Raw genomic sequence first — 71,784 nt, forward strand, 5'->3', positions numbered from 1 at the left:
GAAACTAGAAACCATAGGAAATGAGAACAGGTTTTCAAAGAGATATCTGCAACTTCATGTTTAGTACAGCATAGATATGGAAACAAATTGTTCATGAAAGAATGATAATACACACACACACACACACATATACACATAATGGAATTCTATTCAGTCATGAGAAGGAAGGACATTCTGCCATTTGAGATATGGATGAATCTTGAGGATGTTACACTAAGTGAGATTATTCAGACAGAGAAAGACAAACAGTGTATGAAAGCATTTATACATGGAATGTAAAGAAACCAGGGTCATAAAAACAGAGGGAAATGATGGCTACCAGAAGTAGGGAGGTGGAGGAATAGGAAAGTTGCCTAAACTACTTGAAACCAGTAGACAGCTAGGTCCTGGAGACCCAACACAGTACAGTGACAGAGGTTCACGCTATTCAGCGTATTATATGTATATATGATGTTTATGTTTATATGTATGCACTGTGCTCTACGCAGCCAAAGTAATTGTCCTAACGACATAAAAGAAGTGATGGTTACTTGGTCTGGCAGAAACGCTAACACTCCAATGGTGATTATATTATAATACATAAAAGCATGACATGAAATGTACAGCTTAACTTTACAGTTTCATATGCTGCAACCAGCGCAGCAGGTAGGGCTCGAAAGTGGTTGACCCACAGTTTGGTAAAAAGAAACTAGAGACAGAAATAAACTTTTAAGGATGGGACTGAGGGACTCAAGACCTCTTGGATCAAGAGCCCTGTTCCTCGGAGCCACATCATTTTTATTTAGTGTCTTGGCAACAGAAAGTATCTGTTGTGTGTTGATGAAGTCAGCCCCCTGTGTCCCTGGTCACGTCTCCCATTTTATTGATTACTTTAAATTATCTTTGTTATTTTCTTGTACAAGTGATATCACCTAGCTGGAGGTCATAAACCCACATATGCTTTGGGAAGACATCTTGGTGTGTGCACAAGCAGCGTTCTGAACTTGCACTGACCTGGCGTTCCAAGGTCAACACTATGCTTTTCCTTAGCTTAGCAGGTCATGACAACTCCAGCTAATCAACCCAATGTACTTTTATTTGGGTTATGCTGTATTACTATATTTTGCTTTTATTCTTTTCCTGTAGTGATTTTCTCATGGCTTAGCCAGAGTAACAGTCAGCTGAATATTAATCCCTGCATAGCCCCCTTTATGTTTTTGTAGCAGAAGATACGTTGATCTCGCAACTTCTTTCTTCGTTAGTTCTAGGAGGGCTTTTCACGTGCATCTGAGGACTAAACAGAAGATTATAGTGAAACACCAAACATAGCTAGTGTTCCAGCAAGACCACCTCCGATGCCTTTGATGCACTCGACAGGCCCTCTGCTGTTCCTTGAAGTGTATCTGTACCTGGTAATAGTCTAAGAGAAGCATGCTACATACCAGTGATTTTTGCTTGCAGCTTTCTAATATCTAGAGTAAGGTTGTTGGCCATTTAGCTCTGCAAGTGCCGTCTAACCTTTTCCCAGGAGTGTTCAGATTAGTTATATTCCTGGGGATTACACAGAAAGTAGTAATGTGCCAGTCACACTTTAAATATATTTGGAATTTAAGATTTTGTACTTCTTCTCCTAAGAGTAGCATTGCATTTTCTAAATCCACCAACCTGATGTTAATGTCCTCATCTATATGAACTTGGACTCCCCAAGTGGAACTGGCATTTTTATGCCACTCCTGCACAAAAATGGTGGTTTGTACAATCTGATGGAGAGCGATTCCTACCGCTGCCGTTGTGGTGATGATGGCAATAATGCCCATCATGGTGGCAATAAGGAGCCAAATAAAACATTTGGATCTTTTCAAAATAGAATTTAGTACTATGAGCATGGTATGCATATCAGGAGAGAGTTCCCAAGGCCTATTTTGAGTTAGTGGCAGCAAAACTCCTAAACGTCTACACAAAGTCACATAGGAATGGTTCGAGTTAAATAATGAAGTGTTCAAGAAGGTATGTGGTTTGCAATCCTAGCAGGTCAGATTTCTTTCTGTCTGATTAATAGTTATAGTGCCAATCATAAGCACATTTGGATCCCTAACACAAGCTTGAGTATAAAATGTTCAATTTGTTGATGTATTGAATGACAGAGTATAATTCGTGGAATGAGAATAGTTTCCATCCCAAATTTGATACTTTTTCAGGCTTATGGCCAATTTTCACATTTCCGTTTGAACCCTACCTAATTTGAACTGTGGCTGTGGCAGAGATATGCCACTGCCATGCCAGATAAGGGGATATTCTGAATGTGCAGTAATATTAGTGTGATTGTATACAGACACATGCCAACACAACTTCTTATAAGGATTTCAGGATGAGTTGTGAGAAATTAGAGACTGTGTACCCCTTAGGGGACCAGTCCCAGACAATTCCATAGGACTCATTAAGTAAGATCACCCCTTCAATCCCATGACAATTATCCCAGTATATTTGATTTTGTCGGTGAGCCCGTATGTGTCTGCTCTCACACAGGGTCTATCTGACTTGGTTAGATCAATTTGATCAGTCTCTTGATATCCAAATCTCAGTCCAGAAAGTAAATACAGCTGAGCCTTAGTGTGATTTCTGTTCGAAGAATTTACATAATGCCAAGCCTGCACTGATAGATTAAGATAGCCCTGATTAGCACCCAGACAAATGAGCCAAGTGTTAAAACCCAAAGTGCTATGGAAAGGGGTCCCCTCTTCCTTTTTATGAATGGGCAAACACTTGTCTTCTGGACCAGGGATCCAGGAGGAGTCATTAACATAAACAGGGATAGATCCTTCACCCCAATTAACAGGCCTTAGCAATGGGAAATTAGGTACTTAGGCCCAATAGATATAATTCTTTGCTTCTGCCAAAGCCAGGGGTGTACTCACTGCGATGGTTATCAGGGCAAACATAACCATGATCAGGTTGCCTGGAATCACTGATTGTTTCTACTCGGTTTTACTCTACAAGCTGGAATCCACACAGGTTCTAGACCTTCTCCTGGGGGGATACAAGCAAACCCTCTTCCCCATGTAATTAACTTCCCTGGTGACCAAGCACTTGTTAATGGATCTTGCCACCAAATCACAGGCTTAGTTGTATTTGTGGATGTAGCCTGAAAATGTCGCTCAGCTGCAGTTTCCATAGTTTGTGCCAAGATATTCAAAATATCAAAAGTAAAAAAGCTTTATTCAATATTGTTTATTGTCCTATAGCATTTTTGTTTTTGTATGATATGTATAAGTGATTGATCAGCCCTCTCCATTATAGCCTATCCTTGTGGGTTATAGGGTATGTCAGTAGAATGTTTTATAGACCAAATTTTAAGAAATTGTTGGAATGCTCTACTGGTATAAGCAGGGCTGTTATTAGTTTTTATAGTTTTTGGTAGTTTTATAACGGCAAAACAAGCATGTAAATGTCTTTGTTTTGTAGTCTCACTGGAGTGAGCAGTGGCCCATATAAATTGAGTGAAGTTGCTCAGTCATGTCTGACTCTTTGCGACTCCATGGACTGTAGACTGCGAGGCTTCTCGCCCCATGGGATTTTCCAGGCAAGACTACTGGAGGGGGTTGCTGTTTCCTTCTCCAGGGGATCTTCCCGACCCAGGGATCAAAACCGGGTATCCAGCACTGCAGGCAGACTCTACCAACTGAGCCACCAGGGGAGCCCTATATAAATTGAGAGAATGTATCAATAGTCACATGTACATAAGAGAGCTTACCAAAGGAAGATATATGAGTTACATCCATTATAGCTGTGGATTTCATATGGAACTGTATACCATCATTATATCAGTGGCTCAGTCATACATTTGATAATGTAAGGGACAACATTTCTTGAAACAGGCAATATAGAAAACAATATAGTTAGCAATAATAGTAAAATCATAAGTAAGAATTTAAGTCAAGAACTTTCATAAGGTAGAGCCCAGAGAGATCTTTAAGTCATCTGACTTAGTTTGTTAAATGACTGTAGCTTGTTAATTTCCTGGTTGCAGATCCTGGAGCATCTGATCTTTATTTAAAGACTGGTTACTGAGATAAACTTTAGAAACAAACTTAGAGTGTCCTTTTTAATGAAGCACCTTTTAAATTTAATAAATGTCCTTTTTAATTTAACTTAGTGAAGCCTGTTAGCAGTGTAACATAACCACAAGGAGCTATATTAGAAGTGAGTCATACAGCAAAACAGACACTGATGTATAGAACAGTCTTATGGACTCTGTGGGAGAGGGAGAGGGTGGGAAGATTTGGGAGAATGGCATTGAAACATGTAAAATATCATGTATGAAATGAGTTGCCAGTCCAGGTTCGATGCACGATACTGGATGCTTGGGGCTGGTGCACTGGGATGACCCAGAGGGATGGAATGGGGAGGGAGGAGGGAGGAGGGTTCAGGATGGGGAACACATGTATACCTGTGGCGGACTCATTTTGATATTTGGCAAAACTAATACAGTTATGTAAAGTTTAAAAATAAAATAAAAGTAAAAAAAAAGAAAATAAAAGGATTTAGTTGCACTGGTTAAAAAAAAAAAAAAAAAGAAGTGAGTCATAGTAAATACAGGCCTTAATTAACAAAACTAGGACTTACTATTCAGTGAAACATGTTAGATGTCATAGGCCTGACATCAGTTGTGTGGATATTTCTTTTAGAGCTCCCGAGTATACTCTGGGATTTTTGTATATGTCTGGAGACAGTCTTTTTTACCTTGATAAGGCTGTTTAGAAATCAAATGTCTCCAATTTCTGGATTGACAAGGCAGAGAGAAAAGAAAAATGTTTTCATTTTACCCACAGGTGTAAATCACTAAATTGTTTTAAACTATCAGTGACTTGAGGAGAATAACTTTTTTATATCTGAAAATAAAGATTAGAAGCCAGTAATATGTCAGACAAAAAGTCATGAAAATTTTAGTCATACATAGCAGTCTGTTCAATCTCATGTAACCAATCCCTTTGCTTTGTGTTCCTTGCCTGACGACAAAGGACGTCAGTGAAAGTGATAGTCTCTAAGAAGCTCATGAGGTTTTTGCCAGTATCCATACAACCTGCCCAGCAAAGTGGGTGCCCTGATCACTAGAGATCAAAGAAAATGATTTTAACCATTTCCCTCTTGTGATATATTAACCCTGCAGCCAGGAAAGGCTTTATGCTATTAAATAAAAGTGAGGTTTGTCAGGGAGCCGGGAGAAGCCGAACAGCTGTCTTGGGCTTCTGATAGCCCTGATGTTTGGTTAATAGCCATTATTTATCCATTTTAAATTTTCTTATGAGGGGTTAATTTTGTAGAAGCAGAATGAGCTTTGTCTATGTGTGCCATAGTCTCCACAGATCATTGTGAAATAACACTCATTTATTTTATCAAAGTAACAAGATTTTTTAAAATATAAATTTATTTATTTTAATTGGAGGTTAATTACTTTACAATATTGTATTGGTTTTGCCATACATCAACATGAGTCCACCACAGGTATACACGTGTTCCCCATCCTGAACACCCCTCTCTCCTCCCTCCCCGTACCATCCCTCTGGGTCGTCTCAGCGCACCAGCTCCAAGCATCCAGTATCATGCATCAAACCTGGCCTGGGGATTCGTTTCATATATGATATTATACATGTTTCAGTAACAAGATTTTAAAAGCAAGTATGAATCACTTAAAGACAAATTTCCATAGTCTGTTATCAAAAGCCTCAATAGTGGAAGTACCAAGTCCTAAATAAACACTGGACCACCAGGGAACTCCCGTTGGTCTTGAATTGAGTGAGTAGCACTGGCTTATCTGGCAGTTACAAGAATAGAGAATCTCCCTCTTGAACTATCTGCTCCTGGTTCTTTTATTTTTGAGGGACTTTTTAGAACCTTCTCTTTTCTATGAATGTTAGTCTGCTTCTGCTTCCTATCACTCTGTGCTTAGTTACTCAGTCATGTCCAACTCATTGCGACCTGATGGACTGTAGCCCGATGGACTGTAGGATATTTGGCTCCTCTGTCTATGGGGATTCTCCAGGCAAGAATACTGCAGTGGGTTTCCATGCCCTACTCCAAGGGATGTTCCCAACCCAGGGATCGAACCCAGGTCTCCTGCATTGCAGGAGGATTCTTTACCAGCTGAGCTACCATGGAAACCCTCCTATCACCCTAATTAGAGTCAATATCAGTAAAGTTTAGTTTCCTAACAATTCCTAATATTTATTGATATTGAGTTGTACAAATGGGTGCACTGATATCTAATGTGGATTATTGGCACCATGTCCTTCTTGTTACTTTGATCTGCTTTGAAAGCCTCAGATATTTGGACAAATTCTACTTCTTTGTTCTTAACTTAATTGATGATCCAGCTCAATATATGAAATTGGGAAAGAATTGTCCTGAGTACAGTTTTTCAGTGAGATGGAACCTCCTTTGAGATTCGTCCTTGCAACCAGCCCCTTACATGTCAGTCCTAAGTTCTTCCTGCTTGCTCCCTGAGGTGATCCTGTTTGCCTCCTGGGATCATGGAAAAGTGAGACTCGATCACAAACACTCTAATAGTCTCTTACGACATATTAGCTGGAAACTTCTTATTGCTCTTGACAGTTAGCAACTGGGATACAAGGATTTACTGTATGGTACAGGAGAAATATGCAATAACTTATAATAACTGACAATGCAAAATAATAGGAAATATATACATATATAACTAAATCACTTTGCTGTGAAACTAACACAATAAGTCACCTATACTTTAAAAATCAAATTAAATTGAAAAATAATCTCCAATGAATAAATAGTGATGATTCAGATAAAATTGTAGATCTACTTTTATTGGGCTAAATATAGGCCCGTGACAGAGGAAAGCAATTTGATTAGAAAGTAAGTCCACTATGACAATATTTGTGTAAAAATATAACCAAAATGGAATATATTAAAGAATTCATTTTTACGCCATTTCAGGTAAAATATTAGGTACAATATGAAACCACAATATAAAAAAAGAGTATGTCTAAAACTAAAGAAAATTATCACACATCAATATCAAAATGCCATCAGCTGTGGGATGATAAATGCAGATCTTACTTAATTTTATTGTCTGTATATGATTGTGTTTCCATGGGAATCAGATTTCTGTTGCTGCTGTAACAAACTGCCATGATATCAGCTGCCTAAAACAACACTCATTAATTTTCTCACAGGTCAGTAAGTCAGAAGTCAAAGTCAAAGTGTCTGCTCCCTTGGACTCTTTTTTTTCAAATTGAAATATAGTTGATTTACAATTCTGTGCTAGTTTCGGGTGTCCAGCAAAGTGAATCAGTTACATATATACATATCTCTAGGCTTTTAATGTGTACTAAAGGACTTCCTTGGTGGTCCAATGGGTAAGACTCCACCCTTCAAGTACTGAGAGTATAGCTTCAATCCCTGGTCAAAGAACTAAGATCCCAGAAGATATATTGTGGATTCGAGGGAAAAAAAGGATGCGAAATTTCTAGGTAAAAATTAACACATACTTCAGTTCAGTCACTCATTCATGTCCAACTCTTTGTGACCCCATGAACCACAGCATACCAGACCTCCTTGTCCATCACCAACTCCCAAAGTTTACCCAAACTCATGTCCATTGAGTTGGTGATGCCATCCAACCATCTCATCCTCTGTCGTCCCCTTCTCTTCCTGCCCTCAATCTTTCCCAGCATCAGGGTCTTTTCAAATGAGTCAGCTCTTCACACTGGGTGGCCAAAGTATTGGAGTTTCAGCTTCAACATCAGTCCTCCCAATGAACACCCAGGACTGATCTCCTTTAGGATGGACTGGTTGGATCTCCTTGCAGTCCAAGGGATTCTCAAGAACACCACAGTTCAAAAGCATCAATTCTTTGGCGCTCAGCTTTCTTTATAGTCCAACTCTCACATCCATACATGACTACTGGAAAAACCATAGCCTTGACTAGATGGACCTTTGTTGACAAAATCATGTCTCTGCTTTTTAATATGCTGTCTAGTTTGGTCATAACTTTCCTTCCAAGGAATAAAGTAAAGTGAGTGAAGTGAGTGAAGTGAAGTCTCTCAGTCATGTCCGACTCTTTGCGACCCCGTGGACTGTAGCCCATGCCGCTCCTCTGCCCATCCGATTCTCCAGGCAAGAATACTGGAGTGGGTTGCCATTTCCTTCTCCAGGGGATCTTCCTGACCCAGGGATCGAACCCAGGTCTCCCACATTGCAGGCAGATGCTTTAACCTCTGAGCCACCAGGAGTAAGCATCTTTTAATTTCATGGCTGCAATCACCATCTGCAGTGATTTTGGAGCCCCCCAAAATAAAGTCAGCCACTGTTTCCCCATCTATTTGCCATGAAGTGATGGGACCAGATGCCATGATCTTCATTTTCTGAATGTTGAGCTTTAAGCCAACTTTTTCACTCTTCTCTTTCACTTTCATCAGGAGGCTCTTTAGTTCGTCTTCACTCTCTGCCATAAGGGTGGTGTCATCTGCATATCTGAGGTTATTGATATTTTTCCCGGCAATCTTGATTCCAGCTTGTGCTTCTTCCAGCCCTGCGTTTCTCATGATGTACTCCGCATATAAGTTAAATAAGCCGGGTGACAATATAGAGCCTTGACATACTTTTTTTTTTCTATTTGGAACCAGTCTGTTGTTCCATGTCCAATTCTAACTGTTGCTTCCTGACCTGCATACAGGTTTCTCAAGAGGCAGGTCACACTTTAGGTGCTGTGTTTTGTACTAGATATTGTGATTTTGATTGTTGCAGGGTTGGATGGACTGGAAAGTGTAGGAAGCTCCCATTATGAGGCAGCCAGAAGTTTGCAGATAGAATTGTTTTTCTATGGAAGATCATGTCACTGAGACACACACGTGCACGGTGACTGTGTTTTTAAGAAGGAGGGGTATTCTGAGTTTGTGTATCTATGAGTATTAGTATATATGCATGGGAATTTTCATGTGTTCAGTATGTGTGCTAATGCTGTGAATGTCCATTGAGATTATATGAGGATGTGCATGTGTATATGCATAAATATGTGAATGTGTGTGACTATATGTTTGAGTATGTGAATGTCCATGTGTGTATGCTTGTATGTCTATGTAATGACTTTGTGTGTGTGTGTGTGTCTGTGTGTGTAGAATGGGTGGTCCACCATTATGGCTCTAACAACTGACTTGACAATTGGGAGTGAATGTATAGTGAAGCCGGGTCAAAGATTTGTTTGTGAGTGGGGTCCCCTAATAACTCAGTTGGTAAAGAATCTGCCTGCAATGTAGGAGACCTCGGTTTGATTCTTCAGTCAGGCAGATCCGATGGAGAAGGGTTAGACTACCCACTCCAGTATTGTTGGGCTTCCCTGGTGGCTCAGCTGGTAAAGAATCCACCTGCAATGAGGGAGACCTGGGTTCAATCCCTGGGTTGGGAAGATCTCCTGAAGAAGGGAAAGGCTACCCACTCCAATATTCTGGCCTGAGTCTCAAAGAGTAGGACACAACTGAGTGACTTTCACTTTTGGTTTTCAGGGAAAACGTAAATAATTCAACTCAATATATAAACCTTTTTTCTTGACCCATTAGAAATGTGCTTCTTAATTTGAAGACCTAGATGTCCATCAGCGGATGAATGGATAAGAAAGCTGTGGTATATATACACAATGGAGTATTCAGTTCAGTTTAGTCACTCAGTTGTGTCCAGCTCTGTAAGATTTTGGAGCCCCCAAAAATAAAGTCTGACACTGTTTCCACTGTTTCCCCATCTGTTTCCCATGAAGTAATGGAAGATGCCATGATCTTCATTTTCTGAATGTTGAGCTTTAAGCCAACTTTTTCACTCTCCTCTTTCACTTTCATCAAGAGGCTTTTTAATTCCTCTTCACTTCCTGTCATAAGGGTTTGTAGTTACATGACCCTAAAGAACAGAAAGAATGGTTAGAAGCAAATGAAGTGGAAGATATTGAAAAAAGGAGGTGGGGGGCGGTGGAGGGGTGGGGGGCGCGGTGTCAGTGTGCTAACGCTGGCTTTCCAATAGAGGGAGCCATGTAGGAGAGATAATGAAGAATTCTTGCAAAGACATGAATCGACCTGCAAGTAATTCTCCCCCAGAGGCTCCAGTTAAGAGCCCAGGTGAGCAGACTTCTTGATTCTGGCTCTGACTTGACTGAGCTATCAAAAAATGAATGAGTGTTGTTTCAGGTGCTATATTTCATGGAAGTTTGTTACAGAAACAATGGAAAGAGAATAATAAAGGAAAAATAAAATGAAGTAAAATTCTCACTTATTCTTTACAACTGATGCCATTTTGATATTCAAGTGTAACATTTTTTTGGTTTTCATCTATTCTTTTTAAAATGTGGTTTTAAAAAAGTATACCTGATATTATATCATAATTGGTGTAAAAATGCATTTTGTAATATGGTGTTTTGCTTCAGTGTTTACATAAATATTGTCAGACTGTTGTTAATTTTTCTCAAGTTGCTTACCTCAGGTTGTTTATGAAGAAGATATTTTTATGTCAGTAGAAATAGCTTTACCATGTTCCGCCAATAGCTTTACCATGTTCCGCCAAACACAACAATTTATTCAATGGAGAATATCAGTGAGTCATCTTTATCAAAACACGCCCTGTTTATACCTTTAGAGTGTTGAATCTCAGCTATCACACACTTCGTGGGATGTTAAAGTACATCACATTGAACTGTCCATTCGTGAATTTTTATTGGTAGCTGTGGCTCAGAGGTAAAGAATCCATCTGCAATGCAAGACACACATGAAATACGGGTTTGATCTGTGCTTTGGGAAGATCCCCTGGGGGAGGAAATGGCAACCCACTCCAGTATTCTTGCTGGGAAAAATCCCATGGACAGAGGAGCCTGGCAGGCTATAGTCATGGGGTCGCAAGGAGTTGCACACAACTGAAGTGACTTACCATGCATGCACACAAAATCCCTCTGCCTTTTCTCTCTCTGCCCTCTCTATAACCCCAGGCCCCCAGGTTCACTCCACCACCATCTTATCCTTATGGCTCCTTTTCTCTGTGGCCTATTCCTACTCCACTCTATCACACCTGCATACTGTCACTTGCCAAAACACTCCAAGTTCCAGAGTGTATATTAACACCAGGTAGCAATATTCACCACACATTTTAGGTGCTGTGCATTATGGTAAATATTGTCTTTGTGACTGTCGCAGGGTTGGAAGGACTGGAAAGTGTAGGAAGGCTCCTATTTGGAGGCATCCAGAAGTTTGGAGATACAGCTATTCTACTCTGTATGATCATGTCTTTGATGTACATGCATAGTGACTGTACTTTCATGAAACAGTGTAATTGTGAGTTTGTGTGTGTGTTTATATTAATGAGTATTTGTATATTCAAGAGGGAATTTTCATGTGTTCAGTGTGTGCATTCATGGTTGTGAGTGTGCAGTTGAAATTGTATGAGGACATGAGTGATTGTGTATGTGTACAAGTACGTGAATGTGTGCAAGTATATATTTGAGTGTGAATGTCCCTGCATGTGTGTGTAAATGAGCTTGGGTGTTTGTGTGTGTACAATGGGTTGTGGCTCTAACAACAGACTTGAAAACTAGGAGTGAATGTAGAATGAACCTGAATTAAAGAGTTAATTTGTAAGGGAAACCTGTAAAATTAAATTCACTTCATAATATATAAGTATATTTCTTGACCCATTGAAAATGTTTCTTAATTAAAAATGCAATCATAGTTCCTTAATGAAAAATTTCCACAAAACTGTGTACTCTGTTGACCTCACCGTGGTCTTGAATTAATCAGTAGCACTGGCTTATCTGACTGTTACAGGAATAGTAGAGTCTCCCTCCTAAGCCGTCTGATCCTGGTTCTTTTATTTGCATGGGTCTCTTTTAGAGCCTTCTCTCTTTCTTCTATGGATAGCATATACTTCTGCTTCTAAAACTACAGAAGGTCCATATCAGTAAAGTTTGTTTTCCTAACAATTTACATATTCATTATATTGAGTTGTGTATATGAGTACCACAATGTCTAATGTAGATTGTTGAAATCATGTCCTTCTTGTTACTTGTATCTGTTTTGAAAACCTCAGATGTTTGGAGAAATTCCATTTCTTTTATTGATGGTCCAGCTCAGTGTATGGAATTAGGACAGACGTTTCCTGGGTAGCATTTCTCAGTGAGGCAGACCCTCCATTGAGATATATACGTGCAGCCAGTCCCTTACATGTCAATCCTAATTTCTTCCTGCTCCCTGCATGTGAGCCCTGTCTGCCTCCAGGGATCATGAAAAAGTAAGCATCTGTCACAAACACTCTAATAGTCTCTTAAGACATATTAACTGGAAACTTATAATTATCTTTGGCAATTAGGAACTTGCAAAATATTTTCAAAAACAATCCAAGCTCCCAAGTCTGTTCCTGCCCATGCTGCTACAGGTGACATGAAAATTGCATTTCTGAGGGGAGGTGAGGTCACAGGTTCACAAATTCATATCTCAGGGTCCAGCTACTCCTCCTGCACACTTCCTGATTGCTTTGACCTTCACACTGAACCCACCATTCAGGTAGCAGGAAAAAGTCAATGGTTTTCTCTGTATTCACATGGGAAGTAGAATCTGCAAGGGATAGATTTATATCAGCAATCCGGTAAGTGAACATATTGGACAAAGGGATTCTCCCTTGTGTGAACCTGGTCCAGCACCAAAGCCCTGCAGGAGGGTGGGATAAATCCTGAGTCTGAACTAAGATAGAAAAGGGAGATGGGGTCCTAGACCTTTCACCAATCCCTGATGCCCATAATGTGAGATTGCTGTGATTTAATGCCAGTGTGATATTTTATGTACTTAAGGACTGTATTTCCCAAGTTAATATGATGTTCAGTCTACTTTCCAGGAATTACAGACATAAATTTCAGGGTTCAGAGGTGAGCACATGAAAGTCCAATCTGTAACAAAGAGTGTGATGAGTCTGGAGGAATCATCTGACCCAGTGCTGTAACAGTGTGTCTGGCAGCCACTGCTGGAAGAGAAATGTTTCCTCTAACTGTGGGTGTGTGAAGTGCTGAGAAGATTGAATTATTGTGACTCTATTGATTATGGAGAGAGTCTTCCCACTTAATGTTAGGGAAGCAGCATTTAAGAAAAATAGAACTTTATACATTTCAGATACTGTTTTTAGACTCCAGTTTATCTTCTATTATTTCTGCCACTTTCAGATATTTTAATACTGATCCAACAGAGTCTGTGCTTTGTACAGTATACAAGTTACTCACCTTAACATTCCATTTACATGTGCCTTATATTTTCATATCTTTTGCAAATCTTGCTTTACTGGTAATACTTATATTTGACTCAGGTATTAAAAAATAGGTAGATAACGTGAAATTAGTACTAATTTTGTTTCTACAATGTACTATTAATCAGGCAGCAGTGTTTCCTGTCCCATACATCCTGAGACCTGGCCATTGCACTTTTGTCCTGGAATGAGAGTAAATGAGTCTTTCTGTTTCCATCCTAATATTGAGCTGTTCTTGTTTATATTCAATCCACCATGTCATGGTACAGGTGCCTGCAGTTTTATATTGCAGGCAGTAAAAAAATTTTTTTTGGCTGCTCCTAGTGGCATGTGGGATCTTAGTTCCCTAACCAGGGATCAACCTCATCCTGTGCCAAGAAAGCAGGAGTCCTAACCACTGGATCGCCTGGGAAGTCCTAAGGGCATCTACATATAATTAAGATCTCTAAAGCTTTATTCAAATTTTGTAATTGTGTAAGTGGAAATTTGTGTAAATGGAAATTTGTTAGTACCTAAATTTTGAAATAAAATACAGGCCACCTAAATTGAAATGACAAGGTGCAAAACCAAACTAAATTTCAGTTCAGTTCAGTCGCTCAGTCATGTCCGACTCTTTGCGACCCCATGAATCACAGCACGCCAGGCCTCCCTGTCCATCACCAACTCCCGGAGTTCACTCAGACTCACGTCCATCGAGTCAGTGATGCCATCCAGCCATCTCACCCTCTGTCGTCCCCTTCTCCTCCTGCCCCCAATCCCTCCCAGCATCAGAGTCTTTTCCAATGAGTCAACTCTTCGCATGAGGTGGCCAAAGTACTGGGGTTTCAGCTTTAGCATCAGTCCCTCCAAAGAAATCCCAGGGCTGATCTCCTTCAGAATGGACTGGTTGGATCTCCTTGCAGTCCAAGGGACTCTCAAGAGTCTTCTCCAACACCACAGTTCAAAAGCATCAATTCTTCGGCGCTCAGCCTTCTTCACAGTCCAACTCTCACATCCATACATGACCACAGGAAAAACCATAGCCTCGACTAGATGAACATTTGTTGGCAAAGTAATGTCTCTGCTTTTGAATATGCTGTCTAGGTTGGTCATAACTTTCCTTCCAAGGAGTAAGCGTCTTTTAATTTCATGGCTGCAGTCACCATCTGCAGTGATTTTGGAGCCCCCAAAAATAAAGTCTGACACTGTTTCCACTGTTTCCCCATCTATTTCCCATGAAGTAATGGGACCGGATGCCATGATCTTCGTTTTCTGAATGTTGAGCTTTAAGCCAACTTTTTCACTCTCCACTTTCACTTTCATCAAGAGGCTTTTGAGTTCCTCTTCACTTTCTGCCATATGGGTGGTGTCATCTGCATATCTGAGGTTACTGATATTTCTCCCGGCAATCTTGATTCCAGCTTGTGCTTCTTCCAGCCCAGTGTTTCTCATGATGCACTGGGCATATAGGTTAAATAAGCAGGATGACAGTATACAGCCTTGACGTCCTCCTTTTCCTATTTGGAACCAGGACACAGGTAACTGGTATTTGAGTATGTTCTGGATTAAATGCACCATTGTTGTTATTAGCTGAGTCAGGGTCCAATCCCCACTAGCCATCTGCCCCCAGACAGTGAGTGAATTTAAACCAAATACTTCATTTCTCTGTGTGGACATTTGCCTCATTTTTATAAGGAAGATAATAGTGTCTGACACATGAATTTGTGAGGGAAAAGACATTAACACACATGTGTCTTTCATCGCAGTGATTCATACATTTCAAGTGTTTTTTAATGATTACACATTCAACCCTTGGAAGCCTTGACCTGACAGGAAAATTTTAAGTAACTATTTCTCAGTAGAAATATTTGTAGGGTCTTCCCTCGCAGCTCAGTCAGTAAAGAATCTGCCTGCAATGCAGGAGACCCGGGTTCAATTCCTGGGTCGGGAAGATCCCCTGGAGAAGGAAATGGCAACCCACTCCAGTATCCTTGCCAGGAGAATCCCATGGACTGAAAAGCCTGGGGGGCTATAGTCCATGGGGTCGCAAGAGTCAGACATGACTTAGCTACGAAACCACAGGAAGTATTTGTAAGTACAGAATGTTGCCTTTCAGTTTACATGGTACCTGTGTTCCACATCTCATGTTCCCATTCAGGACCCTCTAGCTCAGAAGACACCCGTCAGTCACTGAGACCTGACAGCTTGGCTGCTGGTGATTTGGCAATAAAAATGGTCTTCTTATCACAGACTCTGTTTGGAGTCCTGGGGAATGTCTCTCTTCTTTACCATTATCTCTTCCTTTATTGCACTGGGTGTAGGCTGAGGACCATAGATTTGATTGTCAAGAATCTGACTGTCGCCAACATTTTGGTTCTGTTCTCTAATGGATACCACAGTACAATGACAAATTATGGGTGGTACCACATGGACAGTGACTTACATGCAGATTTTCCCCATATGTTCGTGGAGTGAGCAGAGGTGTGTCCATTGGCACCACTGTCCTCTTGAGTGTCTTCCAGGCCATCACCATCTGTCCCCAGACCTCCGGGTGGGCAGAGCTTAAAGAGAAAGCTCTGCAATTGGTTTTCCCTTCAATTATCCTGTGCTGGATCGTGAACATGCTGGTAAATGTTGTTTATCCTATGTATGTGACTGGAAATTTGAGCAACAAAAACTTCACAAACAGAAAACGTTTTGGACACTGTTCTTCTGTTCATCATGACCAAATCAGAGACTCCTTATATGCAGCGTTGATATCATTCTCTGATGTCTTATGTTTTGTGGTCACAATCTTGGCCAGTGGCTCCACGGGTTTTATCCTGTACAGGCACAAGCAGAGGGTCAAAAACTTTCACAGGATCAAAGTCTCCTCCATATCCTCTCCTGAGTCCAGAGCCACCAAAACTGTCCTTCTTGTGGTGAGCACCTTTGTCTGTTTTAACATCCTTTCCTCCATCTGTTATATTGTTTTGAGTGTTTTGAAAGATCCTGATTTGTTCATTATGAACATCTGTGCCATAATCACCGCATGTTTTCCAACTATCAGCCCCTTTCTGCTCATGAGTCGTGACTCCAGAATATCCAGGCTCTGCTTTGCTGGGAAAAGGAATACAAACTCCCCTACCCTTATGGTATATATTTGCACTGTGGGTCCAAAACAGTCGTAGGATCAATGTCTCCTCCATATCCTCCCTTGAGTCCAGAGCCACCAAAACCATCCTCCTGGTGAGCACCTTTATCTATTTCAACACCTTTTCCTTCATCAGTAATATTACCTTGGCTTTAAAAAAAAAACAAAACAGCATTGATTTTTTTTTGTTTGTTTGTGAAAACGTCTGCAATAATCATTGCATATTTTGAAACTCTCAGCTCTGCTCATAAGATGTGTCTCCAGAATATCCAGGATCTTTTTTGCTAGGATAAGTAATAAAACACCCTGTAATCCTGTGAGAAAAATGTAAAATGGATGTATTTGGACTATGTTCATTTCATAGTCACTTCCCCCAAAGTCTTAACTAAGATTATGAGTGGTTGAGCAGAAATAGTAGGTCAGCAAGACACGGTGAGCATCTTCTCCAAGTAAACGCAGTTATAATGGTAACTGTAATTGAAGATACATAAGTACTTATGTAATGGAAGTTTCACTAGTGCTTGCATTGGAGGAGTTCAGAATTTATGCACTAATAAACAACAGTTCCTAAACAATCTGGATACTATGGAGAATTGTATGAGTGTATAAGAATTTAAATGTGTCACAGTATATTTCTGAAAAATGAAGTTGACCTGGAATATGAAGAAAAGGTCCATGGAAGTGGAAGAGAATGCAGCAGGCCATGACTGAAACTGAAGATAATAGTGCTGGAGGAGAAATTCAGTGCTTGAGTAGAGCTTTTCGAACCATTCATGAGGTTTGTCCACTGTGTCCCTAAAGAGATGCCAGTTATGTACTTGAAATATGATGCTACATAGGGAGATGTGCATGTTTAAACATTTTCAGTTAGAAATGTCCAAATTGAACTGGAGTTGGGCAAATGAGTGCATAAAATGACATTTTACCATAGTTTGAAACAATATCTGGTGATGTGAAAATTGAAAAAGATGTGAACTGCATGAAATTGGGGTTTGCAGAGGCACATTTCTGTCTTTTGTGACGATGACTTGGGCAAGTTGTCAAGAAAGACATTTGGAGGAATTGCTCATGTCCCTAAAGTGGTGAAGTTTATTTCTACTGTTGTTGCTCAGTCAGTAAGTCGTCTCTGACTCCTTATGACCCTGTGGACTGCAGCATGCCAGGCTTCCCTATCCTTCCCTATCTCCTGGAATTTGTTCAAACTCATATCCATTGAATCAATGAGGCCATCCAACCATTTCATTTTATGTCATCCCCTTATCCTCCTGCCCACAATCTTTCCCAGCATCAGGGTCTTTTCCAATGAATTGGCTCTTTGCATCAGGTGGCCAAAGTATTGGAGCTTCAGCTTCAGCATCAGTCCTTCCACTGAATATTCAGGGTTGATTTCCTTTAGGATTGACTGGTTTGATTTTTGCTCTCCAAGGGACTCTCAAGCGTCTTCTCCAGCATTACAATTTGAAAGTATAAATTCTTCTATGTTCAGCCTTCTTTATGACCCAGCTCTCACATTGTACATGACAATGTGAGTTACGGGACAAACCGTAACTTTGACTATATGGACCTTTTTTGGCAAAGTGATGTCTCTGCTTTAGAATATGCTATCTGGGTTGGTCATAACTTTTCTTCCAAGGAGCAAGCATTTTTTAATTTCATGGCTGCAGTCACTGTCTGCAGTGATTTTGGAGCCCAAGAAAATAAAAATCTGTCACTGTTTTCATTGTTTTCCCATCTATTTGCCATGAAGTGATGGGGCCGGATGCCATGATCTTCATTTTTTGAATCTGAGTTTTAAGCCAGCTTTTTCACTCTTCTCTTTCATCCTCATCAAGAGGCTCTTTAGCTCCTCTTCACTTTCTGCCATTAGAGTGGTGTCATCTGTATATCTGAGGTTGTTGATATTTCTCCTGGCAATCTTGATTCCAACTTGTGAGTCATTCAGCCCAGCATTTCATATGATGTACTCTGCATATAAGTTAAATAAGCAGGGTGATAATACACAGCTTTGACATACTCCCTTCCCAATTTTGAACCAGTTCATGTCTGCTTCTAACTGTTGCTTCTTGACCTGCATACAGATTTCTTAGGAGACAGGTAAGGTTGTCTGGTATTCCCATCTCTTTAAGAATTTTCCACAGGTTGTTATAATTCACCAAGTCAAGGACTTTAGCATAGTCATTCAGAGCATCACATGAAGATCCATTTGAAAGGAAAATACATGAAAGATACAAAAAGATCCATTTTGTGTATACAGAGTTTGGAATTTGGGGTTCCTTGATTTTTTTTTTTCCTCGTCAAGCTGCTCAGTTTCTGGGATCTTAGTTCCCTGACCAGGGTGGAACCTGGGCCTCCTTCAGCGGATGCTCGGAGTCCTAATCACAAGACTGCCAAGGAATTCCCTGGAGCTCCCAGATTTTCAGTGAGCACTGTGGATATTGCCTCAAATTTAGGAGAGATTTTTATGTGGGTTTCTCTGTATTGATGTTCTGAAACCAGTGAAAGTATTGACAATTCAACAGTTTGAAAAACAAAAAAGTTATTTTCAACCGATTGATATATATATCATATATATTGATATATATATATATATTCAACCAATTGATATCTATATCTATCTATCTATCTATCTATATATATATATATTTCCTTGTATCCCAAATAGAAACCACTATTTCTTTCTCACATGAGACACTTAAATATTTACCAGAAACTGGATTACAATGGACGAAGAAAAACAAGAAAGAAAAACCTACATATGTGTATATATGTCTGTGTGTGATCCGTGTGTATATATGCATAAAGTCTGTCATGTTTGTTATCCATCAGTCAGTACATTGGAAAGTTGTACAGTAAGAAAAATTGAAAATACCACTAATTACAATAACAAAAGTCAAAGTGTATGTTAGCTAAGGAGTACGTTGCCATGTTAGCTGCTTCTTAAAACTCCATGAAATGTTGTTTTCATTTTCCTACTTTAATTCTATTATGTGGCCATATCTCCTGTAAACCCATTCATGAATAAGGTAAAAAATTTTCAATTAAGAAATTAGTCTATATAAATTTAATGTAATAATTGATACATTTGCTGTTAGAGTATTTTCTTATTTTATCTATGTTAGTTTCTTTTCTATTAATTTCTAACTATAATTCTATAGTATAATTTATATATTTTCTTTGAAAAGTTGTATACTATGTATTTATTAGCTTTTACCCAGAAATTACAGCATATTTTCCAAAGGTAATCACAGTGTCATTGTATCTAATACTGTTAAACATCACCTTTATAATATGAGGACGTCACAACAGTGATCTGTTTTCTGTATCCCATCTTTTTTTTTTCCAGAATGCTCCAAAGAAATTTTATTTATTTACTAGCTTATTTAATCATTTTTCTTTGTTTCCACTTTTTATTTTTAACAATTTAATTTTTGAAGATTGAGGTATATTTTGTTTACAATATTATGTAAGTTTCAGATCTACAGTAGTGATTCACAATATTTAAAGTTTATACTCCACTTACTATAAAAGATTAGCTGTATATCCTGTGCTGTACAATATTTCCCTGTACTTTATTTATTTCATACATAGTCATTTGCAGCTCTTAGCCCCCTACCCTCTGCCTCCCTTTGGTAGCCTCTAGTTTGTTTTCTATATCATCAAGTCTGTTCTTTTTGTTATATTCAGTAGTTTGTTCAATACTTTAGATTCCACAAATAAATGTATCATATAGTGTTTGTCTTTCTCTGACATATTTACTAAAGCATGCTGCTAAGTCGCTTCAGTCGTGTCCGACTCTGTGCGACCCCGTGGACTGTAGCCCACCAGGCTCCCCCGTCTCTGGGATTCTCCAGGCAAGAACACTGGAGTGGGTTGCCATTTCCTTCTCCATTACTAAAGCATAATACCCTCTAAATACATCTGTGTTGTTGCAAGTGGCAGAATTTCATAATTTTTTTATTGCTAACTAGTATTTCATTTTGTTTGGTATAGATATATTCCATCTATATGTATCACATATTCTTTATCCATTCATCTGTTGGTAACACAATTTGCTTTCATATCTTGGTTATTGTAAATAATGCTGCTATGAACATTGAGGTGCACATATCGTTTTGGATTAGTGTTTTCATTTTCTTCAGATATGTACCCAGGAGTGGTCTTTGATGATGGTCATTCTCACAGCATATCCCAACTTTTTGATTGGTGATATGTATTTTAAAATATTAAAGATAAATACAGTTTATACAGTCAGAGCTCAACAGAAATTCACAGAATGAACACATTTCTGTAGTCTGTACCTAGATCAGTAAATGGAATATTGCCAGGCCCCCAGATTCCCCGAACTGTTCCTTCTCATTCATTGCTCCTCAGGGTAACCACTGCCTTGACATCCAGCAACATAAGTCACTTTAGTCAGTTTGAATTTTATATATAAAGTAAGTAAACTATTCTTGTATTTGGCTTTTGTCATTTCTCATGTTGTTTGTGAGTTTATTGCTGGGTGTTGTCTTTGATCATTCGTTTGCATTGCTGTGTAGGGTTCTATCACGTGAATAGAAAACAATTACTTTAATCATTCCACTGTTAGTTGGCATAAGGATTGTTTTCAGTTTGGGACTATTAGGAGTAGTGCTTTTGGTATGTAAATTGAGAACCTGTTTTGATGAGGCACATACTAGTTTCTGTCAGCTGTATATTTAATAACAGAGTTGTTCGGTGACAGATTGACATTTTTATCATTTTTAAAGGTTGTTTTTGATGTGGACAATTTTTAAAGTCTTTACTGAATTCATTATAATATCGCTCCTGTTTTATGTTTTGGTTTTTTGGCTGTGAGGCATGTGGGATCTTAGCTCCCTGACCAGGGACCGAACATGTACTCCCTGCATTGTAAGGCTAAGTCCTAACCACCGGACCACCAGGGAAACCCCTGCATCTTTACCTTTTAACCACCGGACCACAAGGGTAACCCCTACATCTTTACCTTTTAGGGGCAGTGCCAAAGAGGTCTGGAAAATGTTTGGACCAATTTCCACAGTCACAGCAGTGTAGGAGATACTCTTGGCTTACCAACATCCTTGTCAACACTTTCTGTTTATTTATTTATTTTTTCATTTTGGACTTCTAATTGGTGTATGATGGTTTCAAGTAGTGATTTTATTTTATTATGAAAGTGAAGCATGTTTTCACATATTTATCTTTATTGGGAAACCTCTTTCTGAAGTATGTATTAATTTATTTTATCCATTTTTTCTATTGTATTGCTTTTTTCTTATTGATTTATAGTAGTTCCATATACCTACTGGACACGATGTCATTCTTGGTTTCCTTTATCTCATGCTCTCTGTCTCTGTCTTCCTCTGTGTGTGTGTGTGTGTGTGTCAATGAGGAGGAAGTGTTAATTTTAATGTAAAAGTATTTACTTCTCAATAACATTTATTAGTCTGCTTAATAAAATTTCCCCATTCTAAGACTAGAAATGTTTGCCTTTATTTTTAAATTTGTATTTAGCTTTAATATTTAGATTAGCAATCCACCAGAATTGACTTGTTGCATGTGTGGATACTGAATTACATATTTTTCTGATAAGTTAAAAAATTTCAATTAAGATATGTGACATTAGTCTTTCTTTTCATCTGTTCTCACCTCTCACTGCTCATCCAGGTTAACACCACCTCACCCATGAAGTCTCCTGTTAAATCTGTCTCTTTCTGCCTCCTCTAGCTTTTTAATAGTCACACAGCATCACACAGGCGGTGCTAGTGGTAAAGAATCCACCTGCTAATGCGGGAGACAAAGAGATACAGGTTTGATCCCCTGGAGGAGGGAATCACAACCCACTCCAGTATTCTTGCCTGGAGAATCCCATGGACAGAGGAGCCTGATGGGCTAAGTCCATGGGGTCAGAGAGTCAGACATGACTGAAGCAACTTAGCGCAGCAGCACCACACAACCAAGGTCAGTTTTGGTATTAGAAATCTTCAGTGAATGTTTTTGCTCTGCTGCTGCTAAGTTGCTTCAGTCGTGTCCGACTCTGTGCGACCCCATAGATGGCAGCCCACCAGGCTGCCCCGTCCCTGGGATTCTCCAGGCAAGAACACCGGAGTGGGTTGCCATTTCCTTCTCCAGTGCATGAAAGTGAAAAGTGAAAGGGAAGTCACTCAGTTGTGTCTGACTCTTCGCGACCCCATGGACTGCAGCCCACCAGGCCCTCCATCCATGGGATTTCCAGGCAAGAGTACTGGAGTGGGGTGCCATTGCCTTCTCCATGTTTTTGCTCAGTTACTCCAAAAAGTTGAAAGGAAAGGTGTACCTTACTGGAAGACAGTTCTCCATGACCCTCTCATTTTATTTTTCATGTCTTATATCAGCTTCTGTTCTGGACTACTTTGAAAGGATTTTTATATAACCTCCTTGAAATATGGCAGTAGTCTCTGTCTTGGGGACAAGGGCAGATTCATTATCTAACTAATATAATAAGTAAAATGTCTTCCTCAGAAGCAAAGGTTGATAGATGTACTTACAATCCACACTGGAATATTAGGATTTCTTGAGCATAATGTTCTCCATCTGTGACACAGACCCCGCTGTGGGTGTGGCATCCCCCTGGACTTCTTTGCACAACCCCTCTGGGGCTTGTGGGAACAAAAGGAACCAGGTGTGAACTTGAAGCTCTTGCTGCCTGTTGTGCCACACATAATAATGGCTTCTGTCTCAGTCCTAGGCATCTCACGTCTTATGCCAGCATCCATGAAACTGGCAAGGTAACTTGCTTTGCAAATGGGGTAAAATCTTACACCCTTTACCTTTCTTGACAATCTTGGAAATGAGGATGGGGTAGTGACTGAACCAACATAACAAGCAGCCTTCATGTGTTATCACAAAAGCAGAGGGAAGCTAAATAGATGAGGTAGTTGGGGGCCTATCTCAGTCTGTTTGGGTTGCTGTAATGAAATTCCAGACAGCAGGTGGTTCATAAACATCAATTTATTTCTCTCAGTTCACAAGGCTGAAAGTCTGAGATCTGGGTGGCAGCATGGTCAGGTGAGGGCCCTCTTCTGGGTTGCAGACTTCTGGTTGTATCTTTACAAGACAGAAGAAGGCAAGAGAGCTCTTTCAGGCCTCTTTTGAAAGGTCATTATAATCCCATTCATGACGTAATCTCTTTCCAAAGCTCCATCTCTTAATACGATAACCTTGGGAGTTGAGTTTCAATATATGAATTTTGAGTGCACACAAACAGACCATAGCAGGATCCTTTGGAAAAATTCAGCATCCTGCATCAGAACATATCAGAAATTGTTGTGTGATATGCTTGTGTTTCCACATCCCACAGAGGTGACTGTTCCAGTAAGGGGAGATGCAGGTAGACAAGTGTTAGTGAGACATATTACCTTTTTACTTGCCTCCGGCAAGTGGTAAGGATTTTGGTCATGCGCCACTAATGTCTGATGTACAAAGTTTTCATTATATAAATTATATTCTCTTTGTTCGCAAGTTAGTGGCCCCAGCCTCCATAGCCTTGTCTAACTTGTCATCACATCTCTGCCAGTTGGGGTAGCTGATATAACCTGACCAAATTCAAGTCCTATTTTCCAGTGAAAGTTTAATGGGTCTTTGGGCAGATTACCATGCTCAATCTTTCCATCAGTGAAAGAAAAACTATTGTCTCTTGGACTCCCCATTAGCCAAAGGAGGCCCAACACTCACGACACTTCTGGGGCATGGGAGACAATGTCCTAATGATTTTGTCAGTTAATACCTCTGGCAAAGGGATGCAGCCTCCATTTAAAAGTCCCCACTGCTTTATGAACTCAGGGCCACTCTGGCACTACCAACAGGTGCACTGCTTATGAACAGCAGTAATTAGCTTGCCAATAAATGCACCTCAGGTGGGCTGCCATCTATGGGGTCGGATACGACTGAAGTGACTTAGCAGCAGCAGCAAATGGACCTCAAAACTGAAGCCTGATCCGTAGAAGCCTTGCAATTCTCTGGCTTGATGTTCCAAATTTGGGGATGAATCAACTTGGACTCCACTGCCACCAAGGTACGAAGGGCCCCCAAAGTCCTACATCTTACGGGAATCACTTATTCGAGAATGAACCCAGACTGGCTCCAGCAGCATCCTGGCTTTATAGGAATAAGTGGTATCTATCCCTTTGGGGAAATTTTCAGCTCTACACTATAGCCAAAGCCACTGGCACTACCAACTCTCAGTCCTCTGAGAGCTCCCTAAACGCACGGTCTGACCTACACGCGAGGTTTAGGCAAGCTGAAACCTAATGTTGTTCCCTGGGCCTCTGTGGCTGTGCAGTCTTAATGCCAGCTGTGCAGGAATAGAAAACAGATGTGGTCAGACACCTGGACGATTGCCAGCGTGTCCAAGTGGCGCATAAGCCTTTAGTGTGCTTTGGACATCCCTCTTTTATGATGTGAACTGTGGAAACAAACTGTTGTGCTGAGAGAACTGTTTGGGTCACTGACTTAAATACTCTTGGTCAGGGTCTTTTCTGTTTAGAGTCTGACCAAAATCAAGCTGCTGACTGCATCTATGAGCTGCAGAGGCTGTCTCTGCATGGCACACTTGGGACTCTTTGGTGGGGGGGAGCTTTGTTGAGGTGTAACTGACAAAATTATAAGATATTTAGAGCGCATCCTTAGCTAAGGAGATTTATAGCCTCCGTGAGTTGGCAAAGGTGGGGTTGCAGGAAGATCCTGGGAATAAGGAGGAAAAGACTGAAATATGCAACGTCTCCTCCGCTCAACCCCTGCTCCCTTTTATAAGGAGCAGTTTCCTAACAGGAGTGGGTCTTTAGCACAGACTCAGCTAAGGGACACTTATTTTGAGAGAGAGAGGGAGGGAGAGAGAGAGATTGAGATTGACTGATTACGTGGCTCTGGGAGCTTGGCCAGGACTGAAGCGAGGAAGGGAAGAGGAGATACGTAAGAGATCTGACGATTTAATAGGAACTGCTTTCCAAACAGAACGTATAGTTTGGGCAAAGGCTTGTTGGCATGAAAAAGCATGATGTGCTCAAGCAGTTAATTTTCCAGAACTGCTGAAGAGTATAAAGGGGAGGTGGGAGACAGCGTTCAGGAATCAGATCCACGCAGGAGGAGCGTTGGGTTTTACCCAGAGTAAGGCAAGTCGCCACCTTTCTCGGGGCCTCAGCAAAATAAGGCATAAATCAAAGACACACTCTCTCCTCCTCTCGCACAAAGGTTCAGAAGTCCGCTTGCCAGCAAAAGGAACCACTGCCTCCCAAACCAAAACCTGCAGATAGTTCTCGTTGCCCAGCCAATGACGTCATGGATTCCTAGCGACGCAGGCGCAGAAGAACTCGGAGGCGAGCTGGCTTAGCCACCTCCCAATCTTGCTCCTCATTGGCTAGAAGCAACTAGGCCGATGTTAGCGGCGACGTAGGCGGGCCCAATCTTGGTCGCTAAGATACCACGTACTTCCGTTTCCTCCTCCCCCTCTCCTAGGCTCCGGCAAGCATAATCTCGTCCCTTCGGCCAATGGCAAATGGGCGGTAGGCGGGACCTTATTTGTTCGGACCAAAGAAACGCAGGCTCAGCTCGGAGTATCGCAGCCAATGAATGTGGGGTAGCCCCTGTAAAGTGACTCGGGCGTCCCCACGCCTTTCTTTCCTCCTCCCAGCCCAACCCCTCCCCATCCCGGTTTTAGCACGGCGCTGGCCGCAGTCTTGACGGGAACGGGACGGGCCCAAGATGGCGGCGGCCGATGGCGACGACTCGCTCTACCCCATCGCGGTGCTCATAGACGAGCTCCGCAACGAGGATGTTCAGGTCCGGAAGCAACGGGGACTTGAGGAAGAAGGGAAAGGGGACCTGGGGGCACGGGCGTCCCTCGCGGACAAGGTTCAGTGTTCGCTGGGAGTGGCGGAAGGGGCGGCGGCCAATCAGCATTCCGTTTTCATTTGTTAGGGTCTCCGGACTCGATGAGAGGGCGCCCGGGATTGGGTGTCGGTACAGCGGAGGGCGGGAGCGAAGGCGAGCTTGGAGGGTCCTGGGCCTGCCAAGTGCGCGCGGGGCCCCGGGCCTACGAGGCCGCGGCTCTGGAGAGAGTCGACCGATTGGGTGGGGGAGAGGCGAAGGAACGGCTCGGTGATTGGCGGCAGCAGCCCTTGAATGGCGCCTCGGGGATGCGGTGGGCGCGTGACTTGCTCCGAGTGGGGGAGGGGCCGCCTGATTGGTGGGGGTCCGGGTAGTTTTCACCCTTCACGGTTTCAGCGGCTAAGGCTCAGCGCTGTGGGGTAAACTTTCCAAATGGAGACTGAGAGGTGAAGACTGACTATACAATTCCTGCCCTCCCACTCTCCAGTTTTGGTGTAGACCCCCGAAGGGGAGAGGGGCGAAAAGCTCACTCCCAAAGCGGGAACTGGCCAAATTCAGGTACGAATTACGAGGTGGAAACTCGTCCCCCTTCCAGGATCCTCCCGTTGAGTGGAGGGTGGGCAGTGTACTAAACGGACTAACATTTTTAATGTGTGGGAGCGGGAGGTTCAGATATCTGAGCCCAGCAGGCGAAGTATTGAGAAGAGGTAGGGTTCTAGGGTTTGCCTATCCCAGCCCTGCCTCTCACCCGAGTGACCTTGGGCCAATTACTTCACCTTTGTTTTCCATAAACTGTGGTCTAATAATAGTCCTGGTCTCAATGGGAGTTTGTAAAGGGGCTGAACGAGTTAATAATACGAGTCATATAGAACGGCGCCCGGTCTGTTGTAAGAGCCCAATAAATGTTAGCTGTAATTGTGGGGAGTGGTGATTGAAGAGTTTCGATCCTCCCTTTGGGCCTCAGTTTCCCCATTTATAAAATTGTGCGGGTTACACTGGCCCAGCCTCTGTGGCTTGGGCTCTTATGACCGTAGTTCGGGAGTCAGAACAGCAAGGCCAGCATGGTGGCTGCACAGTGAATGTCGAAGTGGTGGCAGATGAGGATTAATCCAGAGCTAGATCAAGTGAGGCCTGTGGACCAGCAAGGCAAAGACTGGTGAGGTGGAGGAGCCAGTGCCAGGCTTTGCATAGAGGAATGACATGCTCTGAGTTTTTGCTGTCGAATAGGGGCCAGGCAGGAGCAGAGAGACCTTTCTGGATGCCACTGCAGAGCAGCACCAGCATTGGCAGGATTGGGGGTATCTTGAAAAGGAGAGCTGTTGGGGTTGCTGGTGGTTTGGATGCAGTGTGGTGAGTGATGGAGGAGTCAAGATGACTGAGGTTTGAATGCCAGCACTACCGGTGCGCTCCCTGTGTGCCCTGGACCAGTCAGTGCCTTGCGTGTTCTGGGTCCAGATTCCTCATCTGTAAGGAATAATGATGAGTGAAGAAGCAGCATCTGCCTGGTTGGGAGGTTGCAGTGGAATTGGCCCCTTAAGAAGGCATTCAGTGATGACCTCATTCAGTTGTCATAGCAGTTTATGGTTTTATATTTGGAAAGTGAGGTTCAAAGAAATTGCTTCCTTAGCCAGTAAGAAGCAATGACTGGGTTGCATTGTCTCAGGTTGTTTGGGGCACCACAGTTCTTAAAATGTGGTCCACTGGTGGAGAGACCAGGTTTCTGTGTTACTTATACTGTCTGCTTCAGTTTTCTCATCTATGAAGTGGGAATAGGGAATTCCCTAGCGGTCCAGTGTCTGGAACTCGGCACTTTCACTGTATTGGGCTCAGAGTTCAGTCTGTGGTTGGGGAACTAGGGTCCTGCAAACTGTGCAATGGAGCCCCCCCCTCCGCCCCAAAAGTAATACTTAGCATTTCATAGGGATGTTTCAAGGATTAAATAGGTTAGTACAAGGAAAATGCTTAGAACAGTGTGTGACATGTTTTAAGTTTTCATTAAATTTAGTCTGCCGCTTGTGGTAAGATGAGGGCTTCATCTCTCAAAAGTGAGATGCTTCAGGAATTTAAAAACTATTCTCTTAATGGTTACTATAGAGCAGTGGGTCTTAACAGGTTGTCACGACTGGTGGGGAGAGTGCCGCAAGCAGTAGCTAGGTATGCTACTCAACATCCTGCACTGCCCAGGCCCTCCCTTCACAAGGGATGGTCCAGCCCCAGAGGTCAGTGGTGCCAAGGCTAAGAAAGAAACCCTGCTGTATGCTAGCCTGCTAAGTGCTTTGTGTGTGTTTGTTGAGTCCTCACAAAAGAAATCTGAGATAGGTGCTGGGTTTTTTTCCAGTAAATGATTTTTGATTGTCAAATCTCAAGCCACAGAGAAAATAGTACCAAATCCAGATTCAGCAGTTTTTTAAAAAAAATTTTATCATATTTTTTCACCTGTTTCTTATCCTCTCCCACACACACTTTTTTTTTTTTTTTGCTGAAGTATTTTAAAAATAAATCCCATGCCCCAGATACTGTCTCCTACATACTTCATTATGCACCTCTAAAACCATGGACTTTTTAAATTTGGCTGTGTGGCACAGCATGTGAGATCTTTGTTCCCCAACAAGGGATCAGACTAGTGCCCCCTGCATTGGAAGCATGGAGTCTTAACCCCTGGACCATCAGGGAAGTCCTAAAACAATGGGCATTTTAATAACCACAATGACATTATCATAAATCAGTTCAGTTCAGTCACTCAGTTGTGTCCGACTCTCTGCGACCCCATGGATTGCAGCATGCCAGGCCTCCCTGTCCATCACCAACTCCTGGAGTTTAGTCAAACTCATGTCCATTGAATCAGTGATGACATTCAACCATCTCATCTTCTGTCATCCCCTTCTGCCTTCAGTCTTCCCCAGCATCAGGGTCTTTTCAAATGAGTCAGTTCTTCACATCAGGTGGCCAAAGTATTGGAGTTTCAGCTTCAGCATCAGTCCTTCCAATGAATACTCAGGATTGATCTCCTTTAGGATTGACTGGTTTGATCTCCTTGCAGTCCAAAGGACTCTCAAGAGTCTTCTTCCAAGACCACAGTTCAAAAGCATCATACATGACAAAGTTTTTACAGTGACCTTTGATGTCATCTAACAATCAATTCATACACATAAATCAGATTTTCCTGCTTGTTCCAGAAGTGTCCTTTTACAGTTGGCTCCTTTAAATCAGATTCTGAATCTTCATTCTGAATGTTTGGTCATTGTCACAAAACCCAATAAATACTGAAATAGGACTTTGCCAACAGCATTGGGTTTCAGGGCAGCACTTTTCACCACCAAGCTGGGCCCTGTGGAGACAGAGTAGGCCCGGAGGTGACACAGAGGTGGCAGTGCCATGGGTGGAGGCAGACCAGGGTTTCAAGTCCTGGTCTGGCAACTTTATGAGTTACTCAACCCTTCTGGGCCTTGATTTTCTTGTTAAGTGAGAAAAAGGGTGGGAGACACACCCGGCAGGGTGTGCTGTGAGGATTAAATGAGATAAACTGTGTAAAGACAGCAGGTTCTTGCATGGTCTAAGACATTTTGGGTGCCTACACCTTAGAAATATGACGTCCCAGACTCCAGTTTCTTTTCTGGAGCACATAGAGTACATGGGGGTTTGAAGCAGAACTCAGGAATCAGGTTGCTCTGAGAGTTTAGTTGGTGTAGGGTGGTGGTGAAGGATGTGGGTTCAAAATCCAGGTTCTGCTGTGCCGTCTCTGGATAACCTGCATTTTTAAAGACTTGAAAAATATTTATGCTTGCTGTTTTTGACCCAGCCCTGTTCTCGGTTCAGGATTCACCAGCTGGTAACAGTCATGCCCCTTCCTCATCCCAGAGACAAGTCACCTTCCAAATGGGGGAGCAGGCACCTCCATAATTATAAGGCCAGGTAAACTGCTAGGGAAGGACTCGTTTGTGCTGCGGTTTCCAAGGAGGTGGGGAGATTACTTTTTTCCTTTCTATTTCAGGTGAACTATGTGTTCCCTGCTCAAGAAATAAAAATACATGAGAAATAATGATAAGAATAATGGTTAACACTTGCATGTGTGCTTCATGCCAGGCTCTGTGTCTTCTTTATTTGATTATCCCAGCAGTCCTGTGAGACAGGCATTGTTGTGATAGCCATCTTACAGCGAGGAAACTGAAGCTCCGAGGCAGCTGGGTTTACCTAGGGACCTTAGCTAATTGGTGAAGCCAGAGTGCATACTTGTTCATTCTTAAAAAAAAAAAATCAGATGCTCCAGAAATAGAGACTGTGGTCCTCATTTCACTCTGGTGATGCAGAGCTTTTCACACCCATCTGCCTGCACACACCCACACACATTATGTTCATTTAAAAACAGGATTCTTCATGGAATGAGGTGGAAGGATGTTAGGATTTTATAGAAGGTGAAGAGGCACTTGTGTTACTCACTGGGCGTTTCCAGGGCTGAGGCTTGTTAAAGCAGCCACCTTGCAGCGCCTGCCGCCCCGCTCATTGCCAGCCACCGGCTCTACCAAACTGTAACAGTTTGGAGCACATTCCCCCAGGTTCTTTCCTTCTCTGCCTGTAGAAATAGATGTGTAGCCTAGATTTAAAAAAATTAATCCAGCATTTATTGGACTCTTCTTGTTTGCCAGGCCGTGCCCTGGGATTTGGAGGCACAGAGTGCAGAAGACAGAATCCCTGCCCTTGTGAAGCCCACATTCTGGTGGGGAAGGAGAAACAGTGAACAGAGAAGTACAGCTGACCCTTGAACAGCACAGGTTTGAACTGTGCAGGTCCACTTACGTGCAGATTATTTCAGTAGTGAATACCGTGGTACTACGTGGTCTGCTCTTGGTTGAACCCACAGATGTGAAACTGAGATACAGAGGGCCCACTGTAAGTTATACTCAGGTTTTCAAGTGAGCTGATTGCGGGCGCCCCAACCCCGTGTTGCTCAAGGATCCGCTGCCTGTGTTGGAAATGATGAGATTTAAGATGTGTAGAGTGATGGGGCCGTGCTGGTGTACCCGGGGCAGGCATTGGTGAGGACTGAGCGGAGGCCTGAATGCAGTGAGGGGAGCCCTGGTGTGTCTTGTGGGAAGCTGAGGAAACAGCATGTCAGCAAGTAAGAAGATCTGACCGTAATGTTTGTGTTTTAGTAGCTGTTGAGGGAGCTACTGTGACAGGAACCCAGGGAGCAAAGAGAGGGAATGGGAAGTGAGGATGAACCTGTACACAGGAGCCAGTCGTGTTGGGCCTTGTAGTCCACAGGAGAGCCTTCGGGTGTCACTCAGCGTGAAGCGAAGACATTCTACATGTGGGACCGTACTCCATGTGGTCATATCGGGGAAGCTCTGTGGATTGAATGTGATGTGGATTTTAAAAAGTGGTAGCGTTTCTGTGTGGATGTAGTGGTGAGAAGGGAGTTTTTATTTATTACGTCTCGTGTAGTAGGCTGAGGGCTGCTGGGGACACAAGCAGCCCTGGCTCACGGTGATACGTGTGGTCGTGGAACCATGGGTGTGAGCAGAGAGGTTCTGCTCATCCTCCTACCACTCATCAAAGAGGAAAATCTTTCCTGGACGTTCCTTGCCCGGCTTGTCCTTGTGTCTTTCTGTCCAAAAAGAACTCAGTCATTGACTGGGGTAGTTAGGATTAAGGTTGGCTGTAGTAGCGTCACTCAGTCGTGTCTGACTCTTTGCGACCCCATGGACCGTAGCCCACCAGGCTCCTCTGTCCATAGGATTCTCCAGGCAAGCATAGTGGAGTGGGTAGCCATTCCCTTCTCTAGGGAATCTTCCTGACCCAGGGATTGAACCTGGGTCTCCCACATCGTAGGCAGATTCTTTACCATTTGAGCCACTAGGGAGGCCAAGGTTGGCTGTAAATAATAGGAAGACTCTGAATAAATGGTACTTAAATGACTCACATCAGTAAGTCTGGCGGTAGTCCAAGCTGGTGTGACACTGTAGGCGTTGGAGTCCCAGGCTCTTACACATTGTTCTGTTGTCTTCCATCCCGCCCTCCCCAGTTCCAGGTACCTCAAGACCCCAAGATGGTTGCTGAAGCCCCAGCTATCATAGGCCCATTCCAGACAGGGAAGGAAGGATGAAGAATGTGACCCCTATCTCCCCATAAGAGCACTTCTAGAAGTCACACACACCGTTCCCACTTGGATTTCACTGGCCAGACATTAGTCTCATGGTCACATCCAAATGCAAAAGTGATTTAAAAATATCTTTGCAGGGACTCACATGCACAGATGGAAACCAGAGGTCCTAGGCATCAGTATAGCCCAGTGCAGGAGCTCTTAACCTGGGGTCCATCTGGCATTCAGGGCATGTCCATGACTTTGGGTGAGGAAGATAGCATCAGGGAGTGCCTGTGTGCTTCCCTCTCAGATTTCACTGGCAGTTCACGTTCACCGTATTTAGTTGTTTATATGTTTCTGTAGGTCTGTCTCTCTATACATTTAATCTTCAGCTAAAAAGAAGATGCAGGGCTTGTGATGTTTAATCTGGAGACCCTCTTCCTGCCAGGCCGGTGAGCAGACCACTTCAAGCCCAGGTGGTCCAAAGACCCAGTGACACTGTATGAAAAGTGGGGTGTTTTTCTGAGGAGAGGCCACCATGGCATTTCTTCAGGCTGTCACCATTGTGGTTGCCAGAGAGAGTCTTAGCGCCTTCAACCGGAGGGGGTGCAGGGTCCCAGGCACGTTCCGCCCTCTTCAGAGCTGCACGGCCCGGGGAAGAGCAGGCCGAGGAAGCCCTTGCTGCTCCCCCTTCGCCATACTCCCTTCTTTCCGCTCCTCCTCTGGGGAGGAGTCCGGCTTGTGCTTGGGCTGGCGAGGTTGATGGGCCTACCCACCACCGGGGTGTCGTCTTGCCCTCTCCGCACAGGAGCTCACGGCTGCAGCCTCGCTGTCAGGCTGAAGACGCAGAAGGGAGATTCCCAGGTGGCCAGGCCACCCGAGCAGCTGGGGTTGGGTCCTGGCCCACTCAGAGCTCATTCAGGCAGCTGTCTGCGCCCCCAAGCCTGCCCCTACGCTGGTGGAAAGGTGGCATTGGTCGTGTTCCCTGGGATGAGGGCATCAGATGAGGTCCTGACACTAACATTCTGAGCCTGAGGCCTGCCTTGTGTTAGCAGAGGGTGCGATTTCAGGGGTGGCCACGACAAAGTGCCGCAACTTAGGTGGCTGCAAACAACAGAAAGGGTTCTCTCTCAGTGCTCTGGAGGCCAGAGGTCCGAGGTCAGGTGTTAGCTGCATTGGTTCTTTCGGGAGGTTCAAGTCTGAGATCACGGTGTTAGCTGCATTGATTCTTTCGGGAGGTTCAAGAAGTCCGAGATCATGGTGTTAGCTGTGTTGGTTCTTTCAGGAAGTTCAAGTCTGAGATCACGGTGTTAGCTGTATTAGTTCTTTCGGGAGGTTCAAGAAGTCTGAGATCATGGTGTTAACTGTATTGGTTCTTTCAGGAGGCTCCGCGCCTCTCCCCAGCTTCAAGGGGCTGCCAGCCATTCTTGACAAATTCCTTGGCTTGTGGACACAGCCCCAACTCCTTCTGTTGTCTTCACACGGCCTTCCCCTCTGTGTCTCTTCGTCTTCTCTCCTGTCTCTTGTAAGTCACTGCCGTTGGATTTCGGGCTCGTATCTTTCCTTTCCTCTCACACCCCTCCCACACTTAGCACTTCTGACACCAGATGGCTTTCCCCCTTCCTGATCAAGCAGTTCTTGGCAACACCTGCTGGATGTCCTACAATTGGCATTAAAGCAGGCCCCCTCCATGGATTTGATTATTTGCTTCAACAGCTCACAGAACGTGAGGAAACACTTGCATTTACCAGTTTGTTATATAATAAAGGATGCAATAAAGAGTCTAGATGAACAGCCATGTGAAGAGATGCAGAGGGCGAGGTCAAGGCAACTTTTGTCCCCTGAAGTTGGGGTGCATCACCCTCATGGTATGTAGGGGTGCACCCCAAGCCCCATACTCTGAGGTTTCTTACAGAGGCTTCATCACATGGACGTGGCTGATCATCCGGTCAGTGCCCCTCTTGGGGGATTGGGGCTTGGGGCTGGAAGTTCCCAGCTTCTGAGCATGGCTTGCTCTGTGTGGTGACCAGCCCCATCCAGGAGCCCAGCCAGAGTCACCTCATTAGAACAAGAGACATTCCCATCATCCAGGAAATTCCAAGGAATTTGGGGGCTCAGTATCAGGAACCAGAATTGAAAATCAAACATCAGAACAAGAGATGCTCCTTGTGTTCCTGTCTCTTAGAAAGCTGCAGGGGTTTAGGAGCCAGGAACTAGGGGTAGACACACACTTTTCTAATGTTTCACAGCACCACCGCCACCCCCCGCCCCAAATTCAGGACGATCTCGAGGTGCTTACTTGGTTACATTTGCGTATTTCACTTTTACCATTACTGAGGGTTAGGACTGGGACGTATCTTTTTGCAATCACTGTTCAACCCACCGTACTAGTGGAATTACTACTGCTAATGCTAGTCTTGTTTTTACTGCAGTGTTATTATAATATTGTTTGTTCTGTTATCACCACTGTTAACCACCATCTACCATCTAACCCATCACTGGGTTACAGTCCCTGCTCCATGCCACAGAGCTCTGTGACCCTTAGAAGGGACTTTCACTCCCTGAGCCTGTTGTCCTGGGGTAGGGCCTGTAACCCTCTGCCCTCAGCTTGTCGTGAGAGCTAAATGAGACATGCAAGTGAGTACTCTGCCTGGGACTGGGCCCAGCACAGTAAGCTGGGAAAGTAGCTGCTGCTGTTAAGAGCACAAGGTGGAGTGTGTTAGTGGTGTGAGCCAAAGAGTGGGCACGAGTAGGAGGGTGGGGGACTTGAGCATGAAGGCAGTGTCAGACAGAGCGATCCTGGAAGGTGCTGAAGGGGGTGGTGGCTCAGTGAGACCCATCGGGTACTGTTGCTGAGGCTGCGGCTGTAATTTAACAGCTCAAGGATACACAGTCACTTGGTAGGCTTGCGTTACTCAGCACCCCACACATGCTTAGCAAGGCTTCCAGCGGCCGACTGGGTCCAAAACTATCACCTTAAGTGTGGGCTTGCTAACGTTCTCCCTTCCTTTTCTTCTTCCCCTCATTAGCTTCGCCTCAACAGCATCAAGAAGCTGTCCACCATCGCCTTGGCCCTCGGGGTCGAAAGGACCCGCAGTGAGCTTCTGCCCTTCCTTACAGGTACAGTGGAGTCCTGGGGCCCACGTGGGGAGTGGGGAGTGGAGTGGGGGCTTCTGGGGGTGGTTCCTGCCAGATAGGAGAGAAACCTCTCCGTGAGTTGATTGTTCGTAAGTGCGGTGTGCTGGGTGCTGGGGGCTGGTGCAGGGACTAATGGAAGGGGGTCTGAAGGCAGATGGAGGCTGGTTTGAATTACAGCTCCAGTTAGAAGCTGATGACTTAAGGCAAATTACTTAACTTCTCTGTTCCATAGAGTTTTTGTGTATGAAACAGGCATGGTCATCATGCGCTATAGCGTTGATGTGAACATTAAACAATAATAATAGTAATAATAGCTAATACTTACTATAAACTGACGATATGCCAGATAGTGTTCTAAACCCTTTCTTGTGAGAATTAAGTTTGTTCACATAGAGCTTGTGCTCTATGCCACCATCGTTGTCAAGATTATCTCACAGTAGGTAAGACTACCGCCCTCATTTTATAGATGAGGAAACTGAAGTATGGAGAGATGAAGTGACTTAATTGGTCGTGTAGTTAGGAAGTGACTCAGGATATCTATCAAGTCACGCTGGCTCTGGACTTGACAGTATTGGTGGTCTCTCTTCCCTAGCATCGCACACCTAATCACTCATTCCTGCACCCCGCCACCTCTGCCCGCCCAGGTAGGGGGTGGCTGCCAGGTTGAGGAAGCAGACTGGAGCACGCTTGTTCCCCAGGGTGAGTCAGCTGTGGGGCGGGACTGTAACCCAGTCTGTCTTGTCCCGCAGATACCATCTACGATGAGGACGAGGTCCTTTTGGCCCTGGCGGAGCAGCTGGGCACCTTCACCACTCTGGTCGGAGGCCCCGAGTACGTGCACTGCCTGCTGGTGAGTCTGGAAGCCGGGGAGGGCCCCTGCCCGCCCCTGGGGCGTCAGAGCCAGGATCCTCGCAGGGAGGGGAGAGTGCAGGCCAGGCGAGGGTCGTCTTCTCTGACCTTGATCAGTCACTTTAACCCAGCAGGTCAGCAGGCTTTTACTATATTTGAACGAAAACGCACCCGTCTTCCTCACTGTTGACTGGGCACGTCTGAGCAGCACCAGGCCTCACCTGGCCCTCTGCATGTGAGGTTTTCAGTTGGGAGTCAGGCTCCACTTACTTGCTGGGTGATGTATAAGTCACCTGACTTCTCTTTCAGCGCTGTCCTTTCCTCATCTATAGAAAGGGAGTCCTTAGAACTTACGTTGAGGACCACCTCAAGAAGCCTTAGTGCAGTACTTGGCATATAGTAAGCACTCAGCTCCGTTGTCATGCTGTCCATGCTTTGGGGTAGAGACAGTCACACCGTCTATGGCCGTACCACCCTGGACACACCCAATCTCATCTGATCTTGGAAGCTAAGCAGGGGTTGGTCCTAGTTAGTACTTGGATGGGAAGAGAGTCACACTGCTAGTGAGTGGTAGAGCTGGGATTCCAGGCTTGTCCTTGTGACTTTTCCTGAGTTCCTGTCCATGTGACCCTGTGTTGGATGATGGCGGAGGTCAGAGATGGTCAGATACGAGAGTAACTGCTGTTTGGGAGAAGGGAAGGGAGGAGGCGCTCCAGTCCTGTGGCCTGGGTTGAAAGAACCTTGGAGGCTGCTTAGTTTTCATGGTTCCTCAGAACCGCCATTTCCCCCTGTGATTCTGTCTTTCATGATCCCTAAAGATAACGTCTCCATATTTTGGCATCTGCACTTGCTGGTGTTTTGTGGTTAGTCTGCAGGCTTTCTTTTAGTGGCATATGAATCATTGCCACATTTTTAATGAGATTGTAAAAAATTTGTTCTTGATTTTTTTATTTTTTATCACGGTGAGTTAGTAATAATTAGTTACCATTATTAATAGTGCCTTTATTAGTAATAATGGTGATAAATAGTTACCATTATTAAGAAGTAGTTACCGTTTTCACCACTCTTTTTCCATGACATTAAGTACATGCACACTGTGGTGCAGCCATCGCTACTGTTCATCTCCAGAACTTTCTCATCTTCCCCAAAGAAACTGCTCATCAAGCAGTAACTCCCCAAGCTCCTCACCCCAGCCCCCAGCAACCACCACACCACTTTCTGTCTCTGAGTCTGCCTGCAGACATACCTCAGAAATTGTGGGTTTAGTTCCAAACTACCATAATAATAAAATGAGTCACATGAATTTTTTTGTTCCCTAGTACATATAAAAGTTATGATTACACTTTAATGTTGTTTATTAAATGTGCAGTAACATTCTGTCAGAAAAAAAGATACATATCTTAGTTAAAAAATACTTTCTCACCAAAAAACACTAACCATCATCTAAGCCTTCCCCAAGTTGTAGTCTTTTTGTAGTAGTAACATCAAAGGTCACTGATCGCAGATCATCATAATAAATACATTAATAATGAAAATGTTTGAAATATTTTGAGAATTATTGAAATGTGACACAGACTCAAAGTGAGCAAATGCTATTGGAAAAGTTGATGTTGATAGACTTGGTGGATGCAAGGTTGCCACACACCTTCAGTTTGTAAAACGCGGCACCTCACGTAAGGAAGCATACATTATGCAGTCTTTTGTGAAAGGCTTATTGCATTTAGTATAACGTCTTCAAGGAGTTCATCCACATTAAAGCTTGAGTCAAATGAGATTTCTTTTTCACATGTAAGGGCCTGGCCCTTTTGGCTGCTTTTGGAAACCCCGAGATTTGCTTTCCCCGGCTGTGTCCCCCCATGACAGTTGGTGGAGCTGGAAGCTGGAAGCAGCTCTGCTCCCTGGACTGGACACTCTCCAGCCAGTCTCTGCCCCTGCTGTCCCCACCTGTCACCTTTGCCCATTGCTGTAGTCAGTCACCTGCCTGGGTCCTGGAAACATCTCCATTTATGATTTTTCTGCTTTCTGTCCCTGTCAGGCCAGGTTGGACTTCAGACCACAAGCCTCCACCCACATGTTTATTTGAACAGATTAGGATAAAAATTGAGTCTCCCTTCTTTAAGTCAGTAATTCCTGCATTCCTGCTCTGTGCTAGGAGGTCTGCTGGGCTCCAGGTGACCCCATGGTCAGCCAGTCACACGTCCCTAAAGGAACACGATCACTCCAGGCCTCGCAGTAACAAGAGTCTCGAGCCCCAGGTTCCCCAGTATCGTGAGATCCTGGGGTGGTTGTCTGTCAGAAACCACAGCTCTGCCTTTCAGCCCTCTGGAGGTTCTGGAGCCAGCTGGCCTGGTTTAGATCCTGGCTTGTCACTGTTCCATCTAAGGCTGTGCCTCAGTTTCCTGTTAGTTTAGAATGGAGACAGTAACAGGACGTGCTTCATGGGACTCGTGAGTTAGAACCAGCACCGCTGGAGCTGTGGCCCTGCTAAGAACATGCAGTAAATAGACCCTGCTGTCAACATCAGTGATTATTACTGCACTTGGAGATGCCAGGGACAGCTGTGGCCGTTCAGAAGGTGACATGTACAGCTTGGGGGTTTGTACACCCCACTGAAGCGCCTTCAAGGATCTGTGCGTGAGGTTCTCTGTTGTGGTTCTTCAGGGAGGAGACACTGGGTGCGCGTGGGCCTCTGGTGATCAGGGAAAGCCTGTCGGAGGAGCTGAGTCCCTGAAGGGGTGCAGCTGGGAGCTTGGGGGGGCTGGGGAGGAGCTGTGCACTGATTCGTTCTGCCCCACAGCCGCCCCTGGAGTCGCTGGCCACGGTGGAGGAGACGGTGGTGCGGGATAAGGCAGTGGAGTCCCTGCGGGCCATCTCGCACGAGCACTCCCCCTCCGACCTCGAGGCCCACTTTGTACCCCTGGTGAAGCGGCTGGCGGGCGGCGACTGGTTCACCTCCCGCACCTCAGCCTGCGGCCTCTTCTCTGTCTGCTACCCCCGCGTGTCCAGTGCCGTCAAGGCGGAGCTTCGACAGTGAGTCCCCCGGCCTCTGGGCCCTGGCGAGACCCTGCCTCCCGCTTCTGCTTGGTCCCCTTCTCTCAAGCCTCAGGCTCTGTTAGGCCCATCCAGCACCCAGAAGCTCCTGAGCTCTGCCAGCCCTCAGAGAGCTGGTGTCTGGACACGGCCGGGTGTCAGTCCAGGCACTGCCTCCTGCTCGTTTAGGAAATGAAGACGATGATGGTTCTTCCTCCTGTTGGTTATTTAAAAGAATTAACTGTGTATAAAACGCTTAGGACAGACTCTGGTACATGGCAGGCACCCAGCCAGTGACGTGTGGTGCAGTCGTAGGCCTGTCTCGGTGTGGCAGATGGGAGGCCGCCACCTCCACCACCTCCCTCCCTCTTGGCTGAACCCCAGGAAGTTGCTTGCACTTGAGATTTGGCCTGTGGAAGAACCAGTATTTTTAATTGGATTAAAATCTCCCATTAATGTGTGTTTCCTCTCTTCCCTCTGGACTCCTGTCCTTCCACCATTGTCCTGAACCGCCGGCAGCACGCCCAGCCCCTGAGCCCCAGCCCCTGAGCCATCACTCCGGCCAGGACAGCGGCATGCAGCTGCTCGCAGACGCTTGAAGGGCTGTTCTAGGCCCCTTGTGTCTCTTTAACTGGAAGCAGTTGGTGCTGGAAAGGAAACGCTCTGAGCAGCTTCAGTGCAGCCTCTTAGCTGAGCAGAGGCTTATTTATGTGGTCACAATAATAGATAGAATCAGCAGCTGTGGCTTGCTGTAGACCTGCATGCAGAGAGACGGCTGGGTGTGTCACACACGGTGTCTTGTTTAAACCTCAGTGGCCCAGTGGGGTGGGTTCTGTTATCAGTTCCTTCGTGTAGGGCTAGGGAGACTCAGAGGCTGTCACTTGGGTCAGGATTACTTGGGCAAAGCCAGGAGCTGCAGGGCTGCCTGGGATTTCAGGGTTTCCTTCTCCTGAGCCCCCTCTACCCGCCCAGGTACTTCCGGAACCTGTGCTCAGATGACACCCCCATGGTGCGGCGGGCCGCAGCCTCCAAGCTGGGGGAGTTCGCCAAGGTGCTGGAGCTGGACAACGTCAAGAGCGAGATCATCCCCATGTTCTCCAACCTGGCCTCTGACGAGCAGGTGGGGCCGCCTGCCCACCCCTCTGCTGCTTCTCCCTGCGGTGGACCCCGAGTCTGGGGAGGAGGCCCAGGGCTGATGGGGCTTCTGCTCCCCCTCATTGTTCCCATCCTCTCCCCAGGACTCGGTGCGGCTGCTAGCGGTGGAGGCATGCGTGAACATTGCCCAGCTCCTGCCCCAGGAGGACCTGGAGGCCCTGGTGATGCCCACCCTGCGCCAGGCTGCTGAGGACAAGTCCTGGCGCGTCCGTTACATGGTGGCTGACAAGTTCACGGAGGTATGTGCAGGGGCTGTAGATAGCGTCTCACGGACGGGGAGATGGAGGCCTCAGGAAGGAGTGGGGCCACATGGAGCTGGGGTTTAGTGAAGCCCAGTGGGTCATCCGGGCGTCGAAGCAGGAAGCTCTCTTGTCATTTGATTAGCTCACCTGTCAACCCTGGTTGGTTGATAGTGGCAGCTTGAAGTGCTTCCTTGAGGTTTCTGAGGCCAACTTAAGGTTCTGTGGGGGAGAACCACAGGAGCAGAGAAGGGTAGCATGTGTGTGTTCCCGACCTACGAACCTCATCTCCTTTGATGGAGACGTCTCTCCTTGGCTGTAGGCGGCCTCCTCCCTGTATGTTACCTGTGGGTTGTGTTCTCATCTCCTCTTCTTATAAGCGCTTTAGATGTTTTGGCTTAGAGCTCACCTTAATGACCTTATTTTACCCTGTTACCTCTTTAAAGACCCTGTGGCCAAGTATAGTCACATTCTGAGGTACTGGGGTGGGGAGTTATGGCATCAGTGTATGAATTTCAGGGGATACAGTCGAGTCCCAAAACACGGCTCAAATGTTTGAATGGTCAGAGTGATGCTGTCAAGCAGGCAGAACAGATGCCATGTCTCTGAGGACAGTTCTCTTTCCATGGAGTCTCAGTGACTCATCGCACAGACATGTTTGTCAGGCTCCAGCTCGTGGCTGGGTGTTGGGGATCCAGTGAATTCAGCACGTTCCTGGCCTTCAAGGAACAGGCAGCCTGAAGGGGGAAGGTCAGCTGAGACAGATGGAATGCAGTGAGACAGCATGACAGGTGCAGGGCCGGCTGGTGGCCGTGGAAGCGCTGAGACGAGGGGGTGCTGCAGCAGGTTCTGGAGGACGAGAGAGAGAGAGCCGGGGCAGGAGCTGTGTCCCATGTGTGCAGAGGGCCTGGGCGGTGAGAAGAGGACAGGCAAGAACGTTGGGCATGGCTCTCGGGGGAGAGGAAGCTGGAGAAGCGGGCAGCAGGCCCCTCTCCTTGCAGTCAGGAACCACCCTGCGCCCCCAGGCCCTCACGAAGCAGCTTCACAGCAGAACCTGTGCATTTTTCCTTGCCTGGTTTCCTGAGGGGTGGGAGGGACCCTAACCTGTATTGTTTTATTTTAATTGCAAAAGTAATATCGGTTCTGGTAAATAGTCTTAACACGGAAATAATACAAATGAGAAAGTGACAGTGATCATACATCATTAGTCTTTTGGGATCAGGGACAGAAAACCCAACCCGAGTAACCTGAACAGTAAGGCAGTCTGCTGTTACTTTTAATGCAGACAGCAGTACTCTGCAGTAGGTACCCTTGGGGTTTGAGGAAGCAGAGGCTCTGAGAGGTGCAGGCACTCATCCAAGGTCACACAGATGATAAGCAAGAGGAAGAACTTGAGCCAGGCAGTTGGACTCCAGGGCCACACTCATGACCACTGCCCTGCCCAGCTCCTCGGCACCATACACAGTTCATCACTGCACAACAGGGAAACTGAGGCTCAGAGAGGCTCTGAGACCTGGCTGAGGTCGCCCCTACGGCAACCGCGTTACATCTCAGTGGTGACACAGGGCTGCTTTTGCCTCAGTCCTGGTGCCTGTAACTTTGATTTTGTTCTCATTCATTGAAGGTGCCCAGCAAGCCCTCTCACCTCTCCCGCCCTTCCTTCCCTTCCTGCAGCTCCAGAAAGCGGTGGGGCCTGAGATCACCAAGACGGACCTGGTCCCTGCTTTCCAAAACCTGATGAAAGACTGTGAGGCCGAGGTGAGGGCCGCCGCCTCCCACAAGGTCAAAGGTTGGTGCTGGTGACCAGAACACAGCAAGCGGGCGTGTGGGTGGTGGGCTGGGTGTCCAAGGGGCTGCAGGCAGAACGGGCACCTCGGGTCTCACCTCCTGTCACCTCCCTCTCGCTGTCCACAGAATTCTGTGAAAATCTCTCTGCTGACTGTCGGGAGAATGTGATCATGACCCAGATCTTGCCCTGCATCAAGGTAACAGGGAGTTTGGTGGGAGGAGTAGAGCATGCCTGAAACCTTCTGGAAGGAAGGTGGAGATAGGGCGTGAGGGGCAGCCTGGTGCAGACTGAGTTCCCAGCCTCCTCTGACCAGGCGGTGTTGGGTTTAGAGCAGTCAGGAAGCCTGAGGGCAGGTGGAATCTGAGGCTCGGGGCTGAGCATGATCAGGGGGTGCTTCCTCCTCAGAGCTCACGGCATCTCCTCATCCACAGAGCTTCGAGCTTGGGGCAGAGGCCCCTGGTGGGGGCAGGGGTTGTTGAACTCCAGGCACGCCAAAGGTGTAAGGAAGACACTGCAGTTCCCCTCGTGCACTCAGGCTGGATCGAGAGGACAAAAGCAGGCAGTGTCTTGGTGTTCGTAGGACTTGAGTCTCTGCAGCCACTGACCCCATGGCTCCCGTCCTCCTTCTCCCTCCCAGGAGCTGGTGTCTGATGCCAACCAGCATGTCAAGTCGGCGCTGGCCTCCGTCATCATGGGCCTCTCCCCGATCCTGGGCAAAGACAGCACCATCGAGCACCTCCTGCCCCTCTTCCTGGCCCAGCTGAAGGACGAGGTGTGGGCTCCGTGGGGCTCTGCATGCTGGCCATGGTGGGCGGGGTGGCTGCTCCCTAGGGTCGCCGGCACCTGTGGCAAATGCCTGGGTCGCCAGGGAGTTGAGTGTCTTTGGGCCGGGGGCGCTGCACGGTAGCTCATTCGCTTATTTGGTGTTTGTTTCACGTGTCTTTATTCTGTACTAGTCTTTTTCCTGGGCATTAGGGATACTGAGAAAAAAAAGGAACAAGACCCTTTTGATCCTCCAGGACCTTCAGAGACTGGCAGTGGAGAGGGACAGATGGGCGGTCCCTTGACTCCCTGATCATACAGGCACTGTGACAGGTTCACATCTATCCAAATTCAGGCTAAGGTGCCTACTAGAGACCTCAAAGTGCCATGGATTAAATAAGGTGGAGAATGGTTTCTCTTACAGGAATCCAGGGGCGGGGGGACTCACACTGAGGGCATTGTCCCTGCTGACCCCAGCGCCCTGTGGGTCTGAGGTGGCTGCCCTGATTTGTTCCATCTCAGCCAGCATGAAGGGAGAGGGCACCGACCAGCAGCAGGCCAGTCCTCTCAGACCCCAGAGAGGGTGCCCATCCTTTCTGCTGACGGCTGACCTTAGGTTACAGGTCTCCAGCCTGTGTGGAGGTCAAGTTGATGCCACATGGCCCAAGGGCCTCACCATAAGTCACATTGTTAGCATGATCTTTTTGACATGGCCCAGGGCCCTTTTTTATTTCAGATACTGAGAGATCATCTCCCAGAAGCTGGCGGGGGGCCAGTCCTCTGTTTGGAATGTGCCAAGTTTGAACAGCCTAGCCCTGTCCAGTTAATAACCCTTTACTGCACACTTGATTATTTGGTTCACTGATTGATTTCAGCCCATGCCTCTTCACCCCACAGCTCCCAGAGGGAGATGCAGGAAAAACTGACTGTGGTGTCTGCCCTCCAGGAATATAGGATGTTGGACAAGGAATTAAGTATATTTGTGTTCCTTTTCTTAGAAGTTGCTTCAGAGATTTTTGGAAGCAGATGGGAATATAGGTTCCCCCTCTGTGCTAAGATAGAGCATTCCTATAAGCCTGTCATAGATTGAAATGGTGTAGAGTGAAGCAGCTGTTGTTTTCTTTGGTAAAAGCACAAATCCTCTTTGGGTTTCTTTTAGTGAAAGCAGGAACCCATGTAAGTCTCTCATAGTGGTGTGAAGTTAACTTTGGATAAATGGGGACTACCTGTGTACATGTGCATGTGTGTTTGTGTGTATGTTAGTCACCCAGTCATGTTCGACTTTGCAACCCCATGGGTAGCCCACCAGTCTCCTTTGTCCATGGAATTCTCCAGGCAGGAATACCGGAGTGGGTACCATTCCCTTCTCCAGGGGATCTTCCCGACCCAGGGATCAAACCTGGGTCTCCTGCATTGCAGGCAGATTCTTTATCGTTGGAGCCACCAAGGAAGCCCATACATGCGTGTAGTGTAAGTCAGAGCCTTGCCCTGGGCTCTGTGTGCGGTGCACCTTCTCAGAACGCTCCTGTCCTCTCCTCAGTGCCCGGAGGTGCGGCTGAACATCATCTCCAACCTGGACTGCGTGAACGAGGTGATCGGCATCCGGCAACTGTCGCAGTCCCTGCTCCCTGCCATCGTGGAGCTGGCGGAGGATGCCAAGTGGCGTGTGCGGCTGGCCATCATCGAGTATATGCCTCTGCTGGCGGGACAGCTGGTGAGAGCACAGGCGTGGGCCAGGCCCTCTGCCTGGGGAGGTGGGTGGTGCAGTCAGGCCTGGGGGCCATGCCGGGGCCTGGGGCCCGTGAGGGCCCAGTGGAAGGTGTGAGGGCTGTCGTGGGAGTCAAGGGGAGGGAAGGGAAGAGAGCCCCTCAGGTGAAGTGGAACAGTGCCTGGCTCTTTGCGGGGGTGGGGAGTGGTTTCCCTGGGCTTTGCCCAGATCTGCGCAGTCTCAACCCTGATTTGTTATCTCGTTTCCTGCAGGGGGTGGAGTTCTTTGATGAGAAACTCAACTCCTTGTGCATGGCCTGGCTTGTGGATCATGGTGAGCACCTCCCCAGGATCTCTGGGAGGAGACTGGGGCTCCAGAAGGGTGCAGGGGTGGATTGGGGCAGGTGGGGGGTGGGCGTCACCCCACTGCTGCCAGGTACATGGACCAGCTCCCTTGCTTTCTGGATTCCCACAGGAGGTCAGGGTGGGAGGTGGATGTATCAGGTCACCTGGGGCTGCCAGGTCCAGTGGAGAGTCTGAGGGCCACCTGGCAGACAGCCCGAGTTTGAATCCTACTTCCTGGCTGTCGAACTTTAAACACGTCTTCCCAGTCTTTGAAGGCCATTGTGAGAATTGCTTATTGTTTTCACTAGGAGTGGCAAAAATAAAAGTTAGCATTTGTCTGTAACAGGCTCCATTCCACGTACTAAGTCATTCACTTGGGCAAATTCAGAGCCTCAGTCTGCCCGTCCGTGCCTTGGAGCTGTTGAGAACGTGCTACGTGAAAACAAAACCCTACCTCTAGCGCACAGCCCTCTCTTTCTCTGCGAGTTTACGGGTTCTCATGTGGCCTGGCACCTGGGGCTGCTCTGCAGGTGGGAGCGAGTGTGACTATGAGTCCCCACCTGCGTCAGTCCCTCACCTCCTGAGTCTCCCTCCCTCCTCTTCGTCTCACAGTCTATGCCATCCGCGAGGCGGCCACCAGCAACCTGAAGAAGCTGGTGGAGAAGTTCGGGAAGGAGTGGGCCCACGCGACTATCATCCCCAAGGTCTTGGCCATGTCTGGGGACCCCAACTACCTGCACCGCATGACCACACTCTTCTGTATCAATGTGAGCGCCCACCGGCCCCCACCTCTCCCTGGGGGAGGGGAAGTAGACGGGAGAGGAGAAATGGAGAAGGTCCTCGGGGGAAAGCTGGCTTGGGAGTAGGGACGTGATGGGATCTGGGGCTGTAGGGGTGAGTCCTTGGGGAACTGCAGACCGGAGCTTGGGCTCCCTGGTCAGAGTCACAGGGCCTTTGCAGGAGGGGACCTGCATGGGGGAGACAGGAAATTTGGCCGACAGAACAGTGATTGCCAGGTCTGTCTGAGCACCCCCTCCTTCCCCACAAAATGTATGATATTTATGATAGAATGGTTAAAGCACAGTTTTCTAGAATCAGACCTACTGTTTAATTCTAGCTCTGCCATATATTGACTGTGCACCTTGAGAAAATTACCTTAGTGCTTAGCGCCTCAGTTTTCTCACCTGCAAAGGGTTCATACCAACAATCACAGCCCCAGAGTCCTGAGGCTGTGAGATTGATCTGGTTATACAGCTTAGAACAGTGGTTCATATGTAATGTATGGTGTATATGTAATATGTATATGTATAGTGTGTATGTAATATGTAATGTATGGTGTGTGTGATACATAATGTATGGTGTGTGTGTGATACGTAATGTATGGTGTGTGTGTGATATGTATGCTGTGTGTGTGATGTATGCTGTGTGTGTGATATGTAAATGTGTGATAGATACAGTAGAAAGTGCTTGTATGTAGTCACTTAAATAAACCACTTAAATAAGCTTAAATAAAACCACTTAAATAAACCACATAACTACATATTAAAGAATGAGATTTAAAAGTTAGCATAAAATTGTTCCGGTAATCCCTTCCTGTGCATCACTCTGGAGATCACGGCACTAAGGAAGGGATCCCAGTGTCAGGGATCCAGTCCCATCCCCAGAGGATGAGGGAGACTCTGAGAAGGGGAGCTGGGATGGGACAGTGTGGGCTGGGGGTTTTCAGGGCAGGGAGACGGTGGAGTTAGGAGGGTGTTAGGGGACCTGAGAACTTGCGGAGAATCAAGGCCCTCAGGCTGGGCGAGTCTGAGTTCAGAGTCCCCCTGATGCTCAGCTAGCTTCACCCCCAAGCCTAACAGCCACTAAGTGTCCCGGTCAGAGGGAGCGAGGACTCTGGGGAGTCACCCTCTGCTGCTCCCTGGCCTGCAGGTGCTGTCCGAGGTCTGCGGGCAGGACATCACCACCAAGCACATGCTGCCCACCGTGCTGCGCATGGCCGGGGACCCTGTCGCCAATGTCCGCTTCAACGTGGCCAAGTCCCTGCAGAAGATCGGGCCCATCCTGGACAACAGGTGAGGCCTGCCCCTCCTCCACACACGATTGCATTTGTATCAACTTCAAAAATGGATCAAGGGGGACGCAGGCGATGGAAGTGAGAATGGTGGTTATTTTGGGGGAAGGGCCTTGTGACGCCTGCACCTCTGTCTGTCCAGGACACAGCTTCACCCCTTAGTTTCTCTCTGAAGGCTACCTTTGTCCCCCAAACAGCTGACTGCTGCTGCAGAAGCATTTCCCTTGGCCCTTACCTCCCTGGGACACTGTAGGGCTGAGTCCCTCCCTCAGGTGCTCGCCTCTCCTCTTACTTGTCGGCAGTTTGATCTGCCTTCTCCCAGTCTGGGCTCTGTGTGGGTGAGAATCAGGAGGGTTGGGTTTTCTGCTGTGTCCACACCTGATGGGCAGTAGGCCTCAGTAGATAATGTTACACAAATCCAAGGCGTCATGTGGCCGAGGCTCAGAGGCTTGAGGTTCTAGGTTTTCTGCCCCACCTTTCCACACAACCTCACCTGCCTGTACCTATTCTGGGCCCCCAAGGCCTCTGTCCTGGTTTGTGAGACTTCCAGCCTTCCAAGTACTGGTTGCTCTGGCCCCTGAGAGCTTTCATGTACCCGTGTGTCTGCGTCTGTGCAGACACCCAGCAGCCCCGCCCAGCTGACCTCTCGCCTTCCCCCCTCTCCCCAGCACGCTGCAGAGTGAGGTCAAGCCCGTCCTCGAGAAGCTGACCCAGGACCAGGACGTGGACGTCAAGTACTTCGCCCAGGAGGCTCTGACTGGTGAGGCGTCAGGAATCTGAGACACCGGCGGGAGGGGGTGGGGGTCTGCGAGGGCAACGCTTGGCCTGGGAGCAGCCGTGGGCAGCGGGTTGGCTGCCTTCTGACTCCTGCCTCTTCCTGTTCCCCCAGTTCTGTCTCTCGCCTGATGCTGGAAGAAGAGCCACCGCCAGCCTCCGGTGTCCGCCCTCCCCCGCCAGGCTCCTCCCTGGGGGGGACAGTGGGGGGCCTTTGGCTGTCACTCCCTGTGCATGGTCTGACCCCAGGTCCCTCCCCCCGGCACGGTTCCTCCCTCAGCCCGGGACTCTGACTCCTCATGTCCACTCCCCACGGGGCTGGGGGCGCACAAGGTGGGACAGAGCAGAGACCCTGGGAGGAAGGGGCCACTCCCGCCCTCTGGGGGACAGACGCGAGCATCCCAGGTCGCCGGCTCCTGCTGCTGTATGGGGACCCCTCCCCCATCTCCTCCACCTCCCTCCCTTCCTCTTGGTGGTTTTTTTGTGTCAATTGTGCCGTTTTTATTTTATTCCCTTTCCCCCCTTTTCACAGAGAAATAAAGGTCTAGAAATAGCTGGTCCTCTGGTCTTAGTCACTAGATGGAGAAGGGGGCCCAGCCTTGCGCTTCTTTCTGGTGAGGACTGACTGGACTTGCCACACCCCTGTCCTGTGAGTGAGGAGGATTCCCTGGGAAGCCGATGGGCTGATGGGCGTGCTCCTGGCCCCAGGGGCCAGCGGAGTCCTGAGGTGCACTTAGGTTTCACAGAGGCTGGCTGAGTGTGTGGTGGTTAGAGCAGGTGCCTTGGCGCCAGACTGCCTGCGTCCAGATCCTTGTCCTTCCGTTAATAGCTGTGTGGCCTTGAGTAGGTGCCCAGTCTCAGATTGCAAGACTGTAAAATGGGGGTAACAGAATCTAGATTGAGCGGGACAGGAATGAAGACTGAATGAGGTAATACACACAGAGTGGGCAGTGATGTTTGACGCATGAGAGGAGTGGACCAGGAGCTCTCAGGATCATCAGGGCTGCGACAGAGCAGGCTGGGGACTGTGGCTAGACAGAACCACTTGTTCTCTCTCAACGTCTGTTCTTCTGTTTCTTTAGTACTGATTAGACACCTGTATTTAGTTGGGCACATGGCTGCCTGGATTCAAGGCATTTTCCCAGGGTCTCTTGAAATTCGGTGTGGCATTGCAGCTAAATTCAGGCCAGTAGTATGTGAACAAAAATGGCACGGGCAGCTTCTAGAAGGCATTCCTAAGTGGGGAAATAATGCTTCCGCCTCCCTGCTGAGCCCTGGATGTGGACCAGATGGCAGGAGTGGGTGCAGCCATCCCAGGCCAGGACGTGAGCCCAGAAGTGCAGGCCCAGCGAGGCAGCAGCGCAAGACAGGCGGGGCCCAGGGTTCCTGATGCTGTCGAGGCCCACACGGGTTACCTGTCACCTGGCGGAATTAAACGTATAAGTGACTTTGGGGTTTCATCACTTGGCAAGTCATCCAGATCCTAACTGATGCAGGGGCCAAAGAGCCCTGCAGAGAGGAGCAACAGATGATGCAGATGGTGTGTGTAAAGTTTCACAGAGCACATGACACCCGAGAGAAATCTGGCCTTGCAGGGTGGCAGGGACCTTGGTGTTTGGTGGCAGGTTGCTTTCACCAGCCAGCTCTCGTGTTACTGAGTCCCTGCTCTTTGTTAGAGCAGATCAGACTCTGGGGGATGAGGGTGAGGGAGACCCTCTTCCTCATCGTGCTAGCTGACATTCATTTCCTAAGGACAGGGCCTGTGGTTTAAACTCAGCCCATTGCTCTCTGCACCCCCCTGCCTCACACACACATACACGTGCCTTCCTAAATATAAATACTTGAAGGACTGAGTGAAGAGTTTGTGGGGTGGGGACGAGGGTAGTGTAATCACTTGCAGCATGATGTTGAATGTTCTGGCTTAGCCAGCAGCCTACCAATAATGAATAGGTGTCCCGCTTATATTTTCCTGCCTTTCAACCCATCCCCCAAAACTTAGTGACTTAAAACAGTGAAACGTATCATACCTCGTCATTCTGCAGTCTGGGCTTGGCTCGTTGGGAAGGTTCTGCTCCATGTGGTGTCTGCTGGGGCTGCAGCCTTCAAGGTGACTTCTTCACTCCCGTGTCTGGCCCTCAGCCAAGGCCTGCTGTATCTTCTCCCAGCATTTGGCCGCTCCAGGGTGGCTGGATGTCTTTATCTGATGGCTGATGGCTCCAGAGCAGTTTCCAAGAGAACAAGTCCCAGTTTCCAAGTGCCTTTTAAGCCTCTGCTAGCATCACAGGCCAAGTCAAGTCACGTGGCCAAGCCCGAGTCAGTGTGGGAGGGGCCGTGGAAGATGTGAGCACTGAGTGTGGTCCATTGCAGACTGCGGATGTAACGGTCCTCACATGTGTGGTCCAGATAGTTGAGCTCCACTGCTGGTGAGTGGAGGCATCGAGAGCGTAAGGAGATGAGGCTGACTCTGACTCCAGGGCATGTATTTTGGAGAGAGCTGAAGATGGAAGCTTTACCCTGAAAGGCAGAAGAAACGGCAGGGTGTTTTGGCAAAGTAGTGACAGCATCTGAATTGCAGGGCAGGTTGAGGCTAAGAAACCTGAGAGAATTCTGGTCTAGGTGAGCTGGAGCAGGTGGAGTGAGGGAGGTGGCAGGTAATGAGGGTGACAAGGAAGATTCCCAAGGAGGCAGATTGGGACTTGGTGACGCCTGGATTAGGGGAGTAAAGGGAAGGATGCAGTCACCTTGGCACCCAGAATTCAGATCTTCCCAGTCTCAGCACCCACTACTCCCTGGGCAACGTTCTTGGTTCCTGCAAACCCACACATGCTTCAGCATCTCAGCCTGTAATGTGAACCTCTACCTGGAAAGCCTTCTTTCCTCCTCACTTGTCAGGGGAACAAGTAATTTGGTGTGCAGAGTGGGAAAGTGAGACCGAGTGGCACAGCGAGCATGGAGGAGCAAGTATGTAGGGGTCAGATCCTGAGGAGCCTCTTAAGTAGCAGGGTGGGGGGAACTTGGCCTTGAACTTGGCCCCGAGGGACGAGGTCCAGTAAGACTTGGGGAGATCTTTCCAGGGTCAACAAAGCCCGGAGCCAGGGAAGAGGCTGGGATGATGGTCCTGGAAGATGAAGACCTCAGCTGGGCAGTGGTCAAGGGCAGAGGGCAGAGGGATCGAGGAAGTGGACTTGATGCCACTTCCCCTTCCAAACCACAAGAAATTACACAAAGAGCAGCCGGAAGGAAGGCCCGTCTCTCCCGTCCTTGGTTCTCATCCGAATATCCAGTCTCAGCACACGCCTGTCTTCAGTCCGCCCCTGCCCAGCTGTGTCTTCCAGATGGGAGAACAGCCCCAGAGAGTGTGGGGTGTGTGATGTGGGCTCTTACAGAGCGACCACACCAGAACTCCACAAACCTCCCAGAGGAAAGAAAATGCCTCAATTTCCTCTGATAATTTAAGATCCTCTTCAGCCCAGCCAAAGACGGAAGCTGGCCCTACAAGTTAGATGAGGCTGAGCGGGCTGTGGCTGGCTTAGCACTGCGGGAGCTGTGATGCACATTGTAGAAATTCTTTTAGATGAATCACTGGGGGCAGAACCTGATCTGACCTGCACTACTCTATTGACAAAAGCTGACTTGGACTGCTGTGTAGAGTATTATCCCTTTTCTTGTGGAATAGAAAGTACAGCAGAAATGTCCTTGTGTTTGGAATACATGGAATATACTGAATCAACAATAAAAAGCATCCACAAAGAGAAGCACAGGCCCCAGTGGCTTCACTGAGTTCTACCAAAACATTTGCAAAATTAATAACCAGTTCTCAAACTCTTCCAAAAGCAGAAGGGGAAGAAGCACTTCCCAGCTTACTTTGAGGCCGGTATTGCCCTGATACCTAAAGCCAGACCAAAACACCAAAATGAAATCTACAGAGTATTTATCTCTTAGAAACAGATATAAAAATGCTGACAGCCTGAATTCAGCAGCATATAAAAAGAATTGTATACCATGACCAAATTAATTTATCTCAAACATTAAAGGTTAGTTTAATGTCAAGAAAGTCAATGTAATATACCATATCAGTAGAATAAAATGCAGAGAGAACCACATGATCATCTTAACTGATGCAGAAAAAGCATTTGGCAAAATCTAACCACTTTAGGGAACCTCCTTTAACTGATAAAAGGCATCTCCAAAACCCTACAGTTAACAATACTTAGACATGAAAGACATGAGTGTTTTCCACATAAGATCAGGAATAAAACATTCTTGCCACTTCTGCATACCATACTGGAAGTTCTAGCCAGAATATTTACTCAAGGAAAAGCAAAGGTTTGCAGATTGGAAAGGAAGAAGTAAAACTTTGCAGGTGACATGATCTTATATATAAGAAATCCTAACAAATCCACTAAAAAAAAAACCACCACTGTTTGGGCTTCCCAGGTGGTGCTAGTGGTAAAGAATCCCCCTACCAATGCAGAAGATTTAAGAGGTGCAGGTTTGACCTGGGTCAGCCAGATCCTCTGGAGAAGGAAATGGCAACCCACTCCAGTATTCTTGCCTGGAAAATTCCACAGGCAGAGGAGCCTGGCAGGCTACAGTCCATGGGACCACAGAGAGTCAGACACAACTCAACAGAGCACAGCACAGCGGCAAACATGTTTAGCAAGATGGCAGGATATAGGATCAACATGAAAATCACTTGCATTATTGCAGATGATAACAGGTGTTTGGTGAGGATGTGGAGGTACTGGAATCCTCATACTGCTGATGAGGATGTAAAATGCTGTACCCCACTTGGAAAACATTACCAAGCCAATTCCACTGCAAGGCATATTCCTGAGGGAACTGTAAACGTGGCCACACAAGAGCTCACACACAAATGTTGGTAAGGTTGTTCACAAGTCAAAATGTGGAACCCATTCGAATGTTTATCAACTGATGAATGGGTAAGTGTATCCATATAATGGATATTTCTTAGCTATAAAAATAAGGACTGACGTGCTACAACATGTTGGAACCTGAAAACAACAACAACAACAACAACAACAACATTGTGCTGAGCGAAAGGAGCCAGACACAAAAGGCTGTATGTGGTGTGCTTTCATTTACAGGACATGTCCAGATAGGTAAATCTGTACAGACAAAGTAGCTGAGGTCAGCGGGTAGGGGGTGGGCAATGGAAAGTGACCCCTTAGTGGGTATCAGGTTTCTTCTGGAGGTGATGAAACGTCCTGGAGTTAGTGGAGATGGTTCCCCCCCTTGATAAATATACTAACACCTATGCAGTTGTGCCCTATAAAAGGATGAGTTTTATGGTATATGAATTATGTCTCTATGAAAAGCAGTCACCACCAAGCCCTATCTGGCTACCCTGGTTTAGGTAAGTGGATTTGTAAGAATAAAATAGAATTGTTTTCTCCCCTCTCCACAAAGCTATTTATACTCCAGTTGTCCCTCCATACCCTTGGGTCAAAAATATTTGGAAAAACATTCCAGAAAGTTTCAAACATCAGAACTTGTACTTGCTGCATTTGTTGTTCAGTCGCTCAGCTGTGTCCAACTCTCTGCAACCCCATGGACTGCAGCACGCCAGGCTTCCCCTGTACTTCACTGTCTCCAAGGGTTTGCTCAAACTCATGTCCACTGAGTCATTTACATCGCAGTAGGTATTATAAGTAATCTAGAGATGGTTTAAAGTATACACGAGGATGTGTGTAGCTTGTGTGCATTGTTAAACGTAAGGGGCTTGAGCATATGTGGATTTTGGCATTCATGGGGGATTCTGGGGTTAACCCACGTATACTGAGGGATGACTGTTTCACGTGCTGTTTTCAAGAAGACTTTCTAACACATTTGCTATCAATTTCTATCTTCATTGCACTAGAATTAGAGCATATGTTTGGTATTTTAAAAAATCCTTTGATTACAGCCAAGACTTGCTTTGGGCCCAATATGTGGTCGAGTTTTGTAAATCCTTTTGTGTCTTTAAGAGATGTAGTCAGCAATGGAAGCAACATTCTGCAAAGTCCAAAAGGCCAGGCTTATTGTTTGTGGTAGGCAGACCTGCTATTCATCTCTCAATTAATTCAGCTTTTAACAAATCAATACTAAGGAAATTGCTTAACTCCCACTTTTAATTATAGAATTGCCTGCTCTTCCTGTTTTATTTTTGCTTTATATATTTTGAAGCCATGTTTATAGAGGCATAAAATGAAGACTTTTTGTATTTTTGGTGAATTCAGTCTTTTATCATTATGAAACTGCTTCTTTATACCGAACAAGACCTTTTCATGTCAAGTCTTGTTTCTCTGGAATTAATATAGATGCATCAGCTTCTTTTGATTAGTACTTTCATTCCATGCTTTTCCCATCCTTTTACTTTAAAACTTTCTGCATCCTTAGGTTTTATATATAGCAATTATAAATGGCATATTTTTGGAAAATCTAGTTTGACCATCTTTGTTAACTGATACTTAATTACAGTTATACTTAATATACTTAACGAATATATTTGCACCTAAATCTACTCCCTCCCTTTATGCTTTCTATTGCTTCTATTCTTCTATGTTTCTTTTTCTAATTACCTCTTTGCTGATTGACTTAGGATTTATTTTACCAATTCATTTCTCCCCTCTTCTGGTTTGGAATCCACTGACTCTGCTTGCTTTTAGAGGTTCCCCTAGGGCAGTGGCCACAGGACTGGAAAAGGTCAGTTTTCATTCCAATCCCAAAGAAAGGCAATGCCAAAGAATGCTCAAACTACCGCACGATTGCACTCATCTCACATGCTAGTAAAGTAATGCTCAAAATTCTCCAAGCCAGGCTTCAGCAATATGTGAACCATGAACTTCCTGATGTTCAAGCTGGTTTTAGAAAAGGCAGAGGAACCAGAGATCAAATTGCCAACATCCGCTGGATCATGGAAAAAGCAAGAGAGTTCCAGAAAAAGATCTATTTCTGCTTTATTGACTATGCCAAAGCCTTTGACTGTGTAGATCACAATAAACTGTGGAAAATTCTGAAAGAGATGGGAATACCAGACCACCTGATCTGCCTCTTGCGAAATTTGTATGCAGGTCAGGAAGCAACAGTTAGAACTGGACATGGAACAACAGACTGGTTCCAAGTAGGAAAAGGAGTACGTCAAGGCTGTTGTATATTGTCACCCTGTTTATTTAACTTATATGCAGAGTACATCATGAGAAACGCTGGACTGGAAGAAACACAAGCTGGAATCAAGATTGCCGGGAGAAATACCAATAACCTCAGATATGCAGATGACACCACCCTTATGGCAGGAAGTGAAGAGGAACTAAAAAGCCTCTTGATGAAAGTGAAAGTGGAGAGTGAAAAAGTTGGCTTAAAGCTCAACATTCAGAAAACAAAGATCATGGCATCTGGTCCCATCACTTCATTGGAAATAGAAGGGGAAACAGTGTCAGACTTTATTTTTCTGGGCTCCAAAATCACTGCAGATGGTGACTGCAGCCATGAAATTAAAAGACGCTTATTCCTTGGAAGGAACGTTATGACCAACCTAGATAGCATATTCAAAAGCAGAGACATTACTTTGCCAACAAAGATTCATCTAGTCAAGGCTATGGTTTTTCCTGTGGTCATGTATGGATGTGAGAGTTGGACTGTGAAGAAGGCTGAGCGCAGAAGAATTGATGCTTTTGAACTGTGGTGTTGGAGAAGACTCTTGAGAGTCCCTTGGACTGCAAGGAGATCCAACCAGTCCATTCTGAAGGAGATCAGCCCTGGGATTTCTTTGGAGGGACTGATGCTAAAGCTGAAACTCCAGTACTTTGGGCACCTCATGCGAAGAGTTGACTCATTGGAAAAGACTCTGATGCTGGGAGGGATTGGGGGCAGGAGGAGAAGGGGACGACAGAGGATGAGATGGCTGGATGGCATCACTGACTCAATGGACGTGAGTCTGAGTGAACTCCGGGAGTCGGTGATGGACAGGGAGGCCTGGCGTGCTGCGATTCATGGGGTCGCAAAGAGTCGGACATGACTGAGTGACTGATCTGATCTGATCTAGGGCAGTATTTCCCCACCTAAGTACTCACGGAGGTTTTCAGCTGGATAGTTTCTTGTGGAGGCTGTGCTTTAGGACGTTTGTCATCGTCCCTACCGTCCACTCACTAGTCAGCAGTCACAGCACCACCCCTCCTTCGTGAACAGAAGTGTCTCCAGCATGGCATACACAGTAGAAGGCAAAATCCCTCCTGGCTGAGAACCTCTGCCCTAGAAATTACCATACGCATAGCCAACACATTAAAGGCTAACATCAAGACCTTCATCCTCATGGTTAATTTGAGAACCTTAGAATCTTGATACTCAGAATCCAGAATGGACCACCAGCCTCAGCTGCCCCCAGAAGCTTGTTAGAAGTGCAGAATGTCTGACCACAACCCAGACCTGTTTGATTTTATATTTAGAATACTTCTTTTGTCTTGTATGCTGGAAATCTTAATTTTTAATGAAATATATAAGATATAAAAGTATCACAAGTAGATTATATGTTAGTTATACATTCCGTATATCAGGAAGGCATATACAACACCTATAATAATTCCAGGATGACTAACAAATTTACAGATAGTCTACTGAATATAGCTCAACATTTTCTTTATGGCTCATTTTTTGGAAGAAATTTCCCACTTAATGTGACCTGAGGTTGGTCACATGGCCCTTCTCATTCACCCACTCACACTTGAGAAGTGCTTCAGCCATGGGGTGTGTGGAAAAGGTCACTGGCTGTGGGGGCCCATCCTCCCAGTTCTCCAGTCCTATCTTCACCTGGAGGGTGACTTGGCTTCTGTGAGCTTCACATTGGGAGAATAAAATGATGAATGCGTGGTGATGAATGTATTGCTATGAGCAGCACCCCAGCCCACAGGCTCTGCTTGCTGTGCAAGCCTGAGCATTTCTTTAAAAGCTGCAGTTTGCCGCTCCAGGTACTTGATCCCGTCAGAGTGAAGAGACCAAGGTGGAGCTGGGATGAGCTGCGTGGCCCTAATTCCTCGTCCCCTGCAGGCCCAAACCAGCAATGGTGCGTCACTCATCTCTCCCATGACGCTGTTCATGAGAACCGCCACACTAATGCTGTCTTCCTATTTATGACTCCACTTTGGCTGGAATTTTTTTTTTTTAAACCACCAGCTTCTCCATTCAGCCCTCCAACTGCTTCAACCTAGATGACCTGAAAGTGGATGAGTTTGGGGAGCCATTTGGTACCTTTGGCTGCTTTAACTTAAATGGTCAGGGTAGAGGTTCTAGCAGAGCCCCAGAATCACTGTGCTCTCAGAAGGTCTGCCTGTGGTGCATAAGATGTGGGTGTCTTGGGTGGCTCAGATCCCCTGAAGAAGGGCATGGCAAGCCACTCCAGTATTCTTGCCTGGAGAACCCCATGGACAGAGGAGCCTGACGGGCTACAGTCCATGGTATCTCAGTCGGACATGACTGAAGCGACTGAGCCCACCGGCGCTGGAGAATTACCATGGCTGCCCAAGCAGATAAGGGCCACATGAGGGCACTTTGTTCCTGATGTGCAAACTGTCCAGGTGAAGGACAAGATCTTGCATACTATCATCAAGTATGGATGGAAGGCACCAGGTTCATCTTCCCAAATGAGTGGTGACAGGCCTGAAGACATCTCTCACATCTTTGTGCTCAAAGACAAGTTCCACACACACTTTGGCAGGGATGCATCAGTGTGGTCTGGAGTTTATCACGGAGCCACAAGGACAGGGCACCTGGATCCTTTAGTGTGTGTGAGTAGATGGTGAAGATGAAGATGACAGGGATGTTTTTATTCATTACCACCAGGCTGGCTGTTCTTTGCCCCCCTTTATTCATTTCCTAGGCATTCTACCTCAGCCTCTTTCTCACTGTCTGCCTCATTTCCCCCTAAGGCAACATGTGCTTCCCTCGTGAACACTCCCACCACTCCTGGAGGATTTCTTTACCCCACAATGAAATCATCATGACAGGCATGTAGTCTGCATAGGGAGGGTCTCCTCTTTCCCATGGTGCCACCAAGGGGGAGATGTCAGGGTCAAGTTCATATTGTTTCCAGATGGGGTAACATCAGAGGACAGATCCTGACATATATTTAGGCTTTACTTGCTCTTCCTGGGATCCACATTAAATATATATATATATATATATACATACACACACACACATGTGTATCTCCGGATCATACCTCCATCTAGTACCCTTCCAGAATTACTTCTCCTTGACACTGATGACATTTTCTAAACTGCAGCAACAACAGTGCCTCTGATTCTGGGAAAACATCCCTGAATCTGAACCTCTTTGGAGTTGCGCTGCCTTGTAGAGAGAGGGCATGGGGAGAACTTGCCCATGTCAGGGTTCAACTTCGATGTCCCTAGCTTGGAAGCCACTTCTATCCAGTGGCTGGAGAGAGACCTGGATGCTGCTCAGACATAGGAAAAGATTTCTTGTCCAAGCCTGCAAATAGCACGTCTTCTTTCCCCTCCAGTTTTTAAAGGCCTGCCCTGTGCTCCTTCTGGCCGGAGTCCAGCAGTCAAATAGCTGGGGCTACTATAGACTTGTTCATGCATTATTACCCTTCTCACAGAATTGTTTGCCCAGACTCTAGGTTGAGACAGGAAGGAAGGGCAGTAACCTCTCAACACTTCATCTGGGACAAGGAGCTGAACAAGGCCCACGGTGGGGTTCTTAATAGCTCTCCTGCTTCCCCACACTTGGAGCTGGAAGGTCTATTTTCCCTAATACTCTAGGTTATATGCACACAGGGTAAGGGAACAGCAGAATGGGAACTGTTCTTCATTTCCATTAAGGCTAAGCTCTAGGGTGGGGAGCAGATTCCAGTCTTCAGCCTCCACTGGGGCAGGGGGCAGCTACTTGCCGTGAAGAATATTAGGGCCACAGGTTTCCTTCCACCCTTCTGAAGTCATAGTCTAGGCAACTCAAACTTCTAGTTCTAATTTTGCAACACATGGAGCTACTTTTCTTTTACTCTTCTGGAGGCTGGGATGGTGTGGGGGGGAACCCAGCTCTACAAAGCCTGTAACCCCACTCACCCACAAATATGTAATGTTTAAAATCTTGAGGGAGAAGAGGGAAGGGCTTCTGGAGCCAGGTCCTGGGGTGGGTCTTTACTGTTGTTCAGTTTCTCAGTCGTTCTTTTTGCGACCCCATGGACTTCAGCACGCCAGGCTTCCCTATCCTTCACTATCTCCCGGAGTTTGCTCAAATTCATGTCTTTACTAGATTTTTTTTTTTTTTTGGACAAGACCCTGTATATTTTTTTTTGAGATTTGAAAAATCATAGTAAAAATACTCATAAAATTTACCATCTTAACCATTTAAAATTGTACAGATCAGTGGTATTAAATATATCCAGAATGTTATGCAAACATCACCATATCCAGCTCCATAATTCATCTTGTAAAACTGAAACTCTATGCCCATTAAACAACAATTCATTAGCTTCTCATTTTCCCCTTCCCCCAGTCCCCGGAAACTACTACTCTACTTTCTGTCTCATGATTTTGACTATGGTTAAGTATATCACATCCGTGGAATCATACAGTATTTGTCCTTTTGTGACTGGTCTGTTTCTCCTGGCATAATGCCCTGGTTAACCGAAAACAACAAAACAGCATTTTACCAGACAAGTGGGTTTATGCAGGAGCAACAGAGAATTGCAATATGGGACAAGCAAACTCGAGCGAAACATACAGAAGTCCAGTAAAGCAAGTAAGCGGAAACTTTTATAGAAGAGAAGAGGCAGTTGGGAGGGGCTGTTATAAACAAAAAGTCCATTGGAGGAAACTGGGAGTTGAAAGTGCAGTGGCTTTTCGTTGAGTTGTGACCGTCTCTCATTGGTTGAGTTGTCTGGCTTCCTGTTGCTAGTCGTGGTAGTAAAGTAGTGTCACTTCCTGCCAGAAATGCAAGGTAACATCTCTTCTTGCTGGGATCTGTATTGCGATCCAGAGGTACATGTGTGAGTGCTCCCCCTGCTGGTCACCCGACAACATTTTAGTGAGATTTTCCTTTATTGTTCGTTCACATTTCTCAAGTTTCATTTTTGTTGCATTATATTGCAGAATTTCCTTTCTTTTACATTTTATGTCTATACTGTCTTTTACTTATCTGTTCATCTATTGATGAACTGTTGGGTTGTTTCCATGTTTTAGCTGTCAAACATTTATTTGGGGCCCTGCTTCTGATTCTTTTGTATAGATACCCAGAAGTAGAATTGCTCGATCATATAGTAATTCTATGTTTAATTTTCTGAGGAGCTGCCATCCTGTTTTCCAGTGGCTGTGCCATCTTACATTTCTGCCCAACAGTACATAGAATTCCTTCCAATTTCTCCACATTCTTGTCCTCACTTGTTGTTTTCTATTGTTTTGATAGGAGCTATCTTAATGGCTGCAAGATGGCATTTCATTGTAGTTTTGATCTGCATTCCCTGATGGATAGTGATGTTGATCATCTTTTCATGTGCTTATTTGTCATTTATGTATATCTTCTATGGAGAAACATCCTTTCCCAAGTTCTGAATTGGGTTATTTCTGGGTTGGTTTTTTTTGTTTTTTGTTTAAGAGTTTTCTCCATATTTTGGATATTAATGTCTTATCAGGTATATGATTTGCAAATATTTTCTCTTATTCAGTGAATTCTCTTTTTACTCTGATGATTCTGTCTTTGATACACAAAAGCTTCTTAAATTTCAGGTTCAGTTTGTGTTACCTATACTTTTAGTGTCAAATCCAAAGAAATTATTGCCAAGTCTAATGTTGCAAACTTTTGCCCTGTATTTTCTCCTAAGAATTTTATTGTTTTAGGTCTTTGATCCATTTTGAGTTAATTTTTATATGTAGTGTTAAGTAAGGGTCCAACTTCCTTCTTTTGCATGTGGATATCCAATTTTCCCAGCCTCATTTGTTGAAAGAACTGTCATTTTCCCACATTGCCCAGAACTTGGGTAAGAAGATTTCCACTTGTTCCAAGAAGCATTCTCATATCCCCTAACCAGGATTGTGTAAGATCTTTGTAATTTTCTCTTTGAGAAAGTCATGTCTCTCTCAGCATTACATCCTTATCATCATGACTATTAAAGAATGTGAAGAAATGTCTTAGATTTTACCCCACATGCAAGATAACAAATTATCCTGTCAACTTCATGGATGCTGTCAGAAGGCATGAGACTCCTGGGTCTGAGAAGAAGGATTTTATTATTCATGACACAAGGACAGCAAGAGCTTTGTGTTTTCATTTGTTCTTGTCTGTATCAGGCTTCCCAGAGGTGATAAAAAGAGGCCCAAAAAACACATAATAGGTTTACATCACAAGTGAAGATGTGAAGAAGAAATCCAAATATTTTAATGTTGGTCACGAACAAACCTGCCCAAATTTTGCCTCAGAGGAAAGCATTGTTTTTATTATGCTGATCAAGTAATTAACCTGTCCTTTTCCCTGGGGAATATACTGTAGACATTATCTGAAGCTGGTTGTTATATGAAAAGTTCTTGAAAAGATAATTTAGGACAGAAGCTGACACAAGCTGTGAAGAAATTTAGAGCAAAACTTGTCTCTCAGCATGGTGCAACTTTCCCTTTAAAACATGAGCCTAATCAACCTTCTAAACAAAAAGGCCCACTGAAGCTTTCTGGTCCCAAGACTAAACTTGACTGTGTGCACACTGGGGTTGTAAATATTGGAAGAGACAAGAAGAGATGGGATCACCAGGAAATCTGACAGAAAACCAGCTCCAAGGGTGAGGTGATGTCAAACTGGATGAGGCAATGATAGATGACAGCAAATAAAAAGCAAGGCAAGCACAACATTTTCAGAAGAAGTGGAAATGTGTTATCTTGAAATGTAAAGAGACAAGTTGCTACTGACATATATAACAAATTATTCTGAATAGATTGCTGATGTAAATTTTAAAGATATAAAATGATGTTTTTAGAAGAAAACAGAGAACATTTCTGAGCTCTAATAGGAAAAGACTGTTTTTAAACAGAGCAAAAATATCAACTATAAAGGAGGACATGACAAATGAGCTTGTATTGAAGTTAAGTGCTTCTACTCATCAAAAGAGAAGATAGAAAACAAGATGGAGAATTCGTTTCATCTTGCAAAACTGAAACAGTAACTCCCCATCTCTTCTTCCTCAGTACCCTAACAACTGCCTTCCTGCTTTTATTGCTGTGATTTTTACTACAATAAATATCTCATAGAAGTGGAATCATACAGTGTTTGTCTTTTTGTGACTGGTTTATTTCACTTTATATAGTATCCTCAAAGTTTATCCATTTTGTGGTATATATCATTATTTCCTCCTTTTAAGCCTAAATAATATTCCATTGTATGTATATACCAGTTTATTTTTGTATATGATATAAGAAACTATTCCAGTTTGATTGTTTTGCATGTAGCTGTTCAGTTTCCCAACACCATCTGTTGAAGAGGTTGTCTTTGCCATACTGTATCTGCTTGCCTCCTGTGTCATAGAGAAATTGACCATTAAGTGTAGATTCATTTCTGTTCTATTTATTCTGTTCCATTGATCTATGTGTCCATTGATATTGTGTCAGTACCACACTGTTTTGATGCCTGTAGTTTTATAGTGTAGTTTGAAATTGGGAGCAAGATAGCTCCAGCTTTGTTTTTCCTTCTCAAGATTGTTTTGGCTATTCAGGGTCTACTGTGTTCCCATACAGACTTTATGTCTTCATTCCAGGCTTTCTCCACCATGGTTTTATTTGGGTATGAATACATACCCATTCACTGTTACACCCTGAAACATGCTATCTTTCTTACCTCCTGACCCATGAGGAGGTAATGCTCACATGGACTATAGAGTCCATGGAATTCTCCAGGCCAGAATACTGGAGTGGGTAGCCGTTCCCTTCTCCAGGGGATCTTCCCAACCCAGGGATCGAACCCAGGTCTCCCACATTGCAGGCAGATTCTTTACCAGCTGAGCCACCAGGGAAGCTCAATTTTAAGGCAGCTTATAGCAAATATTGTCTGTGGATTGTTGCAGGGTGAAAGGATTACAAGCAGAAGAAAGGATGTTTTTTTCCTGCATCCAGAAGTCTGGAGATATACCTGTTCTTCTGTATATGAAATCATCATCCAGAGATACACAGGGACCATGTAAGTTGATTTTATGAAGGTGAACGTGACAATGTGAGTTCATATGAATGTGTGTCATGTGTTTAGGAATATGATGTGAGTTTGGGTGTGGTAAGCATGTGCACAAATGTTTGTGAGTTTTAAACTATAATTGTGCAAGTACTATATACATAAGTATGTGAGTATTAATGCACATGGGTGTTTGCATCTGCCTGTAAGTGTTCAAATGAGTTTGTGTGCAGACTTAGTTGACCACCAAGTATGGCTCCAAATCCCTAACTTGAAAATTGGCAATGATTGCATCATGACGCTGCATCAAATGTAGATGTATTTATATGAAAAAAACAGATTTCTTGCAAGTCCTAATTTATATTTCTTAATTATCAGAGTACCAAGTGCTCATTCTTGAAAAATAGCACAATTAATTAATGAATGTAGAGCACTGTGGTAACTATTTTATCTCTTTGAATGAAGTAATTGTGCATTGGTTCATCTGATATTTACAAGAATGGTAGAATCTGTCTGTTGAGCTGTCAGAACTAAGTGCTCATTTGTGACAGACTCATTTTGAACCTTCTCATTTTTTCCATGTATATTGTTCTGTTGTGTGTCAGTTGCTCAGTCATGTCTGACTCTTTGAGACCCCATGGACTGTAGCCCACCAGGCTCCTCTGTCCATGGAATTCTCAAGGCAAGAATACTGGAGTGGGTTGCCATTTCCATCTCCAGGGGATCTTCCCAACCCAGGGATCGAACCTGTATTGCAGGCAGATGCTTTACTGTCTGAGCTGCTAGGGAAGCCCCACATTGTTCTGTGTCTGATTCTAATTGCTAATGGAGGTGAATAATCATAAAGTAAATTTTCCTACAACATCTCCATGTTGATTGGCATTGATTTATGCAAAGCATCCAATTAATTGGCTCTGATTTGTGCTGACATTTTCTATAATGAGTAATGTGTCCTGTTCTTCCTTTTACTTGTCTCTCTTTGAATGTTTTTCCCAGGTATTTTGTCCCATTCCATTTCTCTAACAATACTTTAATTGATCATTCAGTTTAACGGTCTGAAGATTAGGAGAGCTCTAGTTTCAGGGTAGAGAAACATCTCAGGGAAGTAAAGAATGCAGAGGGACACACAGTTTATGCCAGTCCCTTATGTGTGTGACTTCAGAAAGTCCAGCTTTCCTCAATGTGAGACCCTGTCTGCCTCCAGGGATCATGGAAATTAAGAAGGCTCTTGGAAACACTCCTTTAGTCTCCTAAGGGTGCTAACTAGAAACTTGTAATTGTTTCCAGTAATTAACAACCTAGAGAAAAGTTTCCAGAAATGTTCTCAGCTCCCAGGCCTGCACTCCCATTGCTGCTGCAGGTGAAATGATAATTGCAGCTCTGATAGGAGGGGAGGGGAGGACACAGCATCTCAAACCCATATATCAGGATCCAGTTGCCTCCCTCCCACACAGACACTAGGTATAATGACCACCAGGAAGCCCACTCTCCTGATAGCAAGAAGGTGTCAGGTAAGTGTTTTCCATCTCGTTCTAAGCAGCAGAGTCTTCAAGAGAAAGTCAGATCAAGAGTCTGGAGAAGAGATCATATCAGACAAAGGCAATCTTCTGTGTAGTAACTGGATTCAGTGCCAACAGCGGGCAGGATGGTGTAAGTCTGAGGCATGAGCTGAGCTAATATTGAGAGATGGTTTCTAGAACCCACGGCAGTCTCTAAAGACCCTTCATGCAATCAAATGTAATCCTCTGACAGTTTCTGTTGTGACTCAATACACGTTACAGCAAAACCTGATTTTTAAGGTGCTTAAAAATATTTGTGATGAAAGGATCCTAGTCCACATTGGGGAAATGTCGTTTGTAAATAAGTATATGGTCTATCATTTGGTAATATTTAAGCTATTTGTTAACTATACTGAAAAAAGCTTTGCTTCTCACTGAGTTAAAGCTCTTGGATTTAACTCATTCATGTCCATCAAATCCTTTTCTAGGAAAAGAATGAAACTGCACACATGGCATAATTCCAATAAAGATATTTTTCTCAACCTAAAAAAAATTGTATTTTAAGTGGTAAAATACATTTGTAAAATCAGTCTGCTGTTGAGTCTACCTTACAGGAATTATAGACTCCATGTTCAGGATGACTAGAAGTTCACCACCAATCCATACAGGTTTGCAATAAAATGTATGATGGATCTGAAGAAATCATCTAATCCCATGCAGAAAGTGTGTCTAAATGAAAATGACTTGAATAGAAAGTGTTGCTCCAATCCTGGATGTCTGATGCAATTAGTGTAGACAGTAACTTTGCCTGAACTGAAAACCTCTGTAGTGTGTTAATTCTGGTGAGGTTACTGTCATTCTTAGATTTAAAGAACGGTTGACATGGTAATTTTAAGTTAGAGGCAGCAGCTGCCAGTCTCCTAGCATGTTGATACTTTTTTTTTAAATAGGCTACTATCAATCCAAAAATCCAGTCTCTGAATTTATAAAATACATAAGAATACATGCCTTGCAGATGCTATTTTACACATATGTCTGGTATGTCAGTGGCATGCACAAATATTATTTCTTTGTTGCTATTTTTGCTTAGCTCTGGAATGAACAAATAGATAAGTATATGAATTGAAAACAACAATAATTCAGTTTTTGCACTCTTTTATCATGTATTAGTGTTTTATGGCTCAAAGTTTACAGTGTTACTTGTGCTTATTCAATAATTCCTGTGATAGGTACATTATACCTACTTTACAGACATAAAAGCATCCTAATACCATTCCAGTACTGAGCCATTCTCATCTTCATGACATTAGGTTATCTTGGGCAGGTTCCTGCCATATGCCATATTCTACTGCCAGCAATCCGTATATATGTATTAAAATATCTAAAACCTAATACATAATACATAGTGCCCTAAAGAATAAAGCTTTACAAAAATGGAATCTTCTTATAATAAAAATATAAAAGACCATTGGTCTAAAATCAGGTTAAGAAGTTGTGAAATCAAAACTAAATATGGGTATGGATTATTATTTGAATACAACTAACTGGTTTTTGGCAGAACTGGTGGGTCAGTGCACTCTCTTGACCAGCCTAATGAGTTTCTAAAGTCTTCACTCTGCCCTGTGCAGCAGATCTCAACAAATACATAACCTCTCTGTGTTACCTTTCCATGAAAAAATTGAAGTCACAGAAATCCTGGGCTTGTGGATTTGTGAAGAATGAAGTGATAGCATGGAGTGCCTTCAACAAGTAATTTTGCATTTTAAGTGCTCTTTCAATGTTATACATTGAGCCCTTTTAAGCCTACTAGTAACAGAAAAGCATAAAGCAAAATTTTCCAAGTAGGACCTGAGGATAAGTGGAGAATATTGGATTTCAGTGGATATGATGCATGCAGCCCACACCTGATGTTCCCATAGAGACACTAACTCACGAGACAAGTACCAGTGACTGTGAACTGAGAGGATGGCTGGCAGCTTTTTCATAATAGGCACGATCATCGTAACACAGACCGTGGTTGGAATCCTGGGGAATTTCTCACTCCTTTGCAGTTATATCATCCTTCACTCCATGGGTTACAGGTTAAGGTCCACAGATTTGATCCTTAAGCACCTGATTGTGGCCAACTCCTTGGTCCTCCTCTGTAAAGGGGTCCCCGAGACAATGGCAGTGTTTGGGTGGAAGCAGATCCGCAGTGATTTTGGCTGCAAACTTCTCTTCTTTCTGCATAGAATGGGGAGGGGAGTGTCCATCGGTAGCATCTGCCTCTTGAGTGTCTTTCAGGTGATCACGATCAGTCCCTGGAACTCCAGGTGGGCAGTTCTGAAAGTAACAGCTCCCAAGTACACCGTTCCCTCTATTTTCCTGTGTTGGATCCTGCAAATGCTGGTAAATGTCATTTTTCCCATCTATATAACTGGCAAATGGAGTCACAATAACATCACAGAGGAAAGAGATTATGGCTGCTGTTCTACTATTCTTACTGACCAGAAGAATATAAAAACCAGAGACGCCTTGTATGCAGCATTGCTATCACTCCCTGATGTTTTATGTTTGGGGCTCACGCTCTGGGCTGGCGGCTCCATGGTTCTCATCCTGTACAGACATAAGCAGCAGGTCCAGCACATTCGTAGGACCGATGCCTCCTCCAGGTCCTCCCCTGAGTCCAGAGCTACTAAAACCATCCTTCTCCTGGGGGGCACCTTTGTCTGCTTTTATGCTCTTTCCTCCATCTTTCAAGTTCTTATGGCTCTTTTTGTTCAGCCCAGCTGGTTCTTTGTGAACATGACTGTAATCATAGCAGCGTGCTTCCCAACTGTCAGCCCCTTTCTGCTCATGAGCCGTGACTCCAGTGTACACAGGCTCTACTTTGCCTGGAAAAGAAATGCAAAGTCCTCTACTGTTATGAGAAAAGTGTGAATTTTATTTATTTCTATAGTGAGCCATTGCCAGCTCATTTATTCAGCCTCAGAATCCTAATTTAAATTTTGTATTTCAAGATAATATATGGGACATGCCAAATGTCTTCTTCAATATAAAGACCAATTGAAATATATTGTCATGAAATATGAATACCTCATAAAAAATCATATCATTGAAGTTTCCTTGTAGAAAAGGAGTTCACAAATTTATGCAATAAACAAGTCTTGAAATGATATGCATATTATAAAGTGTTCAAATGTGTTACTTTCAGTCTACAAAACAAATTTCCCACAAATGAAGTAGGTATGGAATTATAGATAAAAGTATACATGAAAATGGATCAGTGTATACAGTAGTCAAAAATAAAATGGAAGAAATTAATGTCCTCAGAAAGTAAAGAATACCCTGGTTACTACGCGAAGGTAAAATCGGGTAAGAATTTGGGAGCCAGTTACCAGTTTATAGTTATCATTGTTAAGAGAGATGGCAGTATTTATTAGAAAGAGTCTTGCAGGGAGATTAGCACAGTAAAATATTTCCATGTAGAAATGAGCAGTTTGAAGTGAAGTACAATAAAAAACACACTGAAAGAAAACTATATTTCAGCAGATTTAAAGAGCTGAAATAGATTTGACATATAACATTGTGTGAATTTTAAGTGTAAGATGTGATAATTTGTTACACATAAATATTGTAATGTGACTACCATTACAACCACATATCACAATGCATAGCTTTTCTTTTACATCAAATTTGTCATTGAATTATAGTTGATTGACAGAATTATAGTAGTGGCAGAGGTACAACATTGTGGTTCAATATATAGGTTATACTTTGTTTCAAGTTATTATGAACTATTGGCTATATTCCCTGTGCTGTAAAGTATGTCCTTGTAGTTTATTTATTTTATACATAGTAATGCGTACTTCTAAATCTTTACTCTGTCTTGCCCCTTCCCACTTTCTCTCTCCAGTGGTGAGCGCTAGTTTATTCTCTATATGCGAGTCTTTTTCTATATCATTATTTTCATCCATTTGTACTAGCTTTAGATTCCATATGTCAAGGGATAATACACAGTATTTATCTTTCTCTGTCTGACTTAATTGACTAAACTGAATGATTTCCAGGTCCATCTATGTTAGAAGCAGCAAAATTTTATTGTTAAAGGGTGAGGAATATTCCATTGTGTGTGTGTACTGAATTCATTAGTTTTCTGGTGGAGACATTAGGGTTTTCTATAGAAAGTATCATTTCTCTATAGTAGTGACAGTTTTACTTCTCTTAGGCATTGGATGTCTCATTACTTTTTTGTCCAAATATTGTTAAACCAGAGTGGCAAGAGTGAGCATCCTTCTCTTGGTTCTGATTTTAGAGGAAAAAGCTTTCAGATATCCACCTCTGTGGGTTTGCCTTTATTATGTGGAGATGTATTTTCTCTATGCTCATTTTTCTGAGAGTATTTACCATGAATGGATGTTAGATTTTGTCAATGCTTTTTCTATGTGTATTGACACAATCTTGTGTTTATCTTCCTATATTTAATGTGGTGTAACACGTGGATTGACTTGTGGATTTTCAACCATCCTTGCAACTCTGGAACAATGCTACGTGGTAATCATTTATGATACCTTTTATAGATTGTTGAATTCTGTCTGCTAATATTTTGTTGAAAATTTTTTTCAACCATATTCATCAAGAAAATGATCTGTAATTTTCTGTAGTGTCTCTTTATAGTACTGATATCAATGTAAAGTTAGCCTGATAGAATAAATTTCAGAGTGTTCTCCTCCTCTTTAATTTTTTGGAATAGTTTAAAAAGGATAGAGGGGAAGGCAATGTCACCCCACTCCAGTACTCTTGCCTGGAAAATCCCATGGACAGAGGAGCCTGGTAGGCTGCAGTCCATGGGGTCACTAAGAGTCGGACATGACTGAGTGACTTCACTTTCACTTTTCACATTCATGCATTGGAGAAGGAAATGACAACCCACTCTAGTGTGCTTGCCTGGAGAATCCCAGGGATGTGGGAGCCTGGTGGGCTGCTGTCTTTGGGGTCTCACAGAGTCGGACATGACTGAAGCACCTTAGCAACAACAAAAAGGATAGATTTTATTTAAAAAATGTTTCATAGAATCACGTGTGACACCCTCAGGCCCTGGACATTGTTTTCTGGGAGGTTTTTGATTCAGTTCAGTTCAATTCAGTTGCTCAGTCGTGTCCGACTCTTTGTGACCTCATGAACCTCAGTACACCAGGCCTCCCTGTCCATCACCAACTCCTGGAGTTCACTCAGACTCATGTCCATTGAGTCGATTATGCCATCCAACCATCTCATCCTCTGTCGTCCCCTTCTCCTCTCACCTTCAATCTTTACCAGCATCAGGGTCTTTTCAAATGAGTCAGCTCTTCACAGAAGGTGGCCAAAGTACTGGAGTTTCAGCTTCAACATCAGTCCTTCCAATGAATATTAAGGACTGATTTCCTTTAGGATGGACTGGTTGGATCTCCTTGCAGTCCAAGGGACTCACAAGAGTCTTCTCCAACACCACAGTTCAAAAGCATCAATTCTTCCTTGCTCAGCTTTCTTTACAGTACAATGCTCACATCCATACGTGACTACCGGAAAAACCATAGCCTTGACTAGACAGACCTTTGTCGACAAAGTCATGTATCTGCTTTTGAATATGCTATCTAGGTTGGACATAACTTTCCTTCTAAGGAGTAAGCGTCTTTTAATTTCATGGCTGCAATCACCATCTGCAGCGATTTTGGAGCCCCCTCCTCCCCCCCCCCCCCCCAAAAAAATAAAGTCAGCTACTCTTTCTACTGTTTCCCTGTCTATTTGCCATGAAGTGATGGGACTGGATGCCATGATCTTAGTTTTCTGAATGTTGAGCTGTAAGCCAACGTTTTCACTCTCCTCTTTCACTTTCATCAAGAGGCTTTTTAGTTCCTCTTCACTTTCTGCCATAAGGGTGGTGTCATCTGCATATCTGAGGTTATTGATATTTCTCCACAAATCTTGATTCCAGCTTGTGCTTCCTCCAGCCCAGCATTTCTCATGGTGTTCTCTACATATAAGTTAAATAAGCAGAGTGACAATATAGAGCCTTGACGTAGTCCTTTTCCTATTTGGAACCAGTCTGTTGTTCCATGTCCAGTTCTAACTGTTGCTTCCTGACCTGCATATAGGTTTCTCAAGAGGCAGGTCAGGTGGTCTGGTATTCCCACCTCTTTCAGACTTTTTCACAGTTTATTGTGATCCACACATCAAAGGCTTTGGCATAGTCAATAAAGCAGAAATAGATGTTTTTCTGGAACTCTCTTGCTTTTTTAATGATCCAGCAGATGTTGGCAATTTGATCTCTGGTTGGTTCCTCTGCCTTTTCTAAAAACCAATTGAACATCTGGAAGTTCACAGTTCATGTATTGCTGAAGCTTGACTTGGAGAATTTTGAGCAGTACTTTACTAGTGTGTGAGATGAGTGCAATTGTGTAGTAGTTTGAGCATTCTTTGGCATTGCCTTTCTTTGGGATTGGAATGAAAATGGACCTTTTCCAGTCCAGTGGCCCCTGCTGAATTTTCCAAATTTGCTGGCATATTGAGTGCAGCACTTTCACAGTATCATCTTTTAGGACTTGAAATAGCTCAACTGGTATTCCATCATGTCCACTAGCTTTGTTCGTAGTGATACTTCCTAAGGCCCACTTGGCTTCACATTCCAGGATGTCTGGCTCTAGGTGAGTGTGAATGATCACACCATCATGATTATCTGGCTTGTGAAGGTCTTTTTTGTACAGTTCTTCTGTGTATTCTTGCCACCTCTTAATATCTTCTGCTTCTGTTAGGTCCATACCATTTTTGTCCTTTATTGAGCCCAACTTTGCATGAAATGTTCCCTTGGTGTCTCTAATTTTCTTGAGCAGATCTCTAGTCTTTCCCATTCTATTGTTTTCCTTTATTTCTTGGCATTGATCACTGAAGAAGGCTTTCTTATCTCTCCTTGCTATTTTTTGGAACT

At 44.8% G+C, this 71,784-nt stretch overlaps 2 protein-coding genes across 2 annotated transcripts; both read left to right on the forward strand.

Annotated features, from left to right (window-relative positions):
- The first annotated feature begins 26,018 nt into the window (after positions 1–26,018).
- On the forward strand, positions 26,019–48,736 carry PPP2R1A (protein phosphatase 2 scaffold subunit Aalpha). Its single transcript, XM_006065060.4, has 15 exons — positions 26,019–26,194; positions 35,354–35,444; positions 36,212–36,312; positions 39,109–39,341; positions 40,314–40,461; positions 40,580–40,735; positions 42,410–42,524; positions 42,650–42,720; positions 43,162–43,296; positions 44,827–45,000; positions 45,267–45,327; positions 45,951–46,105; positions 47,268–47,410; positions 48,078–48,169; positions 48,299–48,736. The coding sequence occupies exons 1-15, from the start codon at positions 26,117–26,119 to the stop codon at positions 48,313–48,315; spliced, it is 1,770 nt and encodes a 589-aa protein (XP_006065122.1). The 5' UTR covers positions 26,019–26,116; the 3' UTR covers positions 48,316–48,736.
- Positions 48,737–63,246: 14,510 nt separating this feature from the next.
- LOC102396098 (vomeronasal type-1 receptor 4-like) lies at positions 63,247–68,906 on the forward strand. The gene has a single exon (XM_025270277.3). The coding sequence runs from the start codon at positions 66,807–66,809 to the stop codon at positions 67,758–67,760; it is 954 nt and encodes a 317-aa protein (XP_025126062.3). The 5' UTR covers positions 63,247–66,806; the 3' UTR covers positions 67,761–68,906.
- The last annotated feature ends 2,878 nt before the right edge of the window (positions 68,907–71,784 follow it).

Source organism: Bubalus bubalis, chromosome 18, assembly GCF_019923935.1.
Source record: "Bubalus bubalis isolate 160015118507 breed Murrah chromosome 18, NDDB_SH_1, whole genome shotgun sequence".
Classification (NCBI taxonomy): Eukaryota; Metazoa; Chordata; class Mammalia; order Artiodactyla; family Bovidae; genus Bubalus; species Bubalus bubalis.

Excerpts from the sequence above, each read along its gene's own strand:
- LOC102396098 (XM_025270277.3), top strand. The coding sequence starts at position 66,807 with ATGGCTGGCAGCTTTTTCATAATAGGCACGATCATCGTAACACAGACC.
- PPP2R1A (XM_006065060.4), top strand. The coding sequence starts at position 26,117 with ATGGCGGCGGCCGATGGCGACGACTCGCTCTACCCCATCGCGGTGCTC. Across the intron at positions 40,736-42,409 it reads TGGCTGACAAGTTCACGGAG|CTCCAGAAAGCGGTGGGGCC; the intron begins GTATGTGCAGGG and ends CCCTTCCTGCAG. Across the intron at positions 43,297-44,826 it reads TGGCCCAGCTGAAGGACGAG|TGCCCGGAGGTGCGGCTGAA; the intron begins GTGTGGGCTCCG and ends TCCTCTCCTCAG.